Genomic DNA, 72,089 nt, shown 5'->3' on the forward strand with positions numbered 1-72,089 from the left:
TGGTTCACATGATAAGGCTTTATTTTGCAAGATTGTCCTTACTATATCTATCTTCTTTCTACCTCTTATTCCATTTCGGGACAAAAGCTGACTTCGCATCACTTAAAATACGACCACGAGTATCTCCAACAATACAACCAATAGCTGTAAGAGTTATCCATGTCACCAATAGACATTAGAATTGACAATCTCTTCAGCGGTCTGACTATAACATGCTCTCTCAAATTAATATAGGTCCACATGTAATAGACGCTACGGCAAGCTTGTTGGGGTATGTGAATATGTTGTGTATTAATCAGTAGTAAAATTTTCTATCTTCTTTGTGTTCAATATGTTCTTCAGCTGAATAATCTAACTGTATTATATATGCCCTTTCACTAAATAATCACTTATGGAATCTTCAATCCATTGTGCCTGAGAATGTATGCAAAGACTTTGTTACCATCTAGTTGCAACTAAATGGAATTTCTCCAATGTGTTACCTCCACAAATAACAAAAAAAAAAGTTTGATACACATTGAGCAATATTTGACATAATAATTTACTCACTTCAAACTTAGTGATGGTAGTGAGAACATTCCTCCCTCAACCCCCCCCCCCCCCCCCACACACACACACCGAAAAAATAGTAATGCAATTTCGCGTACTTACTACTTGGTTTGTGACGCAGTCAAACTTTTGAAACTTGGACTATCAATGTCTTTTAAAATATTTAGATTGAAAAAGAATCATATGCGTAGATTTGTTTTATAAGAATTTTGATAGTATCATATTTTTATTGGGTTTTCTAACTATATAATGGTATAAAATTAGTGGTACAAGTTGCATTTTGGTGACCACGATTGGTATCCAAAACAATGTATAGTTGCAAGTGGAGGGAGTATGGTTAATATGGTATTGTAGCACACTATATATTTCCTTCAATCATAAATAAGTGTCATTTTGGACATTGATATGGTTCTCAAAATACAACTTTAATTACTGATTTTTGTTGTAATATATTAATAAAATATAGCAAAAATATACTATTATGAAAATACTTTTCCAAACAAATCTACCGTATCATTTCAAATATCCAAACTCAATACATAAAAAGTAATTTATAGTCAAAGTTTGAAACAATTGACTACATGTAATCTAAAATGATACTTATTTGTGATTGTAGGGAGTAAAACCATAACATTTATCGCTAATATAAGGTCTTGCCAAGTCATTTTGCCCATGTCTATTGCAACTAGAAGGGACATCTGTATCTTTATATGCAGTGAGCCAATGAAGACGGGTAACACAATTGCTTCATTATAGCTACGAATTTGCCTTTTTGAACAACCTTCCCTGTTTCTAGTAATTTTGCACGACGTATGACATATATTATTCCTTGCCTCTAATATCTTTTTAGAACTTCCAAACTCCTGGAACCTATTTTCACGCATTTCAAATAGCCAGTGCATTTTCACCGAATATGCATGTGAAGGACCTCACCGCTGGTAGAATCTCCGGCGAGAAGAGTCGCACGGCCAGGACAGATCTGAACGAAATTTGGGGTGGACAAGAGGTGCTCAGGGTTAGGGAGGGGGATTCAGATTTCATTTCTCAGTGCAGGAGGTTAAGCTACATTCGCCTACTCTTTAATCACATTCCCTACCTCACTGTCCTGTGGGACCACCTCGCCCAACCAACTCCTGAGATGGTAGCCAGGCGTTGCTTGCATCTCTGTTATCTTCCTTCCAAATCTAAAGCAAGCCAACAGCAGAACAAACGGCGAAAGTTTACGGCTTGTTTAGTTGATTACCACAGTTCACATACACCACTTTACTCTTAAAAAACTTTAGAGGTGATTGTCCCTTTACTCACTAAAGATTAAATTCTAAATTTAGTCCCTTGTGTATCTTATCAAGATAAAAAAAAAATTAATAATAAACAACGTACCATCAATAACGAAACACCTGTACAAGTACGTGTGTGTAAGAATATAGTACATGATTCTATAAGTTATACCGGTGTTTTAAAAAACATAAACTTTGAAGAAGTGTGGTATGCGCTGGCAAGCCCCACTTCTTAGTGGCGCGGAAACCATCCGCTAAAATTTAGGTAAATATTGGCAAGGTAACGACGGTATGAGAGCCGGTTTCATAAAGATAAAAAAAAGGTGTTAGTGCCACAAATGTGGCGGTAAAACGCACGCCCCAAGATATCAAATTTGGATACCTTGAAATGTGGCAATGGAGCCCTAAAGTCATACTGTAGCATAGCTGGCCGTAGTCGTCAGCTAGCTCGATCATAAATACAGTCAGGATCCTAGCTAGATTCAGAACTACTGACAACATGAGTTACATGGTACTGCCAACACAGAATAACTGCCAACAAGAAAATGTCTAAGAGAGAGCAACACAAAAGTTAGCTGGATGGATTGGGTTCTGGTGCTTCTGCTTCTGCTGCCGCTTTGGAGAGCTCAAGTGAAACAGGGCAGTGATCACTTCCATAGAATCCTGCAAGAATGGAGGAAAAAATGAATTTCAACCAAAGACTTCAAAGTTCTAAGCTTGGTGTATTTCTCTTCATCGTGTACAACCTTTGATTGCCTCTAATGTGGAAACTGCCACAAACTAAATAATTCCTTCGGTCCAAATTATTTCGTGACATGATAGTAGGTCGAAAAAGGTAAAAGGTTAATATTTCAGTTTTCTTGGCGTGTTCTCGCTAATAATTATATACTCATCTATCTGAACACCAGTAAGCATTTGTTAGAGACATTTAGTAGAAAATGTTGCATAAAAAAACCAAAACAAGTACTTGAAAACCAAAAACAAATGGCCTGTTGCTTTTAAAAACCAGACAGCTATTTGCAATTGGTACCAATTCCATTTGGTCCAATGTTTCGAACCAGCTCCAAGTCCACTCTCTCTCTCCTGTTGGTACCCCATATACAATCACACTAGATAAGCTCTATTAACCATTACTATTTCCATTCAGCTAAACAATTTGGCTTTGCCAAGAACGCTGATTTTCCATGGCTCATAAAAATAACACTAGGTGTTTAATCCATATTTCAAATATCTGGAAAGTTTCCTAGTTTTGGAGTGTCAAAAGTATTCCTCTTCCCTCTGCATAAAACACACTCAAACATTCAGTACTAGGGATGGCAATGGCAATGGGCACAGGTTACCCAAGTACCCATAGGTAAAAAACCCTAGTGGGCACGGGTATAAAAAAGCGCTAGGGTGCTCAAATACTTGTACCTACTCTAAGCACCTGACATATGCACCTGACATATGTGCCCAATACTTGTATAGTTCAACAGGTGTGCTCAAATACTTCTACATTATTTTATTTGTCTTATTCATTACCCTTGATTCCTTGCTACTCTAGTTTTTCCAAGCACCATCTGTAACCAATACACATTTGAATAGATGCTTCTATATTTCCTAAACTTAAGTACCACCAGAGATGCAATATTTGAAGGGGTTGACCGCTAGAGACGCACGAGCTCGCAATGTCCCTTCTTCACCGGAATATGAGGGACCTCTTATGTCACCGATGGGTATACGAGCGTGGGTTTCATTCCTTACTCGTGATGGGTAATGGATGCGAGCACGAGTTTAGAAATTAGCTCACGAGTTTAGAAATTACCCACAAGTTTTATGCCCATTGACATCCCTATTCAGTACCCTGGTTTTCAACATTAGGCTATTTAATATCTGTTATGATCCTAGGATAAACACCGTGGAGAGGATAGCAATCGGCTGCTAAGGGAGAGATTAGACTATAGATTGGGAAGACTTAGAATATTAGGGGAGACTTAGATTAATTATTCTCTTGCTTGATTCAAAGGATATGCTGGCTGCCCCTTTATATAGACAGGTCATGGCTCTAACAAACCAAACCAAATCCTATCTATAATTGATGACAAATCTAATCTTATAAATGTCCACTAACAAATCTGATCTAATCTTATCTCTAAACACTATCTAATCTTTCCAAATAACTAACTAATAGATAAAGATGAGCCTCACATGCTACAGGGCTAGGGTATTATTTGCATGAACAGTAACCCACCTATGATCTGCATGTGGCAACTCCACCCCTCCTTCGACACAACTCGTCCTAGAGCTTGGGTGGAGGCCATGATTTAAGTCCAAGGAGGCCCCATGTTGATGAAAGAGCTCGACAATGACGACCTGGTCCCTTTAACGATGCTTGCGCATGATCCTTCGAGACGAGCTTCCCATCTGTTGCAGCAGCAAACTGCAGCCATGTTGTGGTTGTTGCTGCAACCTTTGCATCACCATGGCACCCACCGGTAGCTCCACTGCAGATCGGGACAACGCCACAGTGACAAGGTTCAGAAAGGAGCGCACCACCCCAACCTGCCTGCAACCCTTCGTGGATGTTACCACCCTGTGCGACACCACGACCACCGCAAGTAGAGCGGACGCGTCCGCTTCTCCACGCAGCAGAGCCGTCGTTGTTGGACGTCGATCTTCCAAGCTACCATTTTGGCGCCGCTTGAAGGGGCAACTCTGTTTGTGCCGAACAAAAGTGTAGCAGTAGCAATGACACCGTCGTGCCACGATCACTTCTACCACCACCGCAGCAAGTTGAGGCAACACAGTGATTGCTGGGAGGGTTGCCACTGGTGGAGGAGCCGCTGCACTGGATAATGTGTCGCTTTGCAGCGGGGCCAGTTGACTTGCAACATCCTAACATCTGGTATCAGAGATGCCATGTTCCGATAGCAGGAAGGGTGCTAGCTCCCAGGTTGGGGAGGCCGTGACCAAGATGGTGGTTGACATGTAGAGGCAGTTCATTGAGTTGGCGCAACAGTTGGTTGCCATATCTTTGCAGTTATCGATGGTCGACAAGTGTTCGCTAGACACTACAAGTCATCTGGCCGCGCTACAAAGCAACACACTGTCAATGCCTGCCCATGATGCTACCGACATCTATCACACTATTGCCACAGCTTGCAATGACAACGACAGTACTACCGGAATCTGCTACCATGTTGCAAGTAGCCAAGGTAACAAGAACACTTCTGAAGCATTCATGGTGCCACCGAGCCTTCTGTAGCCTCGATAATGTCCGCCTCACTACCAGCCAAAAACATGTCTGTAGCGGTGAGTTGTCTTGCAAGGAGGGGTGAAGGTCTCTACCGCAGCTCGAGGATGAGTTGTCTTGCAAGGAGGGGTGAAGGTGTTATGGGCAAGGATTACTGTTCACACACGTGAATAGTAACCATGGCAACTAAGCGACGCCCTAGAGGTCCAGGGCCTCGTCCCATTACCTCACACGCATACGACCTCCGCAATCCACCACCCACCAATATCCCTACTCGTGACAATCTGGTATCAGATAGCTTAGGTGCTGATTCCATGGAAGCGCTCACCAAAGCCATCACTGACCTCACCACAACGATCACCGCCATCGACAAGCGAGCCGCCACCTTGGAGCCCCTAGTAGCGCTAGTGCCGCACATCAAAACCCTAGATGGTCTGCCATCCAAAGTGTCCACTCTGCAAGCGTCGGTCTCCGATGGCGTCAAGCAAATCTAGGCCCTCAACCTGGCGATCATTCGCCTGCAGAAGTGAAAATGCATTTAGACCCCCTATGTGGGTTTTGATGATTAACGACAAACGATTCAAGGACTAATATGTTCAATGAGTATTTGAATAAGTAAAAGCCCCAATGATAAAAGCTAAACGACGTTGGCAATCCCTAACATGAAGAAATAAAACGATGCATAGTTATTCATATAGCTATAGCATTTTACTTTAATTTGAGTATAAGAATGTCGTACTATTAAGAGGGATGTAATATTGAAAGCTTTGTCATGATCTTAGTACTCAAAGTCAATCCTTAGAATGAGAGACACAACCCACAACACGGAGACTTGTTTCTAAAACGTTCTATTGATATTGGAAGTTTCGATAGGTCATATCGGAAGTTCCGATATATGTCAGTGTCTGGCGTGTTAAAATTTTGAGTGCCTAGGAAGTTCTCTGTTGAATCGGAAGTTCTAATATTTTGCATCGGAAGTTCCGATGTTGATCGGAGTGTCCAGCATGTTAAAATTTTGAGCGCTCGGGAAGTTCTCTGTTGAATCGGAAGTTCCGATGTTTTGGATCGAAAGTTCCAATGTTGATCGAAGTGTCTGGCATATTAAAATTTTGAACGCTCGGGAAGGTCTCTGTTGAATCGAAAGTTCCGAGGTATTTAGTCAGAAGTTCTGATGTGTATATTTCCAATTTCAATTTAGGTAGAGTAAGGCGTATTTGTTACTTTGAATAGATCGAAAGTTTTGATCTTAAGGTCGAAAGTTTCGATGTGGGCTGAAAAATTATGTAGCGACTAGTTTTTGGAGGATACCCTATAAATACCCTTTTGTCTAACCCTCTCCGAGCTGTTGCAGCCTTGACAAAAAAAACCCTCTCTAGAACCCTAAAGTTCACCTCTCCTCTCCCTTGCCATGTGCTACATTTTGAGAAAGGGATTTGAGTGAGAGATCCGGTAAAAGTGATTTAAAGTTCATCTTTAAGCACTAGGTTTCATCTCCAAGCTTTGTTTCGTATGCATTTATTACTCTTGGAGATTGAGGTCTCCTAGACGACTAGGAGTGATTCACAATCCACCGATTCACTTGTGGTGTGTTGTGAGGAGTTTGTGAAGGCCGAATTTCGCCTCCGAAAGGGAAGGAATACCAAGTGGAGCCGAGAAGTGCTTTGTGCAACCTCGCGAGGAAAAGGGTTAAAAAAAACCCGACTCAAGTGCGATCAAGCCCCTCAACGAAGACGTAGGATCCCCTCAATGATCCGAACTTCGAGAACAAATTCGTTGCGCCTCCCTCTTTGGTTATTAATTTCGAACAATTCGTTTAATATCTTGAGTTAGACTTTGTGGTTGCTGGTTTTACTTCAAATTGAATAGCACCATACCATGTTACATCAAGCATTTCATAGTTTAACTATTGTTGCTTGTAGAGCTAGCTAAGTTCATTTTTTAAGCATATCGAAAGTTCCGATCGTATACATCAGAACTTCCGATTTAAGTCGGAACATCCGATATTTATATAGGAATATCCGATATCTATTTCCACTATGATGTTCTATTATAATATTTGAAGAAAAAAAACAGCTATCCCTCTAGGTCGTATCTCGATCCTTCAATTGGTATTAGAGCCTAATCTCCCAATCAGACTTCCGCTCGGAGAATTCAAAATGACGGAAAAAGGGAAAGTAGCTCAATTCTATATGAGTATCCAAATACATCTTCATATGTTTTAAGTCATTCCGGTAGAGCACCTTACTTTGATAGTACTCATTATGCAACATGAAAGCATAAAATGAAAATGCACTTGAAATCTATTAACCCTTCTATTTGGCGTATAGTGCAAAATGACTATCTAGTGTAGGATCCAAACAAGCCCACCCCCAAAAATGATCAAAATGAACATAAGAACGCTCAAGCCGCAAAGGCAATATTTAAATTCCAGCTCGATCAACGCCTGCCCACCGTTCCGCTACACTAGTGGGCAAGCAAATTGCTCGGTTTTGATTTCATCGTCGAGTACAAGCCAAGCTCCACCAACACCGTCGCCTACATGCTCTCTCGCCGTGACACCGAGCTGGTGGCATCATCGTTCGCTCTGTCAACGCCGTTCTTTGCAATCTTCGACGACCTACAGTGATCCATCGAGACTGAGGCTGAGCTGCGTAGCCTCCTCGATGACATCCTGGCGGGAACGCGCCCCCGAGTAATGGAGCGTGATTGACGGGCTTATTTGCTTCAACGGTCGTGTTCACATGTCGTCCACATCGCCCAGCCTAACCACAATTCTGGCTACGGCTCACGACATGGGTGTCCAGAAGACTTTGCACCAGCTTCAGGCGGATTTCCCTGTTCCCCGAGATCAGAAGGTGGTCTAGGACTCCGTGAGCACGTACTACACTTGCCAAAAGAACAAGGGCGAGCATCTTCACCCAGCCGGCCTCATGCAACCACTAGAGGTTCCGTCAGATGTATGGGCGAACATTGCCAATGGACTTCGTCAAGGGGCTGCCGCGCATTCATGGGAAATCGGTCATTCTCACCGTCATTGACCAGTTCTCCAAGTATGCGCACTTCATCCCCTTGGCACACCCGTACATGGCTCGGTCGGTGGATCGGGCATTCTTCGACGAAATTGTGTGCCTGCACGGTATACCAAGCTCCATCGTTAGCGACCGCGACTCCATCTTTACCAGCAATTTCTAGAAGGAGTTGTTCTGTTTGGCGAGCATGAAGCTCAACCTCAGCTCAGCTTTCCACCCGTAATCGGATGGCCAATCAAAGGCAGCCAACAAGATCATCATGTACCTCCGGTGTTTGACAGGTGATCGTCCACGCAACTGGATGCAGTGGCTCGCTTGGGCGAAGTACTGTTATAACACTTCGTTCCAGGAGTCCGTGCGCACCTCTCCATTCCAAGTGGTCTACGAACATCACCCTCCATTAGGGCGCTCCTACAAGCCAGACGCAACTCACCTACCGACTGTGGAACGCGCCATGGTGGATTGTGACAGTGTGCGACCGGCTTGAGCAGGCGCAGCAACATTACAAGCACCACTATGACAACAAACACAGGGAGCTATCGTTAAATGTTGGCCAGTGGGTTTGGCTCCAACTCTGCCATCGGCCGACGGCGTCCCTGAGCATTCCTAGCCGGAGCAAGCTCAGTCCCAAGTTCTATGGCCCTTTTCAGGTTCTGGAGCGCATTGGGGACGTCGCATACCGCCTTCAACTTCCAAGCGCTGCCAAGCTCCATGATGTATAGAGATAAGTTAGGATTCAAATTGATTTGTTTAGAGATAAATTTGGTAGGAGATAAGTTACGAATCGAATTGAATTAGGATTGCTAGAGATAAGTTTGATAAGAGATAAGTTAGGAGTTGGAATTGAATTAAGATTGTAATTTTCTCTCTATATAAAGGGGCAGTCGGCACATCCTTGCAACAAAGCAAGGAAGAATTAATATAACTCTCCCCCAATATTCTAAGTCTCCCTCATCTATAATCTAATATCTCCCCCCTAGCAGACAACACCGCCTGACTATCCTTCTGACAGATGTTTATCCCTCTTATGATCCTAGGATCATAATAATATCACTTTTCATGCTTAATCACAGATCATTTACAGAGGATGATATGGATATAAATATGACTGAAAGTTGATTTGCGAAAGAGCCCCTGGAACCTCGTGTACTATATCACAAAGCAAAGAAAGTTGGTAATATTTTAACTTCATACCTTCTAATTCAATTCCACGGCCATGCATTTCACATGAAATTATCCTGTCCTTCAATTTTTCTGAAACAATGAAATAGTCAATCCGCATTCTCTTTCCTCGGTACCTAGAGCAATATGTAGACAAGTTAATCTCTCTGGAAAAAGATAAAATGCACTCCAGTACTAGCATTCACAGTATTAGCAGTTTGCATACTAGCAAATATATTCATTGATTGTTACATAATAAAGATCCATTTAAGAAAGATCATCTTTATATTTACATATTACTTTGAGGACTAATTTTTTGAATAAAGAAAAAAGGAAAATAAATTATCTTAAAGATAGTGTTGGTTGTGCACATAAACAATGTTCTAACTGATCATTGTCAAACTGTAACTTCATATTTAAGATGACGTGCTTAAGAAGCAACCATATGTGAATGCCTATACAGTAAGGGATCAAATCACTCGAAGACATAAAAGGAAATAGCAGACATGTCTGAAGGTCACATGCTTCAGTATCTAGAGAATATCTAAGAAACAAATGATGACCAGCAGTGTCAGAAAATATTTCTTACTTGCCAATTGGATGACCGGACCAAGAGAAGCCACAGTCCATGTCCTTTTCTTTGTGCAGGTGCCTGTAAGCATCTACCAGCTTTCCTCTGTATACCCAAATCGTTCATCCATAAGGTATTCAAACTTCAAAGCAAAAAATATGCAATACAACACAAAAGTAATGCCTCCTTGAAAACAAGTAAGGGGCTTCTTGATTTATGTGTTGCTCATAATTTCTTGTTGCGTGTCATTTCCACATACTTGCATTAGCTTGAAAACATTTTTGCCTCAAGAGAATCATATAGCATGTGAGGCTTTGTTCGGTTCACACGTGTGGTGTTTAAACATGTAACTATCCTTGAAAAATGATCACAGCAAGCTGCAGTACAGGCCCCCCACTTGGGCTTGGCTTAAAACCGGCTGGTTTTCTTTTTCTCAAAAAAAACATTGTCTCCTTTAGAATTATTAAAAGATGAACCTAATCGGCAGACGGCGGTAAGTATTATTTTCTTTCCATAACTGAAGGTTGGCTTACTGAAATGCTAAAAAATACCGTATGTTTATGTTTGTCACTTTTCACATCTGCGATGCCCATTTCAATGTTGATATATACAAATATGCTAATGCTAAAGCTTATATCAATTTGAGAGCCTCAGTAAAGCCACAAACAGGATGGATGAGGTAGAATCTAGGACGAGTGTGAACCAAGCAACCATGAAGATTTTCCAGAGTTGTGATTAAGGTGAGGGTGTGAAGCGTATTCGATGTGAACTGAACAAAATATAATTCATTGCCATAAGGGAAACTAACCAATACTGTTATGTATCTTTTACTAAAAATCCATAATAGGTGGCGCACAATGGTAACTACACTAAACATGTAATTTTATTTTAAAACATCAGTTGAATCATAATATATGTTTTGTTAATAGGTACCAGAACAGAACTTTACAAATTGACAAGAAGTTATAAAAACACCACCAGTGTAACTCGTTATCATTTGTCAAAGATGGCAAAAGAAAAGGGTTTGAGGGTACAAATGTATTAGTTTTCACTTACTGGGACAATATGTTGTCAAAGCGCCGCCTCTCTGATAGGGTGAATCCTGGCTGTCCACAGTCCTACAGAGTATAAAGAGAATTAATTGCATCAATGCAATAGCCAACCCTATACACCACAAAAAGTATACCATAGGTCCAGTAGAACTGAAAGATGCAGTTCAATGTGAAATTGGACATAATGGATAATATGGTGTCCTCTGAAACTCCAGTCAATCATTGTCATGAACTAAATTTTGAAATTAATCAGAGATGCTAAGACAGAATCAGATAGTGGGATCAAATAGGAAATTGTCTCAACTCATCAAATCTGACAGTGATGTTACTGTTTATTTAGTTAACTGACACAACCTTTTAGTCCCAACTCCCAAGCAAGTTGGGATAGGCTAATTGATAATTGCCTGTCCTATTGTCATAAATAAGTTGGCTATATGACAGTTAACTCGTTTTATCTATACAGTATATATACATGTACTTTGCGTACAAATTATAATGTAATGCTACAGTTTAAATTATATTTTCAGATCTTTTACTTACAAAATTGCAGTATAAATGAAATGGTTTTTTGTATCCAGAAAACGGTGTGAAAGCTCTTCCTATGAAACAGTATTAATACACTCTGAACCATCCACAAAAACAAAGTTCGCAACCAGCATTGCATACACTCAACAAAAACAAAGTTCACAACCACATCAAATATACGATGCAAAACTCAACAGCCAAATAGGTCACAAATTTCATGAACATCTACAAAGTTTGGTAGCATTGCAGGTTTTATGTGTTGCCAAAAGAAATTGCAGCAAGCAAATTGATGCCAACAATTTACAGGTTTTCTATAAGACTGAAACATATGTGATAATCTTGATCTCTATGAAGGCTGAATGCCAAATATGCCACAAGAAAGTGCAACACATCACATTCATTCACTCCCTACTGTGTACCGTTCCATTCCAATTCAAGGAACAAAATTCACCAAATAAATAGTCTCAATAAATTATACAATCTAGAACCTACTACTGTATTTCTAAGCAGTAAGGAACAATAAAAAAGGTTCGAGAAAGTGCCACATCAGCACATTCTCTTCATGTAGCCCAATCCCATACAATAAGCAGAAATGCAAATATACATGCACCCGATGGAATGGACCATACAACAACAACAAAGCCTTTAGTCCAAAACAACACTCGATGGAATGGACCATACTAAATTGTAAAGAGATAATAGAATTACTACTACAATGTGAGGGTTCAATTGTAGTTAAGATCTACTAAGCTTTTAGTTGATACATTTAAGTAGAAATGATGTCAGTTTCTGATAGGTGACTGTGAGACAGGGTTTGGACCATGTTACTGAACAGCCAGTCCTAGCAAAAGATTAGTCCTTTTGGCAAGAAAGACATGCACAAGCACTGGCAAAGGTTTGCAAGCTTTTGAGTACGCAATAATATACATGGATACCTCAATAATAATAAATATTATTTCATTTGTTCTGGGGTAAAATAGATTTCTTGGATCATCGTATAGCTAAAACATATGCTCTGATTCCCCCCTTTAGACATTTAGTACAATCTGGAGTCATGACGTGTGAAATAAAAAGCAAGACTATGCTTTAAAAGACAGATAAGAACCAGTTTCGGTCTGATGTCCTTGTCAAAATAGATCAGAACAAGTATCAGGACAGAGTCTCAATCAAAGAAAGGGTTATTATTGGCTACTGTTGATAAGAAAATCCTCACACGTAGGACATGAAATTTGGAAGGATTAATAGTACTTTAGACTTTAGTACTAAATTCGAAACAAGCAAAAAGTGCATGCATGACACTAAGTGGCCTATGGCTCAATACCTAATGAATTGTTCTTGTCTATTTTCTAGAATTCCACTGGGGTTGCACAGAGCTAGTCGGTAAAAATAGATGACATACTACATTTCATTACAAGAAACCCACCACTCTAATGTATTGTAACAACACGCACTAGTTAAACTGGATTTATACACAGGTATCCAAGGGCTGCATGTGTAAGGCAAATATTACCTCTTTATTCGGAGGGGTATATCCATTGAGCTTAGCACTGCTAAAAAAATCAGGATGGCTGACATCGATTTCTTCATGACTGGAAGATTCATATACAAGTGAAGTATAAGAGCTAAAGTTGGTGTGGGGGGGAAATGGCATATTGGTATGGTAAACATGAATTCCCAGGGCATGTCCAAGTAAAATTGAAATTTTCCTCTGAATTGTATATCATATGTTTTCTTTTCAGAATGCAAGAATGTAAATCACATCTGGTTAATAACCATGAACTATATGCAACCATGACAGAAAATTATCAACAGGGTTTTTTGGGTATTGGTTCTATGTTATACACCAGGATAATTCTTACCCTGGGGTTGAATTTAAATAGTAGGAAAAGTGTTACATGAAGATGTACTCCATGATGCAAGAAGCTGCATGGAAAATATTTATTTAGGACCCTATCTTTTTTGAATAAGGAGAAACCCTTTTCTTAATTACCTGACATTCAAGTCCCCGCACCAGATTAAGGGTTTGTCTACTTGTTGAACAAACTCCAGCATTCTCTTGTCCCACTTTCTTCTTCTTTGAAATGAATTTTCCTCTTCTTTCCATCCATTGTTTGGAGCATAGGTGTTTAGTAAGAGGAACGATTCAAATTCCGCAATTATAACACGCCCGTCGCTTTCATGCTTAGAAGCTAAAAAAGGGTAGAAAATTGGAATCTAAGAAAGAGTAGTATTACAAAAATAATAATGGAAAGTAAATCATAATCCAAGATGCCAGTTTGTTAACAAGTTTGCAGGCCTGGACCTTGTCTTTCCTTGATTTCAGTTTTTATACAGAAAAAGGTGCATGTGTATCCCATAAGCATATCTAGAGAAGATGAAGAGGTACACAGAGACATGCCCCAGTTTTTTTTTCAATATACTTGCAATGATTTTCCAAATTCCAACTGCCCCTTCATTTGAAAGAGACCATATTTTTTAGGGCTTTGTTTAACACTCAAATACACCCAAACTCTTCCTACAATAAAAACACAAGTATTGGCTGTCACATTTTGTAATGTGGTTTGCTCTATTATGGCTACAGAAACTAGTAAGCATTTCTTGTTCTTAGACTTTCTAGATTAGAAGAAAAAAAGCACCAGTAAGTTAGGATGAGCATGTGTTTTCATATGGTTACTAGTTTACCAATTTACAACTGTTAACTAAGGTAGATCATGCAATACAATCATGAAACTATAATTTGTTGTTGCTCTAGAGTAGAGCATGGAACATTAAGCATGGAGCATGTAAACTATACTGGCAACAGGAGAGAAGATTGTGCAAGGAAAGGTTGAAGTCAATTATCTCCAAACTTACATGTTACATCCAAGTTGAAAGACACCTTCTTTGGTTCAAACTTTTTCTTTATAAACATAGCTGTTCCTGCATATTTTGAATCCGAAAGAGACCACCAAACATGGTAGTCTTTGAAAGGTGAACTTGACAAAGCACGCAGAACTACCTGCATGACATCAAGAAGTGACTGTAGAACAACTTTGTTGATCCCAACAAATGCAATGTAACAAACGATGCTAAAAACAAAATCATAGTCCAGAAGTTTACTAGTGTTAGAAACGCATGAGTCAATATTAGATCAGAATACTTTTCTGCTTGCACAGTTCGCTAAATATTTTACGTTCTGGATCTAGTTGAAAAATGAAACACATTGCAAATGTGTAATCAACACGCATAGCTACAGTAGAGGGAAGGCCAGACTGCAAGGCTCGGAGGGGATTAGCATATTGGAATGCGGAGTTATAAGATAGATTGAGATGAGGGAATATTAGGTAGAGACTAGAGACTAATTCTTCTTTGTTTGCTTCCTAATGGATACGTAGCTATCTCTAGTACATGGAATATATCTATAAATAAATAAAATCAACTAACAAAAAAACTAGCTATTGTTATCTAATTTCCAAGTAACATCACGGTGGTGAGCTCCACATGAACAGTGGCAGTTGCTACTTTACGCATGAGCAAGGCCTCAAGGTACAGTACTGCTACAGAAATTCATGCGCAACTGCTGATGCAAGTGGTGCTATGTCCATAACAGAGTGCAACTGGTATGAATAAAAGTACATCAATTTTCAAATAATCTACTATCCTATCAAGATTAAGAAGATCACATGATAAACTCTACTTTTTGTGGCTGCAAGTGATCAAAATTCTAGCATGGATGATGATCCAATAAAGTTGAGAAAAACACAATGCATTTGCATAATCACAGTAAAGTACAATGATCTTTGCAAATGCTTCAAAACCTGCTTTTCATCTCGTGATGAGCTTGTGTCATCTTTTAGTTCACTAGGATTTTTAGGTGCCCCTTTGGAACCAGCTGCCGGCATCCGCACTTCCTAACAAAGAAGATCAATTAATATCCTTATCAGACATCTATAATTTGTATACTTAAATTGTATTTCTGAAGTCTGGCAAAAAAAAATTGTGGCCAACTGAGTAGTAAAAGAAGGAAATGCTAACAGGGGATAAATGCCGTCATGATGAGGTCAGACAGACACAAATTGAAGCAGAACAAGCAGCTGCGTGCCATCATGTGCAAGAAATGCGCCCTATTGGCTTCACTTCACTTGTGAATACAATGCGGGGGAGTACAATAACCACCGTAAGCTGTAAGATAACATCTAGAACCCTGGCCAGACAGAAACATCAGACTTCTACAAAATCGCCTCATTGGAAAAGAGAAATGAAAGGGAAGAACTGAAATGGATGCTTGAGATGTCATAACCACTTAACCAGTTTAAGGGGACTGGAAAAGAGGGAAAAGAAAAGGAGGAACACCTGAAGTGTTCATCTTTTCCATTCATTTTTCCCAGTTATTCCAGAATGAGAACAGATTAAGGATCCCTGTTTCTAATAAACATTTTAAAAAATTTGAGGTTTAGGACCACCACATGTTTTCTTTGCCTACTCTCAAAGACTCAAACAAGCCCAAGTGGATTTGTCTTTTTATTATTTGGCTGCATGTTCCAAACTCCAAAGGGATTACGTATATTTTGCCCATCTGACAAATCTGCACATTGTTTGTTTATAAGGATCTGCTGCTCATTGTTTTTTATAAGGACTAATGAGTTGAAAAAAAAAAAGAGATACAATTTCGTGCCCCGGATGAGAATGATGGAACCAATTGATCACTATGATAGCACATAGCAGTACAATGATCTCTGAAGCTTAACTTAATAAGAAAAAGGGTAACAATGCATACAGTCAGCAAAATGATATAAAAAAATGCGCAACCGGATTCCTCAAAGGGCATATTCAACCACTAGGGTACTACAATAAGCACCCGCGTGCCACCACTTGCAAGAAATGTGCCCTATTGTCTTCACTCCGCTTGTGAATACAGTGTGGGGGACACGATACCCACCATGAGTGCTAAGAACCTAATATAACATCTAGAACTCTAGCCGGACATAAACATTGGACTTCTACGAAACCACCTCATTGAATTAATCTCCACCTCTAAAACGATAACCAATAACCCACGCTCCCAACCTGCACAACAAAATGCCTATCAGTTCTTCGCATGCCATATTGCAGCATCCACACGCGCACCTAGAGATCGCTACGGACTTTGAGTAACATTGCAGATTAAGACCCTGTTGACGCGATTTAAATATTTATTTTTAGACTAAAATAGAAATAAAATGACTCACTCAAACATCTTTGGTATACCCACAGATCTAGCTCCACGAATTTCTGGAGCTAGCTCTGCAAAACAGGCACTAAACCCCTCGGGGAGCAAATCCAGACCAAGGAAGAGCACCGAATCAAAACCCCCTCTCGCTCGCTCACCTGTACGCAGATGACATCGGGGTCGAGGCGCGCGACGAACTGGGAGAAGGCGGGCCAGCCGCTCTTCATCCGGAGGAGCAGGCTGTTGGCGTTCCACGTCAGGAAGTTGCGCGGCTCCTCGCCAGGAGTCCCCTCCCCGCCGCCCGCCGCTGTGAGGGCATCGCTAGAGTCGGAGGCGGTGGCGGGCCTCTTCTTGGCTGGGCAGCCGTCCTTGGGCACGGGCTGGAAGAAGCGCTTCATCGCCTCCGGGCTGCGGCGGCGCCTCCCCGCGACTCGAGTGACAGTCTCTAGTTCCTAGAATGGAGGAACCGCCGAAAGCGGCTTGTTGACGCTTAACGCTATTGAGGTACCGAAAACGTAAAAGCCAATTGACGTAACACTACTTTTACTGATGATAGATCGAGGGCGTTATATTTTAGACTACTAGATAAATACCTGCGTGTTGCTACGAGAATTAAAAGTAATATAGTTGACCGGTTAAACACATATATATTCTATAGAACAATAATTAATTTAACAACACATAAGAACTGTAATATCTATCATATAATACAACTATAAGTAAAGATAAAAACATATCAGATTTTTACCGGCCACTCAATCGTTCGAACTGTTATGCTAATCATATCTTAGATAAAAAAATCCTCGAATATCATATTGAATCTTCGATAGTTATATCATGTATCAGATTCAAATGTAGGGAGTTAGATATCCATCAAATATCGGAAATCTAAAAATAAAATCTGATATATCCGAACTTCAAAGACTATTCGATCCTATTTTTCGAAAGTTTTATTTCCGGGGAGATTTAGTGGTAAAGATCACATAACATCCGCCAATATGGCTTGTTTTCCTCGCATCACGTTATACAATATCGCATATTGCACTCTAAGTAGTGTATTACTCACCCATTTATTATTCTAGAATCCAGTCTAACACCTATTTTTTATTTGGAAGGAATGCTATTTGAGAAAGTTATTTTTAACTTTTATGAGCTTCAACCAGAAATAAGAATCACTTATTTTTCCTTACTTAGGTGAGCGTTTTACCGCTAAGGTATTTATTTTTGACCATTCTTTTTCGGATCCTGTCCTCATTAAGTAACGAAAAAACCAAGAAGGTATATATTCTTGATAGAGATATAAACAATGCTAAGGTCTCTCTAGTCTTTTTAGCTAAGTATAGGATATTCTATTTTGTTAGTATATATATTTTTTTGAACTATCCCTTAAAAAAGAATCTAAATAGAAAATGATCTAATCTGTTAAGCGCACCTCAGGAACCAACTGCAAAAATGCGATCTATAGCCTCTTGTCGATATTGTGGTCGACATATTACCCATGTGGAAATCAGGGCTTCTTTCCTCATCCGGTCGCGTGCTACTAACAAAGGTCACCCTGTCCGCCGTCCCGATGTCCCTATCCATCTCACTCTTTCACCATGGGCGCTGCAGCTGCAAGCTATGACGAAATCAGACACGCTTTCTTGTGGCAAGAACATAGATGGTGTTAGGGGGCACTGTGGCCACTGTCTAGTTGCGTGGCCAAAGGTATGTCGTCCCCTGGATCTGGGCGATTTGGGGATCATCAACCTTCGAACACTTGGATTCATTCTACGCTTGCGTTGGGAATGGCTCAGGCATAGTGACGAGTGCACATGGACTGCCCTGCCTAGTAAAACAGAGAGCATTGTCAAGGCAATGTTTGAGTGGTACTGTTTTTTCTGATCCAAATTTTTAAAGTGAGTAGTTCTTCAAAGAAAATGATTATGTGTTTGAAAGTAATTATCTAGAGTAAAATCTAAAAAAATGATTATGTATAAAAAGTGAATCAAGAGAAGTTACATTTTCAGCTCACATTATCTAGTTTATTTTAAAAAATCACTCTCATATATTTCACTTGATGAGCTAAAAACTGAAAAAGCTAGTTGGCAAAACTCCCTTGATTCTAATAGAAGCTCTGCTAAACAGACCTTGAGGTGTCAACCTTTGTCAAATTGAGGGACAATGCCAAGATATTGTTCTGGATGGACAAGTGGACCCTATCTCTTCTAGGCAGTGCCTCAGCGGATCAGGAACTCGCGGCTTGTCAGTGAAGCATTATTTGGAGGGGATGGGTGGGAGATATCAAAGAGTGTGTTTGACAGAACTCTTAGAGCAATTTTTCGAGTGGAATCAGGGGAGCTCTGTTAAATAGTAGTTTTCAGTTTTTAGCTTCTCGAGTGGAATCCGTGAGAGTGGTTCTCTGAAATGAACTAGATGTTGGGAGCAGTAAAAAATAATTTACTCTGATTCATTTCTCACACAGAATCACTTCCTCCGTAGAGTTTGTCCTACATAATCACTCCCTCTAGAAAATTTAGTAGAGCTCCACCTGATTCTTTTTTTAAGCTATCCCTGATTCAAATTCTCTGGAGGGAGTGATTCTCTGAGGAAAGTGATTTTGTGGTGAAAATGATTCTTTAAGGTAAACTCTATGGCAAAGTGATTCTGTGTGGAAAGTGAATCAGGGAAAACTACTTTTTCAGCTCCCATGATATAGTTTATTTCAGAAAATCACTCCCGCAGATTTCACTCAGGGAGCTGAACACTGAAAACTGTTGTTTAGCAGAGCTCCCACTGATTCCACTCGGGGAGCTGCTCGCCTGCTCGAAGAGCTCTGCCAAACAAGCCCTAAGACACAATTTTAGATACAACAAATCGGTTGTATCATATTCTACCTGATTGTTTGAGTCCATATAACACCTTCGCAATCTGATGCTATATGTGTTGCAATCATAATTTTTTCTCATATACCTTGAGTCCCTTCGGAATCTTTATGTTGATTTCATAATCCAATGACTCATACAAGTATACGGTCACTATATTTATAAGTTTCATATTTAAGTTCATTTTTACTACCAACCTTATCAAGGAAGGTAGTACCATCCATAACTTGAGAAGAAATATCTTCATAATCAATAATGAGTTTCTGCATAAACTCTTGTGTTACTAGTCTCACTTTATATCTCACCACTTGGTTGTGCTAATTCCTTTTGCATATAAACACCCACTTGTGTCTTACATGACTCACACTACAAGGAGTTTGTTTCTGGAAGAGAAACACTCTAAATTAAGGAGAGTTCCTATGACTTAGGTTTACTAATGCGCAGACATGCCAATATATAAAGTATACAAAATAAATAACAGAGACATTAAATATAGGGAACACTAATCTTTATTAATCATTTACAGAATTAGAAGGATTTACATAAGTTTGCGCTTAGGAATACATCTAACTAGCAGGCAATTGTTGATTATACTGTTCTTGGTTCTGTGACTTCATAAAGCCTAATTACATCCACAGCTTTGTATCATGTAAGACCTTCCATTAAGCTATGTTGATGGCCATCGTTTTGAAGTCTTGATATGTACTGCAACATGAAAAGATGATTATAATAATGTGTGCCAAAGCCTCATCGGTCTTCGACATGTAATATCCGGCCTCGTCGGTCATGAAGTTCACTGTGAAATCTGCACATAACAAGTGTTCGGCATCATCGGCCGTGAAGTAAAATGTCTTGCCTCATCAGTTAGGACTATGGGGTTTCCGGCCTTGTCATTCACAGAGAAGTGTAACCGAGATATCCCAACCTTGTCAGTCAGAAGGAGCAGATAAGACTTCTAATGAGACATCAGTCTTGACGGTACGGAGAATGTTCATGTGTATTCATAGTATCAGGGATGTGTTCATGGCTTCATGCAAGCCTGGGAGATTTCTACTTGTGTGTGCTTCTAAGGTCATCGGCACAACACTTAGTTAGAAGCCTATTTGGCTTTCTTTGAAGGCATATGAGTGTTTACTCAGGCGCTAGCCTCGCCATGTACGAAGAGATGGTGATACTTGGAATTGATGCGGGCTGCTGCACATATGGGTCTTGCGGTTGAGGCTGATTACGCTAGTAGCGAAGGAACGGGCCGTATCACAGGCCGCGGTGTTGTGAAGCTAGCTGTCTGGAGCCGGGCAGTGATAACAAGCTAACGTACTGGCAGTTGAGGCAATGGCATCCACCGCTGACGCCATTAGGCTTATTGCCAAATAGTAATAGGACTCGCCGCCGTTGTCATCACCGGGCATGACGTGCTCACCGTCGGGCCGCTACGCTCGTCGCTGGCAAAGACATGCTCGTCCCCACGCAACTCACACACGTCGCCGAGAATAACTAGTTTGCTATGGAACCTTGCCGAGATGGGTTAAGCAATCGTCAATGTGGGGCAATCCGGTGATGGAGCCGTGGTCCTCGTTATTGGAAAGGGATCACATCGTTCTGGTCTAGAGCACAGGGTATATATATATGCATGTGTGCACTTAATACATTCTTATGTAATTGGAAGAGAGCCACGTTGATGCCCTTTTGCATATGGATCATGCATGTATGTGTGTGTAGACGACTGCTACTGGAACTTTGCTTGCTTCATAAGTTCATATCATGGTCATGCTAGCCTTGTACTTACTGTTAATGGCAACAGTAAACGCTGACAATATTCTGTCGTCATGCCTAGGTTGCTCGTGGCAAATTTCCAAATATGGAGCTGCAGGGTGTTGGTGCTATATTCAGATCTGCACGAATTATTTTAGTGCATTCCTAAGCTCTAATTGATCTGAAATTTTAATAGTTCATTGCTAGTGTAGTATTGTGCCTCTCAGAGCATTAGGAGGCCCAGTATCATACTAGTTCGGGCAAAAAAAATTCTAAACCCCGATACATTGGTTCTGCTATGCAGTGCATTACGAGTCACTTGTATCATATATATGGAGGACATGCTATGCTTCAATATATCCGAAATTTAAACAGAGTACTTCTGGTCGAGTCTACAATGCCTTGGAAAATTGTTGGCTCTAAACAAATTTTGCACTGCCCGGGATGACCTCTAAGTGCAGGGTTGCTGATTCTGCAAAACTGTGTGCCACCGGCCGCTGTTCTAGCTAGCTATTTGGAGGGTTTCATATATATATGTCAAACATGCCGACAATTCTGCAGGAGACTTCTTGACAAGTGTACTGCACATGCTAAAAATCTAAGACTAATACTAGAAAGATGGCGCGGCTTGCCGCGCAAGTGGAGCCCGGCCCACTGGAGCGTTGCCGCGCTTGATAGCCCTCGTTGCGGATAGAGGTAGCAGTATATTTCTTGGACTCTTTGGCCTATAAATGATTTTCTCAGCAGCTTCTTCTGCTTCAAAATATCTATAGAGCAGAAAGTGTGTTATTTTTCAGAAATAAGAATGGCAAAAGACAGTTCATCTCAGTTGTAATATGTGTCATTTAATTGCAGTTTTATACTCACAAACAAATTCAAAATAGCTCGGAAATGTTGTGCCCCATATAGAATCAAATAGCATGGTGGTGTTTACCAAACCTATTTATGATAGCGCATCGCATTGCTCACATAGACTGTTGTATATATTTCAAACGGGTAGCACTTATTGCAGAATAAGCATATATTGCTACTTGACCATGCATCAACCAAGAGTGGTATTTTACACATGTAGCTTTCTCAAAATTATTATATAATCCAACAACAATACTTATTTCTAATGTCAAATATTCATTAACAAATCTCACAACATAAAGTGTTCAATATACAATATTTTGATTTCAAACAAAAGATGCTGGGTTACCAGCGTACTAAAACATCAGCACTTTGAAATTCACACAAGGGTAACTGAACTTCATGATTTCACCGTTTTCGCCAGATTACCAAATGCTTTGACGTATTGCTCCGCAACTGTCAAGTTCGCAGCCTAGTAGAAAAATACAAATTGTTAGTATTTAAAAGGGCACAAATTTTGTAGCAAGAGCCATTTTGATGCATAACTTAACTACAATGGTACCGTATAATTGATAGTCAAGAAACCACAATACCTAAGTAGTGCCTTTACTTATTGCCTCGGAAATCAATCTGATTCCACGAGCAGTAGCTTCCCTCATGGCAGAGAAAATAATTAAAAAGGAAAAAATGACCATCATTTACAATGTTCATTCTATAGACATTGTGCAAAGAGATCCCAGGACCCATGATAATTAAGAGCACAGCCACTACATTATTGGGTACATATCAAACTTGATGAAATATTTCTGCAGAAGGCAAATGCTTGCATGTTTCGGGTATCAATCAGAAATATTGCGATAAAACATTGACTAACGTAAAGAGTGCATGTTGCAACAGAAATATGACAATGATTTAGTGGCCATTTCCCAAAACAGTACAACATTTCATTTGAAGAAAGGAGGATCCAAGTGCCTAGCGTGGATCTCTCAGACTCTCACTTTGACAATAGCGGAGACGTGTTCTCCATGTGCTTCATGGTATAACTCTCACATATGAATGTGTTTAGTTGCTAAAACGTTAAGCACTATATCTATTTATAACTTAATTTATTTATAATATGATAATTTATAATTATAATTATCAATGAAATATTCTAATTAGTATTAATATTTATTAACTACAATTAATTATAACTTAACATGTTACTATTTATCACTAATTACTCACAATAATACTTAATTATGGCATTTAATATCTAATTGTAACTAATTCATAGATAATTATTCTTAATTCTCACTAATAATCACTAAGTACATGTAATTACAGGAGCTGACAGAGCTGTACAAGGTCGTTTGGCCAATTTCCTCGTATGGGATGGTTCAACATCATGATAGAATATTCTACAATTACTCTGTCCTGGATGAGTTTGTATCGTTCATCCAACTAAATACATGCATGAAAGCATATCCAACATCATCTCATACATGCACCGCCCTATACAGGGAACCAAACACTAACTAAGAGCGTTGCTGCTGGGATTGCTGTCGGCTTCATCGTTAGGCCCCTGCCTTCATCACCGATGTCATCGCCCTGCGCCTCACCTCCTTCGCTGGCACAGTAGAATTCCTATGTTGAGCTCATCATTGTCTACTACGATGAGGAGAAAATGGAAGAGGAGGTGTTCAGCGAGCCTGCTGCTACCGGGTTCAAGTGGCCAGCAAAGCTTACCATTGTTGACCCCCTTGGCTCCGTGCTAGGAAGAGATCAAATGGGATCTCCTTGAAGAGGAGATATACCAGGAGGAAGCTCACGAAGCCGAGGCAAAGAGGAACGAAGCCACCAGTTCCTCATCACCTTCGCCTTCAACCTCCGACAATGGCAGCGACGATGGAGTAGCTGATTTCTACATCAGCTGTTCTGGAGGAAGCAACTTGAAGTATAGACTCTTTCATTAGATTCTCGCTTCTTTTCTTTTTCTCTTATTTTCTTCTCCCAAGTTGTCCGAAGATCTAGGACTCAAGAATGCAATGATGCTTACAAGCATCTTTTGGATGTAAAGTTGTTTCGCTCACTTTAATGAAAACGTCTTTTGCTAAAAACCTTCTTGCAACCTCTCTTGTGGATCTCTACGTAGAACACTTGTTCTTCTTCCTTGCCCATTCCTAGTGCTTCTTCCCAAGTCGGGCCCCTCCTGATCGAAAAGAAAATGTTCGATCGAATATGAGCCTATGACCTGGTCGAATTATTTTTTGAGTAGGAGAAAATTGCCAATGCCTGCATGACCAGGACCCACCCCAGTCACATCAGCACTTGAGTACTGGCTCAGACATAACACTTCCCCTACTCGGGCCATGCCACATTTAATGCGCATTACCCCCCAAAGGAACTTGGAACGTGTGAGGTCATGGCCCAAAAGGAAGGCGAATTGTGACCACACCCCCACACAATCTTTTCACATTCTCAAAATTGTTGTAATCGCGGCACCGTGGAGCAAGCCGTTACCTTACCAGTACCCTTATAACCAAAAGCGATAAACAACCATTTGATTTGACGTCCAATCCTTTTGTGCCAAAAATTTGTCATCTTCTTCCCCAAACTCTTACATCTCAATCACCTTCCATGGCATGCATTGCTTGTAACACCCAGTTTTAAAGGAACAAAATCGGGCACAACACATGTATGCCAGGATCAAGTTTTATACATGTGTTTACATCATTAGTGTATCATCATAGTGTTGAAATTACAATAGCGTACAAAACTTATTACAAAAGGACCCGAGGGTCTAAAAGAAAACACAGTGAAACTAAAGATCTTAAGCGCCAGCGGGGCCTCCATCTTTCACAGGCATCAACCGGGGGCACTCCAGCCTAGAATAGCAACTCCGGGTCGAAGTTGTCTTCATCAAAGGTTGCAGCTTCATTGACGACTTCTGAATAGCAGTAAAATGCAAGAGAAGGGGTAACGGGTGTGAGTACAAAAATGTACTCCGCAAGTGAGGAAAAAACATGCTATGGGGCTTAAGGCAAGGAAAGGTTAGACACAGTTAACTACACTGAGCAAATTTTAACCTAATGACTCTCAACAACAAGCATCCTATTTACTAAGTGTGAAGACACCACCATAACGAAAAGGATTGACTCATCGGGTTCCATCCGACTACCAAGATTCACCAGGTAATTCCATTACCCGGCTACCCAACAAACCATACCAAACCCTGATCCCGCCTAATCCTAAAGAAGTCCAAGTCTGCTCTTGTCCGTGAGCACGACTGACCGATCAGTTTGATACTCTGCAGAGTTTGCACAGCTTTCCCCACGAGTTGTTATTCTCATGCTGCTTCACACTTCCGGGGTGTGGAGTCAGGGTCTCATTACAAGGCCTTTACAAAGCTCCCGCCAACTTGTAGGCAGCCACTGAGGTTTCACCGCTAATAGACGATTCCATCACTCCAGAAGCCCCCTCTTGTACCACTCAACCATCGAACAGTGCCCACAGAGTTAGATGGGTGGCTAATTAGTTGGTCAGGTCGTACCCATATAGGCCTCGTGGTTGTGTGGATTCATTTGGTTACATATTCAAGAACTGGTACTTAGGACCCCACACAGGAACAAACACAAGCATGGTGTTCAGCACTTCCTCAAACCCACCATCCTGATAGGATCCCTATACCATGTTGCTACAAAAGATTACCAGTCCCGATTTATGTTGCATAGGCATTAGTCAAGATTAATATTTTCCCCAACTATGACTGCACTACCATATACTACCCATTTTAACCCATAGTTAAACAAAGACGACAAGAAATAATCATACAAAGCTAGTAAACCCTAACATGGGACTCCAATTTAGATAATAATGCAATGAAGGAAAAATAACTACTCATGAATCCTAAACTAGGAGCAAGATATTCAAGGGCATTTGCCTTCAGCTGAGGGTTGCTCGAAGTCTTCGAAAACCTGCTCTTGTAGATTCTCGAACTGACAACCTTCTAACTGACACATCAAAAAAGCACACAAGGGAAACTACTAAGAACAGTATACCAAATAGTACTAAATCTAGGTAGAAACCCTATAAAAAGATTCTATACATTGCTATGAACATTTGAGCATAAAAATCGCCCAAATCGGAGCTACGAGTAAAAAGTATCGATCTTTTGAAGTTTTGGGGGCTTATATGCAAATTTTACTTAATTTTCATAGAATAAACTGAATTGTTTTTATAATGAAAATCTTGATTAGACGTCATAAAACAAAACCAATTTTTTTCTATTGAAAACCGCATTGAATATGCCTATGGACCCGTGGACCACGGCCTTAGGACCGGTCCACTTGTCCACGGTGGACCGAAAACATAAACCGAAGGGGTATGCGATTTCGACTGTTGGATTGAGATCTAACGGCTGGGGTTCAATGGGGGCTCGGTGAGGCTCGGCCAGGTGGCACGAACACAAGCGGTCGACGACGGCGGGGTCGCCGGTGCATCGCCAGAGTAGCACAAAATGCGCTACCGGCCATGGAATTTGACGAGGATAAGTGCAAAAGAGAAAGGAGGCGAAAGGGGTCATCACCGAGAGCTTCACGTCAGCGGAGAAGGATGGAGGGCAGCTGTCAATGGAGATGAGCAGTCGGCGGGCTTGGAGCTCGGTGCGGCGGTGCTCCGGAGGTCGGGCGACACTGAGAAGCAGTCGGGAAGTCAACCTATGTCCCTGCGAAGCCGAAGAGGGAAGAGAAAGGGTCAAAGATGGCTCGGACGTGGGGAATTACAGCGATGGTGAAGCTCTCACTGGACACGAAGAAGACGACGATCTGAGGTCAAATCCTAAAGGGAGAAAGGGGGAAAAAGTGTGGAATGTTGCAAGGAAGGAAATGGCCGGCTTATAAACGCGAGAAGGGAAGGCAATTGGCCGGATTCGAAGAGAAATGGCCAGTGGCCTAAATGGGAATAAATGCGGCGGTTTCCTCATTTGAGAGGGTTAAATGAGGGGGAAACGATCGGGATTGGGTAATTCAAGGCGGGGATTGCGGTAGCGGGGTTTAATTTGAGGGAAACAGTACAGGGAGGCGGAAATTTTGAACCGGAAACGTGATTTAGGGGTGGTGAAGGCCGGCGACGGGAGTAGGAAGAAAGGAGGCCGGCTCGGGTCGGGCAGCTCGGCTCCAGCCAGGCCTGCTTGGCGGTGAGAGAGGGTGGGGATTGGGGCAGCTCGGGTGCATGGGCAGGCCGCCTCGGGCGGCCCAGCGTGGGAGGAGGGAGGGCGGCCCACACGGGGAGAGAAAAAAGAGAGAGGGGGAAAAGAGGAAATGGGCCAGGGAAAAGAGTCCGCCCGGGAGCACTTTATATTTTTGAAATGCTTTTCTTTTAAGATTTTGAGCTAAATTCAAAAGGGGTTTTAAACAAGCGACTTCTAGTGAACTTTTGCAAACTTTTTCTATGCATAAAAACCTATTGCAACTATGATGGCATGAACACATCAAACTTATATATAACCTATGGCAAAATTAAATGTAGAAATTAATTTCTTCTATTGAACAAAATTGCAACTCCTATTTAAAATTCTAGCAAAAATTTAAACTATTGCAAAAATTTGAAATTTAGGGTGTTACAAACCTACCCCTCTTAGGCTGAATCTCGCCCTGGAGATTCGGAAGGATCGGAGAAGAGATAGGGAAACTCGATCTTCAGATCATCTTCTCTTTCCCAAGTTGCTTCCTCTTCTGAGTGATGCTTCCATTGCACCTTGCACATACGGATTCGCCTGTTTCTGTTAACTCGTTTTGGTATCTCAAGGATTTTGATTGGATATTCTGAGTAGGAGAGATTTTCTCGCACATCCAGTTCTTCTACTGGCAGTTGCTCTTCGAGAACTCTCAGACACTTTTTCAGCTATGACACATGGAAAATATCGTGTACTCCTGAAAGTTGAGGTGGTAACTCAAGCTGGTAAGCTACTTCTCCTCGTCTTCCCAATATCTTGTGTGAACCAATAAACTGAGGTGAAAGCTTGCCTTTGACCTTGAATCTACGTAGACCTTTGGTCGGTGATACTTTGAGATACACGAAGTCTCCTACTTTGAAAGTCAGTCCTCGGAGTCGATTATCTACATAGCTCTTTTGTCTTGATTGAGCAGTCTTCGGATTATTTCTGATCTCTTGCACTTGTATTTCTGTTTCTCTCAGAACTTCTTGGCCAAAAACTTGGCTTTCCCCGGTCTGGTTCCAGAACAACAGAGTTCTACACTTCCTTCCATATAAGGCTTCAAAAGGAGACATCTTGAGGCTAGCTTGATAACTTTTATTGTACAAAAACTCCGCATACGGCAGATTCTTGTCCCAACAATTACGGTTCTTTAGTGCACACGCTCTCAACATGTCTTCAAAAATTTGATTCACTCTTTCTGTCTGTACGTCAGTTTGCCGGTGATATGATAAGCTAAAATTTAACATTGTATCCATAGATTCATGTAGATGTTGTCAGAACCGTAAGGTAAACTGGCTATCCCGATCAGATACAATTATCTCGGGGGCTACCCCGATCAGATACAATTATCTTAGGTACTCTATGCAAACACACAATGTTGGACATATATAACTTAGCCAGTTTCAGACCTCGATAGGATTCTTTGACTGGAATGAAGTGAGCTACTTTTATCAACCGGTCAACTACAACCCATATTGAATCATATCTTGACTGAGTTTGGAGTAGACCCGCTATGAAGTCCATGCTGATTTCTTCCCACTTCCATTCAGGTACTTTCAATGGCTGTAGCAGACCTGCTGGTCTTTGATGCTCGGCTTTGACTTGCTGACAGATATCACACAAAGCCACATATTCTGCTACTGCACGTTTTATTCCGTACCACCAATACTGATCTTTAAGATCCTAGTATATCTTGGTACTCCCTAGGTGAATGGAATATGCCAAATCATAAGCTTTTTTTTAATATAGCTTAATAAAGAGCAAGTAATAAACATTTATATTATAAACATTAAATATGCAACTGATTCTAACAATTTATAACAAAAACGAGCTAGGAGGAGATAAAAACCCCTTCAACTCTTAACTATCCAAAGATCTACGCAGCGAAAAGAATAAACTAGACAACAAAAAAGAGTGAAGCCACATGCCCTTAGGCTCCACTCCAAAAGCTCGAGCTTCGAAGTAGGATGCACTACGGGTATATAATATCCCGACTCCAAGGATTATGCATTGAGCTGTTAGCAAGAATATAAACATATGGTTAAGTTAATGAAAGCGGTAAGCAACCTAGACATATGTGTGAGCAACTAACTTAACCAACATATATGAAAATTACCCTGCAACTACCAATTGATCATATGAAACTGTAACCAACATGTGTATCAGTAAGTAACAAGAACCAACATCACCATCTCCCACATACCGAACCACAAACCATATTCGAAACTCTACAACCGATGCAGATAAGCAATAGCATGCTCATGACCGAGAGCGCGGCAGTTCGAACTGTTTATACACCTTGTAGGGGGATACTTCTGGACCCACATGACTTGGGGACCATACGGCTTGTGCCACCCACTAAAGTGCACACAAGGGGTACCTGTGTCAACCTTTCTCAACCAGTCCCAACCGTGTGCGGCATGCATTGCTCGGCGCGACGGTACTAGAACTACTCCCGGAGCAAACTAGTATCACTTACAAGCCCGCCCGCTCACACTATCGATGTTCAGGCCCCACAAAGTCACAGCTGCAAAGGTATTCGGCTCGCCTTACCATTAGATCGGCATGTGGTGAGTAAGGAAAGTGCTAAAGCTGACTACACCGACGATCGGTGCTTAACCAGTGCAAAGCGATCTATGGTGTCCGGTTTCCTCTACCGACCTACCTAGGGGAACTCCACATCCGGGCAGGACAAACACCTCCTAGCACCGCTCACACCTCGCCTCATACTCACCATTTGACCAACCAACACCAACAACCCAACACGGTAACCATTGTGAAAGTAATTTAACATATAGCTCGCGAACGATGGGACGTTCCACCGCTCGACTTCTACCGAGGACTTATGCATTGCTAAGCATCTCGCATCACTTTTAAGTTAGACCTTATCATGAATAAACCCAGGCTACAAGGATATAGATCAACAATAATTCAAGATAGAGACAATGCAATCAATATAGGTTCTACCCATAAAAACTCGACATCGACTTCCTATACATGCAAACCTATATATAAGCATAATTTATCAATATTTAGACTTTATTCAATTCAACTGACAGGGTGCAATATGTTAGATGCTTGCCTTGATGCACTGGCTCACAAAGGTGGGGTACCTCCGGATCGCCTCGCTCGCCGGAATCATCAGTCCTGCTTTCTCTAAAAAGAATAACGCGTGCAATGCCATAAGTATGGATGAAATGCAACAATACATGCCATAAGATGCGCAAAATATGTTAAAAATGCAAACATGCGAGCTAGAATAAAATTGGGACTCAAACCAATTTGAAAAGCTGCTGAAAGTGTGGAACCTCCAGACATATGCGGCAAAATTATGCGGAACATCCGGACATTGACAGGAAGTGTGTTTTCGCCAATTCGTTGATCGATTCAACTTGAACACTAAACATACTCTACCTAAACGTGGTCATACACTATACCAAAGGGGTTTAGACTCAATTAATTACGAAATGTTAAAGATTGCAGCCATTTCAATGACTCATTAAAACTCAGCACGTATTTCACTAACCAAAGGAATTCAAATGCTCCTTTCATGGCTCATAGCATTTTTAATGTGTAGAGTATGTTAACACAAGGCTATCAAAAGTGGTTTCAAAATTTTAGGGCATATTATCGATTATTAGTGACTTAACCAAGTTAAAACACATTTAATTAACTCATTAATTCTCAAGAGTATTTTTTGGAGTTCCAACGTTTTTAACACGTAGATCATACTTATACGAAGCTAACACAACTGATCTCATGTCATTTGGAGGTCGGATGAACTAATTATGAATTTTACAAGCCTCTACTCGCCTGATTAATAGTAACTGCGGACCCTCCGTACTTTTGTGGACTATCCGCACTTTTTTGTGGATATTCCGCACTGCCCAGAACTTCTCTGATTTTGGAGAATTGTGATCTTTTCCAAACTAAAGAGGGATATGTTTGGGAAAGTTTAGAGAGTTTTGAACTCGGGACTAACCACCTAGCAACTCAATTCCTAAATCAAATCTCAACCAAATCCTCATTTTGGTCCAAAATCTCAAAAACTCATGAATTTTGCTAAAACTCGAAATCGATCAACCAAATCATGAACTCTTACCATGGGGAGCTTAAGAGACTTACCCGAGATGCTTATGGAGGCTGGTGACCGTCGAGAAGTGGAGGAAAGGCTCAGGAAATGAAGAATTCCAATGTTCTTCTCGTTTTAACCCTAAACACCAAAATGAGCCAAGAACGACTCAAATCCTCCGGGAATTCGAAAATGAATTGGATGGATGGATAGCTTACGAGCTCGTGATCACAATAGTACCACATGCATACCTTTAATCCCTCTCTTGAGCTCAGATTTTGGAAGAAATGGAGAGAGGGAGTGAGAGCCTGAGTGGGAGGGGGAGCTCCTCCTTGTGGCCAGTTGGAGCACGGGAGTGAGGGTGAGCAGGTGGGAGAGAGAGAGGGTAGGTGGGGGCTGCCCACTTGAGTGGTTGGAGGGTGGGGCCACATGTGGGGCCCACGTACAAGAGAAAGAAGTCCGTTTTGACTGCGAACCCAATTCTTTTATCTCTCGAATTTCTTTCTCTCATCCATATGATTTCAAACGAATTGCATTAGTAACCTGAATTATAATTACACAAAATTAAATATAATGTTTAAAAGCATGATTATGCTTAATTGCGTGATTACGAATTTGGGACGTGACACTCATCTTCAGTGAAATCTGGGGCTTTGATAACTTTGATCAGCTGCTTGATTTCCAAAATCTTTTCATCTTCAAGCTGACCCTTCCCTATATCTTGTTCAAGCGTTGAGCCTATTTCCATTGCAACTATCTCGGTGTTACACATCATTCGCAGATTCAATAGGGGCTTGGTGGGGCTTGGCCGGGCGATGCGGACATGAGCGGGCGGCGGGGTTGCCGGCGCATTGCCGAAGTAGCACAAAATGCGCAAAAGAGAGAGGAGGCGTAGGGGATCATCACCGAGGGCTTCACGTCGGTAGAGAAGGATGGAAGACGGCTGACGATGGAGATGAGCAGCTGGCGGGCTTGGTGCGGTGGCGCTTCGGAGGTCAGGCGACACCGAGAAGCTGCCGGGAAGTCCACTGTTGTCCCCGTGAAGCCGAAGAGGGAAGAGAAAGGGTCAAAGATGACTCGAACGCGGGGAATTGTGGCGGCAATGGAGCTCTCACTGGACACGAAGAAGACGACGATGCTGAGGTCAAATCCAAGAGGGAGAAAGGGGGAAAAGGTGTGGAACGTTGTAAGGAAGGAGATGGCTGGCTTATAAACACGAGAGGGGAAGGCAATCGGCCGTTGGCCTAAATGGGTATAAATGTGGCGGTTTCCTCATTTGAGAGGGTTAAACTAGGGGAAATGCTGGGGATTGAGTAATTGCGGGGCGGGGATTGCGATAGCGGGGTTTAATTGGAGGGAAATGGCACGGGGAGGTAGCAATTTTGAACCGACGGCGTGATTTAGGGGCGGTGAAGGTGGGCGGCTGGAGGAGGAAGAAAGGAGGCTAGCTCGGGTCGGGCGACTCGGCTCCAGCCGGGCCCGCTTGGCGGTGAGAGATGGCGGGGATTGGGGCAGCTCAGGTGCACGGGCAGGCAAGCTCGGGCGGCCTAGCGCGAGAGGAGGGAGGGTGGCCCACGCGGGGAGAGAAAAAAGAGAGAGGGGGAGAAGAGGAAATGGGCCGAGGAAAAGAATCGGTTCGGGAGCACTTTATTATTTTTAAAATGCTTTTCTTTTAAGATTTTGAGCCAAATTCAAAAGGGGTTTTAAATGAGCGACTTCTAGCGAACTTTTGAAAACTTTTTCCACGCACAAAAACCTATTGCAACTATGACGGTATGAATGCATCAAACTTATATATAACCTATTGCAAAATTAAATGTAGAAATTAATTTCTTCTATTGAACAAAATTGCAACTCCTATTTAAAATTCTAGCAAAATTTTAAATTATTGCAAAAATTTGAAATTTAGGGTGTTACACTGCTGATGACTGGCGTAAGTTCGAGATGTCTTGAACCCACCTAAACAAGCACACGGGCGAGGGTCTTCACCCTTCCTAGAGCTTACTACTTAGTACAATGGAGGGCAGCGGACAGGGAGATGGTCCCTACCTAAAACACTGACAAGATCATGATGTTCGAGGAATTTGCCTAATGTAGCCTCCAGTTTCTGGCATTCGATTTCTTCATCCATGCCTGGGATTACTCTGGCGTGTAGATAATTCACCTCAATCGAACTCTATCACCATGATGAGCATATTCGTCCACCTGTGTGAGACCTTCATTGGGGTAAGGCCTCGACTAGACTTCTTCCGTCAATTTTACCACATGTAGCACCAACTTCTTCGAGGGCCACATGGAGGATCTGGTTGAACCAACCTAGCCCTCAGACATCCCCATCCTGCCTGAGCATGGTGGAGCTCCCATGTACTAGGCAGAGGATAGAAGAGCACCAGCTCATCCCTTGCCCCCACTTAGCCCTTCGGGATAGGAGCATTCGGGGGTACAAGCCTTTGAGTATGGGGAGCGGATGTTGTCACATCCTACTTCTTTAATCAGGTAATCGTGCATCATGTGCATCCTTAGCATCATGTTTGATCTTTAAGCATGGTTGATTACTTGTTATCTCATTTGGTGGTTTGATAATTGCTTTGCATTTTAAAAATAACTGATATGAGGATTTTTATAATAATTGCGTAGCTGAAATTAGCTTCTCTCTAGCTCATGGGACCCACCTTAGCCAGCCACATCCCTTTTCTCTCCCTCCCCCACTCAGCTGCCTACCCCACCAGCAGCCCTCTCTTTCACTCTCTCACTCTCCCACACTCCCACTCCCCCTCTTAACCGAGCAGCACAAGAGTTGTTGCTCTCACCTCTCCCTCTCCCACAAAATTCCTGATCTCTCCTCAAGAATCTGCCATAAAGAAGCTAAAGCAAGGTTTGCATGTTATACCACCGCATTCCCTACCTCTCAAACTTCACATCCACCCAAGAATCTCTTACATAAATAGAATCAGTAGGTTTATATTGCAACACAAACATAAATATTGAACGCAGTAAAATCAAATATAAACTCAAGATATGAAGATATTGATACATGATAGGAGTGTCATCGAACGAATAGTCGAGAGCGATGTCGTAGTTTGATTTCAGATGAGATCTTAAAAAAGGGGAAGAGATTATCCGCTAGTTTTTCTCTTAATTTCTTTATATATTTTTATTAGTAAAATGAGCCTCATATATATAGCCGGTAACGAGATGAAAGACTAGAGAACGATGATAAATGATAAAAATAGATAAATTATTTAAATTTTAGAGATTTTTATTAGATTAGATGAGAGTAGAAGAAAGATAACATAGAAACTAAATCGGTTTTCATACGATAGCGATTCAGGCTTTTCTCCCTAGCAAAGTCAAAATTTTATCGGGGCTGCTAGCGCCCGGACGTTCGATCCAGGCGTAGTGTTGGACCGTTCTTTGAAACATTATTAAAGAACTTCTGCAATATCAAAAATCAACTTTTGCAATATCGAAATACATACACCGAAAAAGTAATTAGTGGACCCAAATTATCCATTTGAGTTAATTTCATCGGACGATGTGTGAAACATTCTCGAAGAAATTCTGCAACAAATTTCTATAACGTCTGAAACATTAAATTTGAACGTCTGAAATATTGAAGATGCGAAAATATAGAAATTAACTCGAATGGATAATTTTTTCGGGTCCGAATCTGTACACAAGAGATTCCAGGATGCAACATACGAAAATAACTATGGCAATAAATTTTCATAACGTCTGAAACATTAAATTTGAATGTCTGAAACATTAGAGATGTGAAAATATAAGAAGTAACTCGAATGGATAATATTTTCGAGTCCAGATCTGTATGCAAAAGATTTCAAAATACAACATACAGAAATAATAATAATAATAAATTTTTATAACGTTTAAAATATTAAACTTGAGCGTCTAGAATATTAGAGATATGAGAAAAAAATTAACTCAAATAAATTATATTTTTAGTTCAAGTAAATGGATCGGCCTAGCAAAACATCTTATTGCTGGAGACGTAGTAGACAAGCATTTCCGTTTAATAAAGCATGCTCCCTAACCAGCAGATAGCCTCCTCTTTCGATAAAGCCCCCTGACGGAACGGCGCCAAGGGCCACCACCAACCCTCCCCTCGCCTCGCCTCCGCCTCCCATGGCGTGCCTCGCCGCCTTGCACCCTACCCTCTCCCACGCCCACACCCACCGCCACCCCGCCCGCCCAAACCCCACCACCGGCCTCCTCCGTCTCCTCCCCTCCCGCCGCCGCCCTCGCCCCCGCACGGCCGTCCGCCTCGCCGTCTCCGCCTCCTCCACCAACCCCGCGCCGTCGCCCTCGGCCGATCGGTCGGAGTCGGCCGCGTCGTCCCTGGAGCGATGCCTCTCGGCGACGGCCACGGGGGCGGGGGCCGGGGCGGCGCCGGCCTGCGCTCCGCCGGCAATGAAGGGGGGACGAAAACAGTACGGCGCGTTCGGGGCCGTCACGCTCGAGAAGGCCAAGCTCGACCTCTCCCAGCGCCGCAAGAAGATCATGCCCGAGGTAGGTGGATAAATTTCGAATCGTCTTGTCGGTAGTCGTAATCGTACTGCGAAAATAAAAGGGAATGTTAGATATAGGGTTTAGGGAAAGTTTGGAGATAAGTCTGTATGTTTGAATCCCTTTGGGATTGAATAACTGACATGGCTGATGGCATCACCATGAAATTCACTTAACACCAAATGGCCAGAATGCCAAAATATTGGATAAGGCATGCTGGCGCAGAAGACCCTGTGTTTTGGTGCTGGGTTATGTGAAATTACTAGAGATGGTAGAATAATTCTATGGAAAGCATGCAAAGACATTGCGTGCTTTAGTGATCAGCTGATGCTCCCATGTGCTTTTATTGTGTAACCATGGGTAACTCGAAGTTCCTACTTGGCATGAATGTGTGTGCTCCATATTGTCTTGATTGCATGTTTGAAATGAAAATAGGTTATTGTGCATTTCACCATCCAAGGGTGTGTAACGCCTGAAACTGAGGAAAAGGGAGCCACCGCCCTTGTGGTGTGGCCAGAATGGGGCTTATTCCCTAAATGCTTATGTGTCTGTCTGCTTGAGTGGTGTTATTGCTCTGGTTGCTAGTACGGAATAGGGATTTTAAAATGACAGTTTTTGAAATTTAAGTACCTGCACCATTTGTTGAAGAGATTTTCCAATAACTTTTTCTGTAGTACTGAACATTTAACAAGCTTGATGAGCCCTATTTTGACATAATTACCCACTTCAATATTTGGTTGTAACCTTTTGTGTTCTATCTATTTTGGAGAGACATCAATGGTTACTCCATAACACTACCAAATTATATCTCAAGGAGTTGTTTCCACATCATTGTAAATCTGTGAACTCACTGCAACTTACTCCAGATTAAACATTCATTTTAGATGCTTTAGAACACCCAGAAATTACTATTGTGGTATTTGGAGTGTTACTTTATTTCACCTATGGCCCTTTAAGGCAGTACATAAGTACGTAACCACTTGAGTGCATAATACTATTGACAAGTTCATTTGATCCCATTGAAGTTATCATTTTGCAAATTAACTCGACAAAATATGTGATCCGTTAACGCCCCTTGTGCCCTTAGAACAAGATCTATTTATGCCCAGTACATTGGTGATCTATGTCTATGCTATCCTTGAAGTTCAACAACAACAATAAAATTACATTTTGTTGGTACTGGTAATGTTGGTATTGTGAGTTGACACTTTTCCCTGTGAGATCAATTAGTTTGGGACAGAAGCACTCGTTAGGAGTTTAAGGAAAAAAATAAAGTTGGTATCATAACCAGACCTAATGTTCATATTTAGCTGAGGTAGTCATGATCATGCATCTTGTACGGTTATATGGGAAACCATGCACTGATGATCTAATTTTGACTTTAAGGTAGATTGTGTTGGTCTTAAATTAACTTAGGACTGGGCATAAGTTTCAATTGAGCGTACATGACTGGATATAAGATTGTATTGAGTAGGTTGTATAGGTAGTATCCATCAATTATTTGATATAACAATGATCAAGAATATAATAATATGTGAGAATACTGGCAATTCCTCTTCTTTGATTATTTTTTCTTCATAATTGAATTATGTATTGTATTAGAGATGATATAGTAAAAGATTTAAGAATTTCATTGTAATTGTAGGGACTAAAGTATGTTGGCATTAAGTACTCTTTTCTTCTTTATTTAAAAAATATTGTATTCGGAATTGACTAGATCCAATACCATATATGGTAGATGAATTTAGTTGTATTTGACTACTTACTGTACACAATTCCCAAATCCCAATTCATTATAAATTTTCCTTTCATTGGTATCCAGTGAAACCCAGTCAATACTTTACCTATGCAAGCATGTTCTGGAACTATTAGAGTGAAAGAAGTTCATGACCTTATGATAAAATAGCAAGAACTAGTATTATGACCTTGTTTGGTAGAGCTCCAGCTTCTAGCTCCACGTCAGTTTTATAGATTGGAGGCTAAAATAAAGTGGTTTAAGTCTCTATTTTTAGTTTAAAATAGGGATAAGATGGCTCACCCCAATACCCTCAGTGTACCAACAACTCCAGCTCCACAAATTCTTGGAGCTAGGAATACCTAGCTCCAAGATGTTTGCTTACGTGATATGTCATTAACTCAAGATGTGTACTTACGGATCTAATGTCCCTTATCTTCAACTATTTCTTGTTTTATCTTATATTGCTGGTATTGTTGGTGCAAAGTAACAACATGTCGTGTGTTTTTTCATTATATGGGTCATATGCTTTGTAAAATTCCATAACTGCATATACACGGATAACATACTTCTTTTCCAAATTGCAGCTGGCAACAGGTGGTGGTGGTGGGGACATTGGAAAAAGGATTGGTCATGGTGGGGGTGATGGTGGAGATGATGATGGCGATGATGATGATTACTTTGATGATTTTGATGATGGAGAGGAAGAGGAAGGTGGACTTTTCAGGAGGCGAATTGTTGTACAAGAGGTGAAATTCCTAACATTTTGAATTCAGATGAAGCAGCATCTGAGTCCTGACAATGATTGGGACCAGTGAGCTGATTATGCTTCTTTTGTGGAAGCAGCTTTTCAATAGAGAGTTTGTAGAAGCTGTGCTGCAAGAATGGTGCAAAACAATGAGTAATTTGCCTGCTGGTCTTCGCCAAGCTTATGAGATGGTAAATATTGTCTTTTCTTACATATCTCATCCTTTGGTATGATAGTTGAATAATATGGACTTTACATGATATATTGATCTAGGGTTTGGTGAGTTCTGCTCAGATGGTGCGGTACTTGTCAGTATTTGCAAGGCCTACAAATACCAGGTCCTTTTCAAGAACTCTTCCAGGATGGCTTTCCAGAGGCCTCGTTGGAAGGTAAGATCCGAATCATGTGCACACTGACCTCCTATTGGATGAGGGAGGTTACTTCCGGATACATATCCTCAAATCTGAATAGGTCATTACTTCTTTGTTTGAACATCTAATTGAGTAAGTTATTTGCATATATACTGCTGTTATGAAGTTTCATAATCGGCATATAGGTCTTTTTCAGGGAGAACTCGTGTTGGAATAGGCATGGTGCACACATTCCGTTGTTCGGATAGTATTAAACAGTTTCAATAAGCAGTCTGTGCTGCAAGGAACATGTGAATAGAATAGCTTTCCTTATTGTTCCTTGTGTTTTTATTATATTCCTCCTACTTGTTTTTGTTATGACAGTCCCAACTGCACATATCTTTCTGCTTTCTGTTAAAAATGAATCAGGTGAGCAAATTTCATAATCATAGTTGCAGAAAGCCCCAGTTGTTTTCCTGGCTAGTGGCTCTTAAACCCAGCTTTTGTGTTGATATTTTTGACTAGTTGCAAGATAGGAAAATTCAGTTTTTATGGCCAAATAGTTGCAGGCATTAGAATGGAGGTTGCTCGCTCAGCTGAGAGGCAGTAACTTGCGGAGGATCCGCTTGCCATAGATTCGAGAGAGGTAGGGATTGAACGAGTTAGGATGGGGTTTTGTGAAACCTTAAGACCATAAAACCTGGGGTTTTCTGCAACTATTTGGACATAAAAACTGAAGTTTCTTTTCTTTCAAACGAATGCTGTCACTTAGATGGCTTAGTTTAACTTGAATATTCCACTCTGTGTTGATTTTATTAACACCGGTTTCAATTTTCTTGTTGTAGAACACTTGCAGATCCATCATTCCCACATAAGATGGCCTTTGAGTTCATGGCTACCTTTTTCTCATCTGTTTGGTGGGAGATGAATATTCGCAAGGATAGGTATGTTGCACATTATTCAGTATTCAATAATTTCACTTTACTACATCTAAACAATCTCACACCTTTGAGAAATCAGGTTTCAGCAAGAATGGGATTTGGTGGTTGTTAATGCTTTCACTGCATCTTGTTGCAACTTGATGGTTCTTGGGCTTTTGGCACCATGCCGTTCATATGGGAGTACATCTCGATTTGACTTCCAAAATGCAATTGAGAAACTTCCAAACAACGTATTTGAGAAGAGCTATCCTTTGAGAGAGTTTGATCTACCAAAACGAATCAGTGCGTTCTTTTACAAGGCTGCTGAGCTTAGCTTGGTTGGGGTTGTTGCTGGCTCTGTTCAAGGTGGTCTGTCAAATGCCTTGTCAGCAAGAAAAGAAAAGTGGGTTTTATCAGTGTTCATTTATAGTCATAAAAGCATTGTTTTAAGGTTTGCCTTATGCATTATTTTCTTTTTTGTTACCCTTCCATTTAGGCTATCGGTGAGCATTCCTTCTGTCAGTACCAATGCCCTTGGCTATGGAGCTTTCCTGGGACTCTATGCGAACCTGCGGTATCAATTATTGTGTGGACTAGACCAATACATGATCAAGCGCTTTGATGTTTTGGGTGTGGCGATCTTCTTTAGCACAGCTGCAAGGTAAATCTCTATTTACGTTGTCTTAACACGTTAGTTTTTTTTTCTCGAAAAAGTTATAGAATCAAACTTGTTCATTATGCATACAACAACTACAACAACAACAAAGCTTTTGTCCCAAGCAAGTTAGGGTAGACTAGAGATGAAACCCATAAGATCCAACTAAAAAGATGATGTAAAAACAATAATAAAAAAACAAAAGAATAAGGGTATAAGGAGACTGGTGCATAAGATATGGTTCTGGCATGTGGATTGCTAATTTCCACGCGCTTCTATCCATGGATAGTTCTTTGCAGATATTTCATTCCTTCAAGTCTCTCTTTATAGATTCCTTCCATGTTAAGTTTAGTCAACCCTTGTATCTCTTCACATTCTCAGCACGCCTTAGTATTCCGTTAAGCACAGGTAACTCTGGAGGTATCCATTAGATATGTCCAAACCATCTGAGCCAATGTTAGACAAGCTTTTCTTTAATTAAAGCTACGCTCACCCTATCACGTATATCATCATTTCGAATCCGATCCTTTCTTATATAGTCACAAATCCATTGCAACATATGTATTTCTGCTACACTTAACTGCTGGACATGTCACCTCTTAGTTGGCCAATATTCGGCGTCATGTAACATCACGGGTCGAATCGTCATCCTAAAGAACTTACCTTTCAGCTTTTGCGGCATCTTCTTGTCACAGAGGATGCCAGAAGCTTGGTGTTATTTCAGCCATCCAGCTTTGATTCTATGACTAACATCTTCATCGATATCACCATTCCTCTGTAGCATCGATCCCAAGTATCAAAAGGTATCCTTCTTGGGAACCAACTGTCCACCGAGACTAACATTTTCCCCCTTATGCCTAGTAGCATCGAAATCACACCTCATATGCGCGGTTTTGGTCCTATTGAGTCTAAAACCTTTCGATTCTAAAGTATATCTCCATAACTCCAAATTCCTATTAACACCTATACTACTAGGGGTGGAAAATGGATAGCAGATATTCGTATTCGGCTAAACATAAATGTGGTAAGAAAAATCCGTATCTGATTGACAAATGGATATGAATATGGATATGTCTGAATTCGTTTTCCAAATATAAATATGGATATATCCGGATCCGTTTTCCCAGAAATGAATATGGATATAGATAATATCCGTATCCGAATATGTAGAAATACTTCTATAGAATATAAATATGAGTAACATAAAATTCTATTCTTTTATCTTGTTTTCTTACTAAATTCTTTTGATCCTACCTATTATTTTACTGTTTGGTATTGTACCACATATACTGTAGCGATAAATTTGACTCTTTCATCTCATATCCAACGGTCCAAATCATCTAAAGTGATGGTATTATATTAAAAGTGGCTCTTTGCCTTAAGGTAGATGACTAATCTACTAAAAATAAAGTTCCTTATGTTAAATTGCCATCGTACTTGTGTCAAATAAATTTATTATTTCACAATTTGTCGTTAAAGTTATAGGATATTCACATATAACTGAATCTAGTATGTATTTGGATGCGGATTCGTATTCGCATTCGAGGATATTCGTATTCGAGGATATTCGTATTCGTATTCGTATTCATATTCGTATTCATATTCGTATTAAAATATGGATAGTAATGTGAAAAGTAGACTATTCAATTCGTATCTGATCCGTTTCCACCCCTGTATATTACTCTTGTCAACTCGCATCATGTCGTCAATAAAGAGCGTACACTAACGGATATCTCCCTGTATGTCCCTTGTGACCTCATTCATCAACAAAACAAATAAATAATGGCTCAAAGCTGACCCTTGATGTAGTCCTATTTTATACGGAAAGTCATCGGTGTCACCTTCACTTGTCTAAACATTTGTCACAACGTTATTGTACATATCCTTGATGAGAGTAATGTACTTTGTTGGGACTTTGTGTTTCTCCAAGGCCCACCACATGACATTCCTTGGTATTTTGTCAGAAGCCATCTCCAAGTCAATGGAAATCATGTGCAAGTCCTCCTTTTGTTCCATATATCTCTCCATTAGTTGCCATATCAAGAAAATTGCTTCCATGGTCGACCTCCCAGGCATGAAACCGAATTGGTTTTTGGTAATGCCCGTCATTCTTCTTAGGCGATGCTCAATAACTCTCACCTATAGCTTCATTGTATAGCTCATCAACTTAATTCCACGGTAATGTTCGTCATTCTTCTTAGGCAATGCTCAATAACTCTCTCCTATAGTTTCATTGTATGGCTTATCAACTTAATTCCACGGTAATTAGTACAGCTTTGAATATCTCCTTTATTCTTGAAGATTGGTACTAATATACTTCTTCATTCTTCGGGCATCTTGCTTGACCAAAAAATGGGGTTGAGGAGTTTAGTTAGCCATACTATCGTTATGTCTCCAAGACATGTCTACACCTCAATGGGGATACTATCAGGGCCTATCATCTTTCCTCCTTTCATCCTTTTTAAAGCTTCCTTGACCTAAGCTTACTCAATCCTTCGTACAAATCATTTGTTGGTATCATCAAAGATTCGTCTAGCTCAATGGTATAGCTCTCATTCTCCCCGTTGAAGCAGTTCGTCGAAGTACTCTTGCCATCTAGTCTCGATCTTATCATCTCTCACCAGAAGTCGACTGACCCCATCCTTGATGCATCTGACTTGGTTGACGTCCCTTGTCCTCCTTTCATGAATCTTGGCCATCTTATAGATACCATTTTCTCCCCCCCCCCTGGTGCCCAACCGCTAATAAAGGTCCTCATAATCTTGACCCCTTGCTTCGCTCACAGCTTGCTTTGCGGTCTTCTTTGCAACTTTATACTTCTCTATATTGTCTGTACTCTTGTCAACGTGTAAGCATCTGAAACATTCCTTCTTCTCCTTGATAGCTTTCTAAACATTCTCGTTCCACCATCAAGTGTCTTTAGCTTCGCACCTGCTTCGTTTGGTCACCCTAAACACCTCTGAAGCCACCTTCCTAATGGAAGTTATCATCTTCATCCACATGTCGTTTGCATTCTCTCCTTCATTCCAAGGGCCCTCGTTAATAACCTAATCCTTAAAATTTTGTATGGCCTCTCCTTTGAGCTTCCACCACTTCGTTCTTGCGATTTTGACGCGCTTGTCCCGTTGAACACGTATGCGGAAGCGAAAATTAGCCACCACAAGCTTATGGTGAAGGATAACACACTTCAGGTATCACCTTACAATCTAAGCCAGCATGTCTATCCTCTCTTCTTGCAAGGACAAAATCGATCTGGCTAGAGTGGTGGCCACTACTAAAGGTCACTAAATGGGATTTTATTTCTAAAGAAGGTGTTAGCTATTATTAATTTGATTTTTAAATCGCAAATGAATCCATCTTTCCTCTAAAACTTGCTCCTAACACAACATCCATATTATGCCACGTAAGTCTGAAAGTATAGCCATCGGATCGAGCTCGGTTAAAATATTAACCCTAGATCTTAAATACCTAAAAAAGTAGTTAGATTAGGCACATTTAGTTGAAATGGTGGAGGTTTTTAAAACTGTGTGCATGCTTTCATGAAAGAGCATCCTTTTGACTAAAATACACCTTTATGTAGCATCTTTTAGAAAACTGTATATATGTTTTCATGAAAGGGCATCATTTAATTGATAACTCCTTTTGATGGTACTCTTTAGAAACTATAAATAGTTTAGAGGTGTTGACAGGCAAGTAGAGATAATTCATCTAACTAGCAGCAAATCGCAGACAATATCCTACTACATCCTAAACTGGCTGTTTATCTGTTTTCGGAGCTTACTGATGGATTTCCTAATCGTGCTGTGCTAGATGTTCTGTACCTATTATTTCTCAGGTTCAGTATATTGGTCCTCACATGCATATTGCCAAATGTGCCCAGGATTTTTATGGCTTACATTCTTGTTATGAGGAACTTTTGTTGAATGCATTCTTCAGGGATAGACACGCTTGATATGCATATTGAATTTATTGGGTTTCAAACTTGTTAAAACATATTTCTTCTTCTCATCGTTTACTAGTGTCTGTTGGTTAGATTTGATATTGTGCTTTGAACTAAACGAGGACATTGGTTGTGGAGATGGCAGAAGTGATCGATTGTCTATAAATGAGAAAACCCACAATATGCCACCGAATGAACACATGATTCAGAATACGCCATTCATTGTGAAGGCTGCCACATGTGTCCTGGGTCCACATGTCAGTGAGACATCAGTGGCATGTGATGAGCATACAAAATTTAGTGGCATACAAGGAATCACCTGGCAGTGCTTCGTCCATCTGTTCACAAAGAGTTGGATAAGCAAAAGTTTTCTGTATTTCAATATTATAGACCAGTGTTTTGTTGAATTTTCAACCCAATTCTTCTAAACTCCTCTATTTCTTATATACAATTTACTTGTAAAAGCCTGATCTGCATTGCTCTCCTTAGCAGCTCTATTAACTCGCCCTATTTTTATTGCACTGCATTCTAGAACTGCTCCATATGGTATTTTACGGGTGCATGTTCTATCATTAATAAATGTGATGGTATGCATTGCAGGCTGACGAATATTCAGATTGGTGAGGCATCAAGGCGCACATGGCTTGGGGAGGAAGCTGATCCACAGTACTCAGACCGACTACTTAGAGCATACAAGAGACCTGTCGAGGTTGTGGACCAACATGAATCAAGGTGGTTTATATCCAAGGATTCAATCGTATCTGGCCTCGGTCTTCTTGGCATCAAGCAGGGTGGACCTGAGGCAGCATTGTCCAAGCCTCGCCGAAAGAGAGTCATCCGTAAAAAAGTCGCCTCAGGTTGAACTTAGTGGATGTGGTAGCAATGCTGGAACAATTTTGCCTCAGTTGCACTATGCCGTATGGAGTTCTACTAAGCGTGGTAAACGATAAAAGCTGTCATTGTCAACCATCGTGCAGTGTATCAGCAAAGGCATCGAAGGGTTGTAAACTGGAAGGGGGTTGGTTCAAAGTTGTAGGGCCATTACCATTTTGCATCCTTTTTCCCATCCTTTTTGTCTCTTTCGGAAAGAACACGTATCTCATTTGCTTGTACTGTTGTGAGCCAAATAGACACGCATAGTGGTAGTCTTGGAGATTGTTAAATACAATGTCCTTAACAAGAGAAAGGGATACTGCATTTTTTATTTAGTTCACATTGCCGTCAGGCACTTGCTTGAACTCTGAGGTGTAACCAGCAGTATTGGCCCCACTTTGCTACGGGTTCCCTGGATGGCATCTGCTTCTATTATCAACATACATGGAAGTACTGAACCTAGTGCTGGGTACTTGGGTTGTGCATATTGGATTGGCTCGAGGCACGAGGCACAGTATGTTTCAAGCATGGTATGGCTTGAGGGTAGGTGGGCTAAATTAGTATGGCACGGTTAGCTAGGCTGTGTCTGGGCCGATGCTTCGGTATGGCCTGGCCACTACCGCTTGTTGTATGACTGATCGTCTCGCCTCGATCGTTCCTGTTTGCATCGCCTTCATCTCTACCTTAGCCTTGGTAGCCCTTGTCTTGTTGGTCGGTTGTTTGATCGTTTGGTTGTCCCTCTCTGCTCGGTTGGCCTGTCGTGTCGTAACTGTGCCTGGTCTAACATGACATGGTCAGTTACATGTCGTGCCTGGGTTGTCACGGTATGATCCGTTTGTTTAGTCGGGCCTGTCAGGCTGTGCCTAGCTGGACCTATGTTGGGCCGACTCGATAGGTCCATTTGGACAGGTCTGACTGAACCCTTTGCTATAGGTTTCTTCGATGATGTTGTTTCCACTATGAACATAATGAAATATTGGTATTCACTTATGGCTTCCAAAAGTTGTCATGGAAAAAATTATCTTTGGTTAAGATGGGCATCTTTTCAAAAGTTTGACTAGATCTTGTCTAAATGTCAAATATTTGTGACCTGTTACGGAGAAACTATGTCTAATGAGAATGATGAGGACATTGTTTTCTTCTTTCCTTGGAGAGCTTGGATTGACCATTGGGTGGGAAAACATCCTAAAGGCGGGTTACTGGCAAAGTAAGGATGTGTATCACCCTTGTGTCTTTGGGAAGGAAGTGTAGATGAAATTCCTTATTTGGGCTTATCTCTCCCATTTGACTCATCCTCTCGAATCATATAAATGACTCTTTATCCAATTGGTGGAATTGTCTTTTAACAGAGCAAATAACTGTGAAATCTTTGAAAGGAGAGGAATATAAGAGTTTTTCATAAATAAGAGGGCACTCTAAAGTAAGTAAGTTTTCGTATAATTCGTAGTTGATACAGGACTACAGGTTGGCTACATCCCCCCCCCCCCCCCGGCGCTCCCCTCAACCAGGCACTCTAAAGTAAGTTTTCAATGTATTTTCTTGCACATGTCTCCCCAGGAGGGGTCACGCGGTTTCCCTGACATCCGAAAAGGGAAGGATGAATAATTTGCTTATACACACAATTTGGCTGCATTTGAGCTATCGGTCATCTTATAAAAAACTGTAGAAAAACTGCCAGGCATACGTAAAATGCAAATGGTTGTAATCCTTTTGTTTACTTATTAAGATATTTTAATCCGGCTAAACGTTGCATAAGGAATCATAATCTGTGTTTCATCTACCGATTTGAATTTTTACCGCCGGCACCGGTAAGGCCGGCCACACATACGGCTTTAATCGTTCGAAAGCAGTTTGAGTCTCGGCGCAATATTTGACAAAAATATTTAGCAAAAGCACAGAAAAATCATAAACTCCATCCAAAGTTAATCGAAAATTTTCCAAAATGTGCTTTGAATTTTATATCTTAAGAAACAACTAACTCAGTCATACAAGCACAACGAAGTAGTTCGTCCTGTACGTGGTGAAGTTCTTGTTTGACCTTCGTAAGATCAGGGGGTGCCAATCCTGCTACAGCTGTCAAATCTTTTCCCAAAGCCGGACGTGCGGTCCCCACATTTAAGATAGAAAAGAGCACTTCAGATAGGCAAGATTAAGGATGGCAACGGTTCGACTGGATAAAACGAGAACGACCCGAAACATGAAACCCTATTCAGACCCGAAAATCAATCCGGATGCAAAACCACACCCGAACCCAAGACCCGATGGGGATCCGACCCGGCCTTCCCCAAGCACGGCGAGCCAACCCTGGGCATTGATTGCATGCATGCATAAAGCCAAATTCAAATTGCATGAACATGTATGACACCTGCCGGCGACCTGCTCGTTTCCACTCAATGAACAACGGCGAGAGGAGAAGGCCAGGATACGGGCTGGCTGCTCCATCCCCATCGGTGAGCTGCTCGATCTATACAGCAATTTCCTCACCTGCTTAGCTCCCTCCGCCACCGCATATATTCCTCACGACGGGAATATGGATCCTGAAGGGAAGCATTTGGGGTTGGTTTTATACGTCCTAGATTTCAACGTCTATCCTTAGGCCATATTTGTATGTCTAGTATTTTTAGAGTTTTAGATAATACCATGATTAAAAAAACTATGGTTTTAAAATTTTTGAGGGTGTTTGGACACATAAAAAACTATAAATTTAGAAACCAGTGTACCAAATACCATGGTATTTCTAGAGTTTTAAAAATTCCACTCACCACCTCTTTTTCTGAAAACCGAGCTCGCACGGTGCTCTCATGGTACTTGGACCTGCCGTTTTGCAACCGTACAATACACATACCACTTAACTTCCACCGGCAGTCTGATCTTGGTACGTTCCGATACAAATGAGCTTTCCCCCCTCCAGTCGTAAAATGAACTTAATATGTACCAATTTACCTATGCATACGTCTGCATTGGTTCCCGTTGCAGTCACATCATTTAGAAATTGCTAGTTACTGAAATACATGATAGCTAGCTCCATGCGTTTGACTAAGTCCTGTTTGTTTCCACTTAATATTATAATAAGCTAGCTTATTTTACAAAGTGGAAACAAACAAATAGATTATTTGTCTAGATTATTATAAGTTGAAGTCTAGATTATATTAATCTCATAAGCTGTGGAGGAGAAGCTTATTTCAGCTTATTTCGATTTTTTACTATACTATCCATTGAATTTAAGGAAAATTATCCACCAATACCACTCCTCCCACCACACACCCGAATCCCTCGCTCCCTATTGAGGGCATTGCAGACTTTTGTTAACAATCCAGACTCCAATAATCCAAGTTGCCAAACAACTCACAGCTTATTTTCCTACAACTTATCATAATCCAGCTTATTATAATCCACTATCTATAAGCTGCTTATTATAATCTTAAGTGGAAACAAACATGGCCTAAATTAAATCATTTTTTCGTATTGCTAATGGCTAGTTGGCCTAACATCTATGCTTTTGAAACAATTGTTATATTGAAATTATGCAGTTTTTACCAAACACATCTCGGTTTTTCTCAAAACTGTAAAATATTGTAGTAATCACTAACTATGGTATTTCACACCATGTTTCTAAAATACTGCAGTTTTTTATTATTATGGTTTACGAATACTGTAACATCCAAACATACTCTTATTTGTCTGAGCCTAACCCCTTAATCCCTTTTGTTCGAACTGCCCTTGCCTGCGCTTCCCGTTATGTTTGTTAGCCCACTACTCGACCTATGACTGTTAGTTCTATGGTTGACCATGGAATGTTGTTCCCCAAATGCCCAAAATACCCCTAGGGGATCGTTTGGTTGTAACATGGAATCTCAAATTCAAATTTAGAAATCAGAATCTGTGGTTTTTGAACTTTGGAACTTAAAAAATTTGGATGGATTTTCAAAGTGTCAGCTTTCAAGTATTTAAATTTGAACCGGAGTTTTTTTTATAACAACTTTATCAGGCAGTTAATGCGCATGCATCCGATCGACACCACACACACTCTTGGTGCTTGTTTAACAGTTAGAAGGCACGCACTGCGTGAGAAGGCCGTGCAAACCATGCAGGCAGCAGCACTTGGCACTGCTCAGTCTAAAGATGGCCAAATGGGTCAATCGGACCGGTCCGGCACGGGCTCATCTCGGCACGGCCCGATTGGCCCATTTACTGTTACGGGCCGTGCCGTGCCGACCCGCGTGCCGAGCCGTCGGCCCACGGCACGGCCCAACTGTCACCGTGCCGTGCTGGGCCGGTCCACGGCACGGTTGGCACGATGGGTCCGGCCGGCACGATGGGCCCGTTCGGCACGGTGGAGGTGTAGGAAACATGCCCTTAGGTTGATTGCCTAAATTACATAAGGGCATGTATGTGATTTTGGTGATTAATGACAACATGGTCAATAAGACTAACATGTTTGTCAAGTATATGCTTTAGTAGGTCTCATGGATGCAACAAAAGAGAAGTCACCGAAGCCGGAACAAAGAAAGGAATGAATTGGACTTGTTCCATGAATTTTGATGTGATTAAATGGGTTGGATTTCTGTATAATTTTGTAGAGTTCTTCACAAGCTTTCAATAGAGCCTAAGATCATCAAAATCAGAGTTCGGAGCGAAAAGTTATGCCCAAAATACAAAACGCAGTTGTGCTGAAATTTGCCTCACCGGATTATCCGGTGCTCACAATGAATTTTGATGTGATCAAATGGGATGGATTTTTATATAATCTTGTAGATCTATTCACAAGCTTTCAATAGAGCCTAAGATCATCAAAATTGGAGTTCGGAGCGAAAAGTTATGCCCAAAATACAGTTGTGCTGAAATTTGCCTCACAGAATATCCGGTGCTCAAATCAACATAACTCTGGTGCTCAAATCAACATAAGTCCGGTGCCTCACAGGATAATCCGGTGCTCACAAAATGAACTCACCGGACTAATTTTTGCAGAGAGCTCCAAAATGAACTTATGGGCATAGGATAATCCGGTGCTTTTGTCCGGTGTTAACTAACTCATCACAGGATAATCCGGTGCTCACAGTTGAGTTTGAGTGGGTTCCAACGGCTAGTTTCTCTGATGTACTCACAGGATAATCCGGTGCTTGTACTACTATCATCACAGGATTATCCGGTGCTCACAATTTTCTGAGCCGTTGGGGCAACGGCTAATTGGCGGGTTTGAGGCTATAAATACTCCTCCACTCAGTCATTTGAAGGTGCTGGAGTCCAGAGAAGTTCATGTACACTTGAGAAGACATCCAAGCCACCAAAGTGCTTAAGTGATCAAATCCAAGGCGATTAAGCACACCATTAGAGAGTGATTAGTGCTTGTAGGCCTAGAGAGAGTGTAGCTAGTTGATAGCTGCATAGAGAGTGGATCAAGGAGTGATCCTAACTTGTACCAAGTGGTACGCCGGCACCTTGGAGTCTTGGTGACTCGCCGGTAAGCTTGTTGACCCTCCGACTTGGTGTGGAGAGGCGGCAAGGTATTTGTGCGGGGACGCGGAGACCCTTGCCTTTGTGGCTCAAGCTCCGAAGTGATCACGGCGGTGAGGAACCGGAAGAGAGGCTAGTGGTGAGACCTTGCCTTGGTGGTTTGGTGGCTCATCCGGGTAGAGGCCTTGTCTTTGTGACTTGGTGGCTCAAAGGCCGTGACCGGGTGCCGACCGGGAGCATATCCTTTGTGGAGCTCCAACGTGGACTAGGGGTGGCATTCATGCCATCGAAACCACGGGATAAAAATCCTTGTGCCGAGTTTGTTCTCTCTACCCTCTTTACACTTCCGCATTTACATTCTTGCAATTTACCTTACTAGATAGGTTGCAAGTTTCCTTAATCGGTAGAGTAGACACGCTAGATAAACCTAGAGCACATTTAGATAGAAATTGATATAGGTTTATCTTGTGTTATTTTTTGAGCCGGTTTAGTTCTAAGTGTCCTAATTCACCCCCCTCTTAGGACGTCACCGATCCTTACAAGTGGTATCAGAGCCTCGTGCTCTTAAATTGGGCTTAACCGCCTAGAGTTGTGACGTCCGGGGTTGGGATGGATTTCCATAGCGCTCCACTTTTCGATGGCACAAATTTTCTCCGTTGGAAGGTTCTAATGTTTTGTTATTTGCAAGCTCGGGGATTAGATATTTGGAGAGTCACTGAGGAAGGGATGAGGCAACGCATCACCAACAAGGAGAGACAATTAAATGCATTGGCGAAGAGTATCCTTTTATCATCTTTATGCACCGATGCATTTAATCGTGTTTATTCTCTCACCAATGCGCATGATATTTGGACTAGTCTCAATGAAATACATGAGGGCACAAAGGATGTGTGCAATGAGAAATATCATGTGCTTGTTACTAAGCTCAATGGCCTCAAGCAACTATCCTATGAAAGTGCTAATGATATGTATTCTCGTTTGAATATTCTTGTGAATGAGATCAATGGGTTAGGTTTGACGCCAATTGAAGATGATCAAGTGGTGAGAAGAATACTTCAAGCTCTTCTTCCAAAGTACAAGTTGATAGTCTCCATCATCTATGACAACAATGACATCAAGAGGATGACTCCAAGTCAAGTGCTAGGCAAGATCACCGTCCATGAGATGACCATGAACATGGAGGTGGAAGCCCCTACCTCATCCAACACCAAGAATCTTGCTCTCACAAGCAAGCAAGCTCAATGTCAACACATGAAGGCAAGGATGAGGAGGCAAGAGCAAGAGTCAAGCTCAAGCGAAGATGATGGTGATCAAGATGAAGAGAGCGAAGAAGAGGATGATCAAAGCACATCAAGTGATGAAGAATTGGATCCCAAGATGGCTAAGCTCTTCTTGCAAATAGAGAAGAACATGAAGAGGATCAACGCCAAGATTGATCATCTAATCTCCATTCAAGACATGATCAAAACAATGGATCATATCAAGAAAGAGAAAGAGAAGAAGATCAAGAAGAGGGAGACAAGGAGTAGAGCCAAAGCTTTTGCAAGCATGGGAAGATGGGTGAGTGAAGATGAAGATTCAAGCTCAAATGATGAGAGCCTCACCATCCTCTACCCCAAGAGAAGCTCTTCCTCAAAGTCATCATCACGCAAGTCTTCACACAAGTGCCTCATGGCCAAAAGTATGGATAGCGATGTAAGTGATGATGAATCCGATGAGGATTCCCCCTCATATGAATAAACACACCAAATGTGCTCTTATATAGTATAATATTTTTAAGCATCAAGAAAGTAGAGTTCCATCTCACCGGCATGTCCAGAGCAAACTTACGTGGACGCACACCCATTGCAACAAAATACTGTTTATATGCTGCAATTCGTTGGTTAGAGGAGTTCACAAAAGATATTGCAGTACGAAAATCTTCTAAGTATCGCGATAACCTCTTCAAACCGGATTTTACTATAAGATTGATAATATGACAAGCACAACGTTGATGTAACAAGAAAGATTCAGCATAAGTACTAAACAACGGAGTAAGAATATCCATTGCTCTAGAATTTGCACCGGCATTATCTAAAGTGATAGAAAATATTTTATTCGTGAGGCCAAAGTCTGCAACTACTTGAGATATTTTTTCAGCAATATTTTCACAGGTATGCGCGTTGTCAATCAAACAAAAACCTATTATTCTCTTTTCTAATTCCCAATCATTATTAACAAAATGAGCAACCACACTAAGATAATCCTCTCTAGCCCTACCTGCCCATATGTCCGAGGTCAAAGCAACTGAAAATGTACATGTTTGCAACATTTCTTTAAGTTTGCTACGACACGTGTTGTAGTATTTTACAATATCCCTACTAGTTGTCTGTCTAGAAACATGCGTGAACCTAGGATTATGAGCTTGCTTAATGTAATCTTCAAATGCAGCAGACTCACCGATATTGAGTGGTAGATCCGCTCTTGCAATGAAGCGACATAGCTCTTTTCGAGCATTGGCAGAGTCGTACTCCCAATGATGAACAGAGCCATCGGGGTTGTACTACAACACCGTCTGCTTCATGGCTGCTCCACTCTTTCGCTTGCAACTTATGGCGTGCCTCTTCAAGTGCCCCGTTCCACCCGAGGGCTTTGCAGATAATTCATTTTTACAAATATAACACCTAGCATACCTGACACTTACCCCATCTTCCTCTTTGTAGATCCTTTCAAAGTCTTGCCAAACTTCGGAAGTACCGGCTCTTGATCTTTTAGACCCGCTGCTTGCTAATGTGTGCGCACTTGTAGAGCCTGACGATGGAACTGCTGCTGCATCACCTGGATCTGGATGTGAACCAACCGGAGGTTCACCGTCGGGTCCATCATCACCTGCAGAACTCGTATCAAAGGGGCCGTAGTCCCCTGTGAGTCCTTGGAGAAAAAAAATCATGATCTATGGATGTATCATGATCACCGGCATCCATGATCAATGTCGAATGACACTACAAAAATTGCAAATATTCAGAGTTAGAAATAATCAAGTAATAAAACTAATAATAAAATAAGACTCAACAACGATGCAAAAAAATCACCAAGATTTCTTCAACTTCAAGATAGCAAGTCAGTAGGATGACGATTTTGGAATTGCTCGGATTTTTTTGCAACAATTCAAGCTAATTTTGCCAAATTATCGCTAATTCTCATGAACTTTGAGACAAGAATGAGAGGAGGAAACAAGAGAGAAAATGGTGTTGCTGGTGTGGAATGGAAGGGCAAGGTGCTCCTCTATTTATAGGTGAAAAATGGTGATTTTTGCAATTTTTTTTGAATTTTTTGGAGCTCAAACGGTCACAAAACGGCTATAAAATTCAAAAATAGCCCGTTTAACCCGTTAACCCGCGTGCCCCCGCCGGCCCATCGTGCCCCCACGTGCCGGCCGGGCCGTGCCCCCCGCGATGGGCCGTGCCGTGCCGTTGATGGGCCGCCGCGTTCCCGGGCCGTGCCTCCTGGGCCACCCGTGCCTGAGCCGGGCCGTGCCGGGCCGTGCTGTGCCCGTGCCGGCCGTGGGCCGGGCACGGCCCGGCCGGCCCGACTCGGCCGGGCCGTGCCTTGCCGGCCCGCCGTGCCGCGCGCTCGGCCCAGGCACGGCCCGTGGCCTCGTGCCGTGCCTGCCCGGCCCATCTCGGCTCGGGCCGGGCCGTGCCTGGGCCGTGCCTACAGTTCCGTGCCTCGGGCCGGCCCAGTAAGCCCGGCCCATTTGGACATCTTTAGCTCAGTCTCTTCCTCTGTATGGACTTATCTCTAGGACCTATTTGGTATGAGAAAAGTCAGCTGTCATTGAGCCACATCAGTAAAAAAGCATAGTCCGTCGGATAAAGCTAGTGAGGGAGGAGAATCATCTGATCGTGGATTGGGAGGCGCCTTCGCAAGTCTTGCAAGCTCGCCCTCCCGAGCCTCTCCTTGGCGGCGCCATCCTGCCGGAGCTCTCCAACAGCACCAACCTCCAGTCGCTGGACTTCCCATCTCCCTCCACCCACATCCTCCTTGCCTCCACCTGTGCAGGAGTCAGTGAGCCTCCACCACCATCTGTAAGACTCCAAACTCGGGATCTCCTGTACCTCCTGTATCAGTTTCTGGATCAAGTAGCTGATACGCACAGTATAATAATAGTAGTATCACAGTCAAACTTAATACATAAGTATTATGGTTTATGGTTCAGAGTACAAAAGGTTTACGAACCATATTGTATTGAAAGGATCGAACAAATAGCAACCTTAGCCAACATTAAAAGAAATACGACTACACGAATAAGCTAGGAGAAGGCAACAAAACAAGCAAACAAAGACACTAAGAAAATACGGAGAAGAAAGCTTGCAAGAATATAAATGCTCAAATTAAATTGCGGAGTAAAGAGATGGACAAGAGAACACCGAATTTTTCCTGAGGTATCGAGGAGTTGGCACCCTCTAGTCCTCGTTGGAGCATCCTAATGGTCCTCTAATCAACATTAAAGCCCATTAGCAGATCCAATCCGCAAACTCGATCGCCTCTAGGGCACATCACCAACAATCTCCCACTTGCACTAGAGTCAGTACAAGTTTTATATTCCATCCCCTTAAGTGTGTGACCCGTTAGGTTCATGTGTAAACGGCCGCTATCCGGAAACCCTTTTCCGAATTGCAAGTCAATAGCGGTACCTAGCAGGACATATTGACTCCCGAATGCACACAAAGATCATATCGACTGAACCTTGATATACTCATGCACCAATCCCTTTACCACACGATACCAGTCAAGCTCAAGGCGAGATTCGTGCCACCCTTGTGATAGCTCGACCATTCACTCGATCAAGTAGTGGATTCACCATGATTAACTCTTTAATCACATTGGCATGGCCATGCACTTTCCAATCCAACTACCTCGAGGGGCCCAGAGATATCTCTCCCGTTATTTAGAAGGGGTAAATTCCATCTTGATCACTCACATCCCACGACATGTTTCATAACATACCCGAAAGCAACCTTTATAACTACCCAGTTACGGAATAGCGTTTGGAAGCCCCTAAGTGTGTTACTACACATTCTGGAATCAATGATGATCTCAGGTCAAAGGATTCTGTAGGTACACCATTTGAGATGATAACTGATGGCACATTAAAAATAACAATCCCAGCAGTATCTCAGGGTGGGTCTATCCAACATCATGTTCTCTAACATGTGTCCACATTACTGATTTGATATCTCCATATCTATGATATGTGAAACATGATCATCATTCAGTCAAATGTGCTAATCTATAAATCATTATTGTCCCACACAATGATATGAGATTAGGGACTATTTAGAACAACATCATAAAACAAAGAGTTTCACAAACAAGTCACATACTTGCTGATCAATGTAAATGATAATCATTCATGGAACCAGATAACAATTATCCAAAAGTACATTAGCATAGACAGAACACATTCTCTCATATGCACTAGAGTCTATCCCGCAAGTATCTAATACCCATAGAGCTCAAGTGTGCCTCATGCTTGGGCTATGGGAGAGACTTCGTCAACGGATCAGCAATATTTGAATCCGTGTGCACCTTGCATATCTTTACATCACCTCTATCAATAATCTCTCGAATGAGGTGATAGTGCCGAAATATGTGCTTGGACTTCTGGTGCGACCTAGGCTCCTTGGCTTGTGCAATGGCACCACTATTGTCACAATAGAGGTCCATTGGACTGGACGCACTAGGGACCACACCCAACTCAGAAACAAATTTTCTGATCCAAATATCCTCTTTTGCAGCTTCCGAAGCTGCGATATACTCGGCCTCCGTCGTGGAATCAGCAACCGTTTCATGCTTGGAACTCTTCCAAGTCACCGCACCTCCATTAAGGCAAAACACAAAACCAGACTGCGATCTCGAATCGTCCTTGTCGGTTTGGAAGCTAGCATCGGTGTAACCATTTACAACGAGCTCCTCCTCACCTCCATAGACTAGGAACATATCCTTAGTTCTTCTCATGTACTTGAGGATACTCTTTACTATAGCCCAGTGACATTCACCTGGGTTCGATTGATATCTGCTCGTAACACTTAGAGCATAGGAGACATCTGGGCGTGTACAAAACATAGCGTACATGATGGACCCGATAGCAGAAGCATATGGGATCGCACTCATCCTCTCGAGCTCATCAGATGTCATAGGACATTGATTCTTGCTGAGAGTGATGCCATGTGACATTGGCAAGAAACCTTTCTTGGAATCCTGCATATTGAACCGATTCAATACCTTGTCAATGTACGTGCTCTGGCTTAATCCGATTAGCCTTCTCGACCTATCTCTATAGATCTTTATGCCCAATATGTATGCTGCCTCTCCTAAATCTTTCATTGAAAAACTCTTTTGTAATGAAGATTTGACAGCATCGAGCATTGGAATATTATTTTCGATCAATAATATGTCATCCACATATAAGACCAGAAACACAAGTGCGCTCCCACTAGTCCTTTTGTAAACACAAGGCTCTTCTTCATTCTTGATGAAACCAAACCCTTTGATCACTTCATCAAAACGAAGATTCCAACTCCGAGAAGCTTGCTTTAGTCCATAGATGGACTTTTGCAGCTTGCAAATCTTCCCAGCATTTTTTGGATCGACAAAACCTTCAGGCTGTGTCATGTACACATCCTCACTTAGGTTTCCATTAAGGAAAGCCGTTTTGACATCCATTTGCCATATCTCATAGTCGAAATATGCAGCAATTGCTAGAAGAATCCGAATAGACTTTAGCATTGTGACGGGCGAAAATGTTTCATCATAATGAACACCTTGAACTTGCCTGAAACTCTTTCTCAAGAAAGACACCATTCCGGGCGACAAACACTTTGCCTTCTTCCCAGTTATAGAAATAATATCCTTTGGTTTCCCTAGGATACCCCACAAGGAAGCATTTATCAGATTTGGGAGTGAGCTTATCAGACGATAAACGTTTTACATAAGCCTCACAACCCCATATCTTAAGAAAAGACAATCCGGGACGCTTCCCGGTCCATATCTCATATGGTGTCCTCTCTACAGCCTTAGATGGAACCCTGTTTAACGTGAAAGCAGCAGTTTCTAGAGCTTATCCCCAGAAGGACAATGGAAGATCAGATTGGCTCATCATCGACCGGACCATGTCTAACAAAGTTCGGTTCCTCCGCTCGGACACCCCATTCCATTGTGGTGTACCCGGTGGAGTCAATTGTGGAACGATTCCACATTGCCTTAGATGATCACCAAATTCATGGCTCAAATATTCACCTCCACGATCTGATCGCAGAAATTTAATTGTCTTGCCTATATGATTTTGTACTTCATTCTGGAACTCCTTGAACTTTTCAAAGGATTCAGACTTGTTCCTCATTAGGTAGATGTAACCATATCTACTAAAGTCATCGGTGAAAGTAATGAAATACTGAAAACCACCTCTAGCTGTAGAACTCATCGGTCCACATACATCTGTATGTACTAGGGCCAATAATTCATTTGTCCTCTCACTTCGACCAGTGAAAGGCGTCTTAGTCATCTTGCCAAGTAAACACGACTCTCATGTATCAAATGATTCGAAATCAAATGAATGTAGAAGACCATCTTTATGGAGCTTCTGGATACGCTTCTCATTTATATGACCTAATCGACAATGCCAAACAAAGGTGGGATTCAAATCATTAAACCGAGGCTTCTTTGTATCAATGTTATAAATAGTTATATCCTCAAGATCCAATATATATAATCCATTTACTAATGGACAATTACCATAGAGCATACCATTCAAAATATCGAACAACACTTGTTCTTTATTATGAATTCATAACCATCTTCTTCCAAACATGAAGAAGAGATAATGTTTTTGCCCAAGGCAGGAATATAATAACAATTATTTAATTCCAAAACTAATCCTGAGGGTAGTGATAAGGAGTAAACGCCAACGGCCAACGCATCAACTTTTGCACCATTGCCGACGCGAGCATCCAATTCGCCTCTTGCACACTTCCTAGTCCTTTTCAGTCCCTGCAGCGATTTGCAAGTATGAATCATTGATCCGGTATCAAATACCCATGAATCATCAGGACGAGTAGCAAGATTAATTTCAATAACATTTATACCTGAAGAGGAAGTCTTACTTCCCTTCTTCTTTTTGAGTTCTTCCAAGTACAATTTGCAGTTCCTCCGCCAATGACGAGTCTTATGGCAGTGGTGGCAAGTGTCAGAAGCGGCAGGGCTAGCCTTGGGCTTTCCAACAGGTTTAGGCTTAGAACTCGAGATCTCATCCGAAGTTTTAGCCTTGCCCTTGCGCTTTCTCTTCTTGCTATCCTTTTGAACCATCATCACATGACTAGAGCTCTTCTTAATGCTTTCCTCAGCAGTTTTTAGCATCCCATGCAATTCAGCCATGCTTTTCTCTATGCTGTTCATATGAAAGTTCAAAATGAACGGCTCGAAGCTCGCAGGGAGCGACTGGAGAATTACATCCGTAGCCAACTCAGGGCTAAGGGGAAAACCAAGTTTTTCCAGGCTCTCAATGTAACCAATCATTTTGATCACATGAGGACTGACTGGACTGCCTTCTGTTAACCTGCACGCAAACAAGGACTTTTAGGTGTTGTACCTCTCGGCCCGAGCTTGGTTCTCAAACATGCCTCGAAGTCCCACAATCATATCATGGGCATCCCTGTTCTCATATTGCTTCTGAAGCTGAGAGGACATACAGGAAAGCATGAGGCAGCTAACATCCAGTGAATCGTTGGTGTGCTTCTCATAAGCCCTCCGATCCATGGCAGGAGCATTATCAGCTGGTTCATCAGGATTGGGGACCTCTAGAACATATTCCTTTTTCTCTTGTTTCAGAACAATTCTCAGATTTCTATACCAATCAATAAAGTTTGTTCCAGAAAGCTTCTCTTTTTCAAGAATCGATCGCAAATTAAAACTGGAAGTGTTACTAGCGGCCGGTGCCATAATCTACAACAAAAAATGCAGGTTCAGCACTATGCCTATGTGAATCTTCTATTAAACAATTTAACAAAAGATACTCCACTATATGTGTTTTCCCTGTAACAACATATAAAGGATCAAGATCCATATTCAACTAAGTTCTAGTGAGCTTTGGCATCACTGCTAGAAACTTAGTGACATAGGTAAGCAACGTCTTGCTAATCACATCCCTATGTGACTCTTGTTTGTTGGGTGGCATCGAATACCCCGGCGCCCAACACCATGCCCCAAAGCCCAAAACCGTTTTGATAGCTTTATCAAGTAAACCAATACTATGCGTGTGGATGTCCGACATTCACTCTAACTGGTTAAGATAAATGATGGCACCCTGCTTTGGCAGACCTACCACACAATAATCAAAACCTTTGTAGGTGCAGTTATTGGAAGGGCATCAATTACTCTTGATTTTTCTGAGGGAAACTACTCTATCATGAAAATCATATCCACCACGTATAAAACATGAAAGAATAGTATGACAGGAACATAAAAACATCACAGGCAATCATATTAACTATGGCATAGTATGGCCCCTTCACATGGTGATCTCCATCGCCACGGTTCCTGTCCTCTGGGTCATCATGCTTCAAATCTCCATGATCTTGTTCTAGTCTATTACACCTAATAGCACTAGATAAATTACATGAGAAGACGCATCACAAGTCGATACGCAGGCCGTTATACAATAACATGACAGCCTTGGGCTGCAATTAACCATGACACGCAGGCCATGAAAAATTACACACATGCATCACATATCACAAGGCCATACCAGTCACAACATTCTCTGCAAAAACGAGTTAAGCGTAGAATCGAATTCTAATGTCGTGGTGGGATCATGTTATTACAACAATCTATGCGTGTACGCGACGGCGGTTCCGCTGGCCGATCAGCGAGCGGGGGGTCGAGGGGGGAGCCGCCCCCCGCGGGTTTCAGGGCAGCGCCCTGAAAACCTCTCGGAAATACATAGATCGTATCTATGAAATCACTATGAAAATCTCATCGGATCGATCGTATCGAGCCAATTCCGAGTCATTCATAATGCCTCAATTTCCATTAGATCAATCCCATTGATCATCGCGTGAGGTTTTTCCAGAAATGATGACAGCACACACGACCTCGATCTGCTGTTCTCCTGACCATGTCGCGATGCACGCAGTTAGCCCCGATGGTGATTCCAGCTGGTAGGGGCAAGTCGCACGCAAAACCAGGTGGGAGATCGAGCTAATCTTTTTGGCTATGTGGTTTCATCGACTGGCATCTCATCCGATCTCTAATTCACCAACCGTGCATTGATCAATCCATCATATGAACTGATCAAAAACAATAGATCTAATCTATTTCTATCACATATCTTCTATATGTGATTGATCCAGATCGAAAACTATGCAGGATGGCTCTGATACCACTGTTGGGTAACGGGTAGGCTACGCTAGCACAAAATAAATTTTCTCTACCGCATTCAACCAGGAAGCCATGCGAGTAGGGGATCATGAATCGTTACCACTTGACGAGCAGTGCATCAGAAGAAGAGTTGGAGCAGACCAATCCAATGTCGTGCACGTCAAGTAGTCAATCGTCAACCTCGTCCCGAGCACGACCCGAGCACATTCCGAGTATTCGCGAGTACGTCCCGAGTACTTCCGAGCAGATCAGCACCGCAATAGTAGCAGCGTCTCTACGGCATCCACACGTACAAGGATGGAATCGCCATGCGCCGGTGTGCTAGCACCGCGTGCCCGGCTATGGTTTCGAAGGGAGTTCGGGAATAGGAGACGGCCAGGGTTTTTTGTGGCAAGATCTGTTTTTCTGGAAAAACTCAATGCGCCTTGGCCCCTGCCTATTCTTATATAGAGCACGCTAATAGGCCTTTAATCAACATTAAAGCCCATTATGACTCTAAACCCTAATGGTCCTTTAATCAACATTAAAGCCCATTAGCAGATCCAATCCGCAAACTCGATCGCCTCTAGGGCACATCACCAACAAAGTGCTCTCTCATGATTGCCATTTTTCCAGCTCCGGATTGGCGGGTATCAAACCAAGTACATATCTCTTTCCCACAAGAACTCAAAGAGCTCAAACACCTCCAATCACCAAAGACCGGCTAAGTGTTGTCAACCACTAAGAGTAACAAGCCAATAGCTTCACTTGATCAGGATCAAGCCTAGACTACAGCTAGATGCACAATTGCTACTCTCCAAGCACTAATGATGTACTTAATATTCAATTAGAGCTTAAAAATCAACTCAAGTGCTCTCTCTTGCTACTTGATGACACACACAGTGTATGAACTCCTCTGGGTCACAAGTGAGCCAAATGAAACCAAGTGGAGAGGTATTTATAGGCTCGAGATCCAAATTATAGCCGTTGCCTAACCACCCACCTTTTCTGTTATCACCGGATGATCTGGTGAGTATATCCTTACTCACATCGGACAATCCGGTGAGTACAATTTTCATACTCAAGTGCCAGCTATCATTAGCTGTTACTGCTGAGAATTAGTCCAGTAATAAGATCCTATGTTCAATACATTGACACTGGACCATCTGGTCTGTTGAACCAAGCCAAACTTCACTTTGCAAGTCTCTCTGTTGAAAATGCTCTGGTGCTCATACATATCCATCACCGGACAATCCGTTGAGAAGTCCACTTCATACTGCCCGAAGAAACCTCTCTGCAAAAATTAGTCCGGTGATATCAACTTTCAATCATCGGATAATCCGGTGAGTACAAATCTCTTTGGTCACCAGAAAAGCTTCTCTGCAAGAATTAGTCCGGTGAGTACATCTTCCCATCACCGGATAATCCAGTGAGTTTGAGTTCATTTTTTCCCGAAAAAATTTCTTCTTCTGAAATTAGTCTGGTGCTTTAAACACAGTGACACCGGACCATCCGGTGTAACACTTCTGGAAATTTTGTACACGTGTCTACTAAAACATTATCTGATGATACCCTGGCCTTGATCATCGGAGCATCCAGTGAACATAGAAGTATTTTTCTGACTTGTACAAATAATGCTCCGGTGTGGCCAATATAGTAGTGTTTAGGCTTGATAGGGATCAAGTGAACCAGTTAGTTTGTTACTCTTGGTGGTTGGTAACACCTAGCCGGTCATGGAGATTGGAGGTGTTCTCGATGAGCTCTTGGAGGTCTTGTGGGAGCCCGGAAAGCTCGTGTACTTGGTTTGATGCCCGCCAATCCGGAGATGGAGAAGTAGCAATCACTAGTGAGCACTTGAGTCTTGGTGACTCAAGGGGGAGCGACATCTGTGTGTGGATGCTCCAATGAGGATTAATGGAGAGTGCCAACTCTTTGATACCTCGGGAAAAACTCGATGTCCCCTTTCCCTACTCTTGTTACATTCCACATTTTGCTTCTAGCATTTTCTTTATGCAAGTTTCAATTCCGCACTTTACTTATGTTCTATATGCTTTCATATTTGTACTTATCATTCTAACTTGCTAGGTCATCTAGTTGTTTTTATCCATTCTAGGCTAAGATTGCTCTTTGTTCTAAAATTCGGTAGTTAGTTTAAGTTTTTATTAGTGCCATATTCACCCCCCTATAAGGCTTTTAGATCCTTTTAATTGGTATTAGAGCTCATGCTCTTGATAGGCTTAGAATCCTAGAGCAATGGCTTTGGGGAATGGGAGTAACGTACCAAGGTTCGATGGAAAGAACTTCGTCTATTGGAAAGTTCGCATGGCAAGCTATCTTGAGGCGATTTCTCCCGAAGCTTGGCTAGCTGCTTCCATTGGGTTTGATCACCCTTTTACCGACCAACAAGTTAGATGGAATGCTAAGGCAAAGAATCTTGTATTTGAGGGAATTAGTGCCAACTCTTTTTGACCGTACTATAAATGGGGCCTAAGTATTGTAGCTTGACCTAGTTGAGTCTAGACATAGTTGAATGCATACTTGCGAAAATCTAGCACCAGGTAGCTCATAGAAGCCCATGGGTGATAAGTTGAGAGGTTAGAACTCAAAGTCGATTGAATTGGACGAGTTACAGAAAGTTTGTTCTCATCGGATTGTTCGGTGCGAGAAGGTTTAAACTCACCAGACTATTTTCCCTCTCTGTGATGGTTTCAAATGATCTCACCAGATTATCCGGTGATTGGAGGAATTTTGCACCGGAGCATTTAACAGAAGAGTCATTTTTTACAGAAATTTGAAGTTACATGCACCGGATTGTCCGGTGATCTAAAGGACGCATACATTGGACTATTTACTATTTAACAATGACTTAGTATTTTTTGGAGGAAATGAATTATAAGTCACCTGATTGTCCGGTGATACTATGTGAAGGAACATCGGAGCATTTTGCAATGGCTACTGACAGATGGCAGACATCATGTGAAAAAAAGTAGTCTCACCGGATTATCCAGTGTTGATAGGGACGTGCGCATCGAACCATCTGGGGTTCAAAAAAAAAGTGAGTGGTTGGGTAACAGCTAGATTTGGACCTCAAGCCTATATATACCCCCTCACTTGACTTCATTCGTCTCTCTTGCAACCCAGAAGTATTCATACACAGTTGGTATCATTTAGAAGCAAGGGAGAGCACTTGACGTGATTTGCAAGTTCTTAATTGAACATTAAGGACTTCATTAGTGCTTGAAGAGTAGCAAGTGTGCATCTAGCTATTGTTTAGGCTTGATAGGGATCAAGTGAACCAGTTAGCTTGTTATTCTTGGTGGTTGGCAACACCTAGCCGGTCGTGGAGATTGGAGGTGTTCTCGGTGAGCTCTTGGAGGTCTTGTGAGAGCCCCGGGAAGCTCGTTTACTTGGTTTGATGCCTGCCAATCCGGAGATGGAGAAGTGGCAATCACTAGTAAGCACTTGAGTCTTGGTGACTCAAGGGGGAGCGACATCCTTGTGTGGATGCTCCAACGAGGATTAGTGGAGAGTGCCAACTCTTTGATACCTCGGGAAAAACTCGATGTCCCCTTTCCCTACTCTTGTTACATTCTGCATTTTACTTCTAGCATTTCCTTCATGCAAGTTTCAATTTCGCATTTTACTTATGTTCTATATGCTTGCATGTTTGTACTTATTATTCTAGCTTGCTAGGTGATCTAGGCTTTTATTCATTCTAGGCTAAGATTGCTCTCTGTTCTAGAATTCAGTAGTTAGTTTAAGTTTTTATTAGTGCCATATTCAACCCCTCTCTAGGGCCTTTAGATCCTTTCAGAATGCCACCCTAATCCACGTTGGAGTTCCACAAGGGATATGCTCCTAGTTGGCACTCGGTCATGGCTCTTGACATACTAAGTCACAAAGACAAGGTCTTCACCCGGATGAGCTACCAAGCCACTAAGGCAAGGTCTCACCACTAGCCTATCTTCTGGTTCCTTGTCGCCGTGATCACTTTGGAGCTTGAGCCACCAAAGCAAGGGTCTCCGCATCCCCGCACAATCGCCTTGCCACCGCTCCACACCAAGTCGGAGGGTCGACAAGCTTGTCGATGAGTCACCAAGACTCCAAGATGTCGATGTACCACTTGGTACAAGGTTAGATTACTCCTTGATCCACTCTCTAGGCATCAATCACCTAGCAACACTCTCTAGGCCTATAAGCACTAATCACTCACTAATCTTGTACTTAATCACCTTGGATAATCACTTTAAGCATTTTGATGGTTTGGATGTCTTCTCAAGTACGTATGAGCTTCCTCTAGACTCCAGTAATATACCACAGCTTCATATGACTGAGTGGAGGGATATTTATAGCCTCAAACCTGCGCACTAGCTATTAACCTAACAGCTCAGAAAATTTGTTAACATCGAATGATCCGGTGAGAACTATAGTACTAATACCGAATCATCCGGTGAGTACACTCTCACAAACTAGCCATTGAAACCCCACTCAAGCCTCTGTGAATACCGGACACACCTGTGTATACTTGATCTCCATCACCGAACTATCCGATGAGTTATCCTGAGCCATCCGAGCCTTTCCTTCTTCTCTGTATAAATTACTCCGGCGTATGCATCCAGTGCACATCAATTCATAACCGGACTATCCGGTGAGTTGACTTCAGCCAACCGAGCCTATCCTTCTTCTCTGTGTAAATTGCTTCGGTGTATGCATCCAGTGCACATCACTTTATCACCGGACTATCTGGTGAGTTGACTTCAGCCAACCGAGCCAATACAATCCTCTTTGGAAATAATGCTCTGGTGTGCACGACCTTCATCACCGGACCATCCGATGCATTAATCTTCGTCCTGCCTCTTTGCACTATTCATTATCGGATGTGTGCAACACTTTGATCACCGGACCATCTGGTGCTTTGATCTTCAACTTCAATGGCCGCAACCTTCTCTGGACAAAATACTTCGGTGTGTATCTTTTCTGATCATCGAACCTTCGAGTGAGATCTTCAGGCCTCTCTTCCCTTTACCAAATATACTCCGGTGCACTTTCAACAGTAACACCAGACCATCTGTTGTAACACTTCTAACAATTTTGGCCACGTATCACCCAAGAGTTCATCTAATGATTTCATCGACTATTACATCGGAGCATTCAGTGAACTTATCCTCTTTCTGCCTTGATAAGCAATCAAAACTACGGTGAGTTCAGCACTCAGAGCACGGGACCATATGATGAGGCAAATCTTCCTAAAACTTCTCTAATTCGGTCTAACTTTGTCCCGGCTGCAGTGAATTTTTTATGTATTGCATCCATGAGACCTACCAATATATATTCTTGATGAACATATTAATCTCATTGACTATGTTGTTATTAATCATCAAAATGATAATAACCTAATGGAACTATTTTCGCTACAACGTTGTTGTTTTTGGCATTCAAATTAACATTTCAAGTTCAAGTCTCTTGAGATCCTGCCAATACTAAGTTATTGGCTTTGCATAGAACAGAACATAATTATTGATGCTAGCTAATGTGAGATCAACTATTGGATATTTGATATTCTTTTAAGAAACTTGTATAGAATAATAGCTACTAGCACTAATATAATCTAACAATGGTTGCTTATCTCTGTAATAATGCACTTAAATAGAACTTGAGATAGGAAAACTCTTTATTTTTTCTAGCAATAAAGGTTCACAAATCATAATACAGCATACAATATATTTGCTGAAGTGTCAGTCAGATTTTATGACATATTCTACCACTAACTTGCATGATCGCTTAGGACAAACCCTCAATTTCCTATCAACTTACTACTACTATGATAGCATTTAATACTTTATAGTACGTGTGCTATTGGCACTGTAATCTATGTCTTTGGGTTATTACATTCTTTTTTTTAAAAGTAAATATCTATATAATTCCCAATAAACTCATCATCTTCATCTCATGCAAATCTTTTTTATCAGGATTGTGCAGAGCAATTCTCTTTGCCGCTGAAAGGGCAACCCAAGTTACACTTAAGATAAAAACCTGTCATTTTCTTAGGAATAATATGGAATCGCCCATCATTCATCTATTTTGTTTTCCTTCCCAGAACACTCTGTCCCCATCTAACAAATAGCGATGATCATCTCCGTCAGCTACTCGCAAACGCGCCAACGGGCGCGCCAATATTTTAGTATATGATAGAATTCAGGCCACAGTTCAGTACAAGTAGCACTGAACTTTGCTCAAGCTAAGGCCACTCACTCCGTAGCCCATCTACCGAGCGATCGAAATGGCTCGACTTCACCACCTGTCTCTGCTCCCCATCGCCCTCCTCCTCGCGGGCCTCGCCGCCACCGCTAACGCGGCTGCGGATCAATCGGAAGATAAAATAAGGATCAGAGTGCAGTATCACCCCGACGAGTTGCGGTGGCTGGACCGCTAGGCGGAAAAGTACCAGGCGCGAGGTCCGGCGGCTTCTCGGTTCAGCTGGCCACCGACGAGGTGTTCTCCGACACCACGAAGAGGGCAAGCGGATCACACGGCGGCTGCCGTGCCGGCTTCGAAGGCCATATTGAGTTTGACGACGATCATCCGTATGTATCCCCACGTCCATACAGGCACATGAGATTGCTTGCTTTCTGCGGCCGGCGTCGTTCGTTAACTGTGCTACCTGCTACCACCATGTTGCATTTTGCTCTTGCTTGCTTCTGGTTTGCAAAGGAATAGGAGAAGATTGAATACAGATTATATAAATAAGTAAGCCATTGTGGGTTTATTCACTAAGGTGTTCCCAGCTTGGAGACTATACATAAAGAAACGAACAGGCAGCTCTATTATATTAAAAAAGAAGAACCTGAACTATTACACCACCCCTGAAAGGGAGGACAATAACGCAACAAGCACAATAGCTACAACCGATAAAGCTAACAGAAAAACAACTAAAGCCACAAACGACAATGGCTGGTTGGAAGAGCATCAACACGCGCCGCACAAATACCGTTGCAGCACCACAATGCCACAACCCCACTCATCGGCCTCCAAAACCGACTTGGTGCCATCCACGCTGCCATGACACCCCTGTAGCCACAAATGCATCCACCATGTCACCTCGACTTGTGTGTGCTATCCGTCCTAAGGACCGGCCTTCTTTCCAAACCCCCATCACGACTATATGAGTCAGGAAGGTCGCCACAGAGCAAACCTCATTGCACCAAGTAGGTTGTCACTGTGCAGGACCTATCTCTACCGTGCCTCTGTAGCATCGCACAGATCCATCGGTCAATGTACCCACTAGATTTGGTCACCTCAGAGCCCGCCACAAATCTCATCACCTCAATCACTATGCACAGGCATCACCCCGCATCCGTCGTAGGACACCACATCGAATCCGGTGTGTCTTGCCATAGGAGATGCATAATGCCACCCTACAACTCGTGCAAAACCTTCCCTCGCTGCGCAGATGCTCAACTCCTGACCACACAACACGCGCAGCCGCCCAGATGCCGCCTGCTGCATCGCCCTTGGTCGCCATCTGCCTGCTGGGCTGCAATAGCAACTTGGCTGCCCCCCCCCCCCACACGCTACAACACGCGAGCCCACTCGCCAGCAACACCATCGCAAGATGCCACATCATAGCCCACCACCAAAGCCAAATTGCCACAATGAACCGTCGCTCCATCAATGGGCCGCCACCACTCCAGACGTGTCGCCTTGCTATCGTACACCACCGGTGCATCCAGCTACCCTGCGGCGTTGCACACGCAGTCACTAAGCAATGCGCTTTGCTGCCTAGCGCTCGGCCGACGTGCATCGCTATCCTTGGCAGCCGCCTTGCACTAGGCCGTCACGCGCCGTCAGCCCTGGCAGGAGTACACCTGCCCTGCACCAGGCCACCGTGCGCCACCTCTGCGGACCTTGATATGGGCCACGCATTGCTGTCGTGTCGAACACTCCGCGGGCCCAGATCTAGGCTGCGCCTCGCCATCACATCGACGCCTCCCTCTCCTACTCGGCCACACCCTGAGACAGTCACCCGAAGCTTCGCTGCTCATCCCAGGCGTGTTCTCGACGTGCTGACATTGCCGCTCGACGCCACGGGGGAGGAATCACTGCCCAGAGGAAGGAATGGAATGCACTGCCGTCACCATCCTTGCACCCACGCGGGCTTCCGGTGGTGAGGCGATTGGAAGGGTGGGGAGGGGTGGTGACGCTAGAGTTTGGCAGGCCATCCGAGCCACCCCTTAGGAGCGACGCGAGGGCATGTATTTCTTCGGGAGAGATATATGATCTTAATTAGAATTCATAATTAGGATGAAATGTATACATCACCCTTTTACAAATAATAGTCAGTTTTGACTACTTGTTTGTTCATAAATACTTGTTGCTTTACATTTCCTGTGATAAGTTTTCCCGATTTACTCCTGTAAAGTCTACCTATTACCATATACTTTGGTACCTTGATTTTTATCTGTTATGTTTCTAGGGTTATCTAGTTGGTTTATGTGCGATTTGTGGACAGAGGGGGTACTAGCTTGTTTCCCTTAGTTGAGTTTTTCTTTTACCACAATATGTTTTTTCATTGAAGATTTTTAACGAGGCTGTACAATGAGGTAATTGGTGATCAAAACATAATGATGTTGTAATCACGAAAAAAATCGTTGCATTATCTGCCGATACTTTGTTTTATGACTCGCTGCTGGTAACATGAGGAATGGATATTGCATTTTTTTTTTATTTAGATCGAATTCCTATCTGACAGATTCTTGTGCCGTTGTTTCGAGGTGTAACTAGCAGTATATCGGCACTGCTTTTTGCCGCGGCTTACTTGGACCATGTTTGTTACTATTTCGTCGATTGGAGCTCATGAAGCTATTGTACGCCTTGCTATGGGCATCATTCTAGTACTGGTAGACAGGGTTATGGCGACGATTCACATAGTAACTATGAACGACGGTATAAAATGTTGGCAGAAGAAGAGAAAAGGTAGCAAAGAAAAAGGAAAAAGAAAAGAAAACTGGTCATATTTAAGACTTATTAGCTTTTGATTTGACCCAAAAGACAAGTCTGTTTTTACTGACAACCAAGTACTACGTAGTACAAATTCTGGGTGTTCAGGTAGGTCTCATTCGCTGTTCCACTCACTTGAGCTCAGGCAAATCCACATGCATTGAGCTGATTGCTAGTACTTGCTTTGTGACAGTTAGGAGGCGCGCCCACACACATACGCACTCCATGCGAAAATATCTCTGCAGCTTGCGCAATGGCTCCATCAACTCACGACTTGTGTCTCTCTCCTGAACCGCTCTTGTTTTCCTCGCGGCCTCGCAGCGGTGGCGCGTGATCCGCCGCCGGGAGGGGTCACGCGGTCTCGCTGACTTCGGAGTCCGGCGCAACGGAAAAGCTGTAAACCAAGCGGGTCCGGATACCAGTTAGATAATATGCACGGAGACTGAGAGTTATTTAATTTCTTTTGAGGAGCACCCTCTCTCACAAAGATAGATAATGAATATATAGAGAAGTTCTCCCTTCGGTCGCGAATGTAACTTTTGATTCTAGACAAAGAGAGGGAAACAAGGACGAATCATTAGCTTATACATACAAATTGGCGCTTCTCTCACCAAACAAGTTCATCGCCGTCTTAAAAAAACTGCCAGATACATGTAAAATGCAGATGCTTGTAATTCTTTTGTTCAATTATAGAGACACTATAATGTGGCTAAGCGTTGCATCGCAATGATAATTGGTGCTTCATCTACTGATTTCATTGTATAGCGTGTTGCCGGAAAAAATATACTGATTTCAAATTTTCACCTCCGTCCACCGGTAGGGCCCGTGACATGTTATCATAACATGTTTGAAAGCAACCTACTGATTTCAAATTTTCTACTGATTTCAAATTTTCACCTCCATCCACTGCTAGTCTTACCGACACTGTTATCATAACATGCTTGAAAGCAGTTTGAAATTTGGGCAAGATTTATCCAAAATTTAGTGAAAACTCAGTGAGAACACAATTCATCCAAATTTAATTTACCAAAGTAAGTCAAAATTTCATAGCACTTGACAGTAGTGTTCACTCCGCCGGACTTCACCAGTAAAGCAGATTACCTACTAGCCAGTAGTGGGAACCAATGGAAAACATACCTGCCGGTAACCGCTTTACGCCGGTCTTGGTTTTCTACCGGGCAGTATTGTATGAATTTGGATAAATCTTGATACTTATTTGTGATTTAATTAATTTTTCTTCAAATTGGTCCAAATTTTTGCTAAGATAATATTTCATATCAAAGTTTTGGATAATACAACAGTACGCCACCCTCTTCTGGTAGACTACTTTTTCCCCACAGTTGAGGACTCATAAGGCTGGCAACGGGACATACGGGGTTAAATCCCCGCGGGTTTTAGACCCAGCAGGGACAGGATCGGGGCAACTTTTGTCTTGCAAGGGTTGCGGGTCGGAGACTTGAAATAAGTTCGGGTCAAGGTTAGAGGCAAAAATTCACCTGCGGGCACCTGAAAAATCCTGTCGCTCGTGGCCCAATCCCGCATCCCACCATCTCCCGCCATATGTGCCCACTCCCATCTCCTATGTCGTGCCTGTCACCTGCATAGCTCCCTCCGCCGTCCCACTGCCGCCCACCGCGCTTGTCACCCGCACTGCTGCCACCGTCATTCGCGCCCGTCGCTCGTGCTGCTCCCGTTACTACCCGCACCTACCATCCATGCCGCTCCAGCTAGAGGTCTCCACTATGACCCACGGGTCCCTATTGGGTTTCGAGTTCCTACCGGGTTCAGAGCCGATGGATTTTCACCCGTTAAGGATTTTAGAGGCGGGTTAGGTTTTAGATATATGTTTTAGATTAGGTACGTTCTTGCTATACTCAGCTCTGACCCACTCCGTTGTCACGACTAAGGACTGACCCTGCTGGTCACTTGTTTAACAGTTAGAAGGCACATGCTGCGTGAGACGACGGTACAAACCATACCGGCAGCCGTGCACCACCTGGCACTGCACAGTCTCCATATATACGCACGCAGCTCTCGGCTAATCCAGGCCCCAGCTCAGCTGTAGTGTAGTAGCACTAGCCAGGCTCCGCGCGAGATGGCTCGGCTTCACCACCAGTCCCTCGTCCCCATTGCCCTCCTGCTCTTCCTCGCCGGCCTCGCCTCCGCCGCGGATCCAC

The 72,089-nt window shown here is 42.2% G+C and overlaps 2 protein-coding genes across 3 annotated transcripts; one reads left to right on the forward strand and one right to left on the reverse strand.

Moving 5' to 3' along the window:
• Positions 1-2,192: 2,192 nt before the first annotated feature.
• On the reverse strand, positions 2,193-17,057 carry LOC133905774 (DNA-(apurinic or apyrimidinic site) endonuclease). Of its 2 annotated transcripts, XR_009907691.1 has the most exons (10): positions 16,743-17,057; positions 15,194-15,286; positions 14,250-14,394; positions 13,387-13,585; positions 12,907-12,985; positions 10,876-10,937; positions 9,838-9,924; positions 9,282-9,385; positions 5,408-5,576; positions 2,193-2,489 (listed from the first exon to the last, which is right to left on the reverse strand). XR_009907691.1 is itself a non-coding variant. In XM_062347534.1 (9 exons), the coding sequence occupies exons 1-9, from the start codon at positions 16,980-16,982 to the stop codon at positions 2,398-2,400; spliced, it is 1,101 nt and encodes a 366-aa protein (XP_062203518.1). In that variant the 5' UTR covers positions 16,983-17,057; the 3' UTR covers positions 2,193-2,397. The 2 variants fall into 2 exon arrangements, 1 of the variants encoding a protein (XP_062203518.1); XM_062347534.1 differs by lacking the exon at positions 5,408-5,576.
• Positions 17,058-35,377: 18,320 nt separating this feature from the next.
• LOC133905775 (protein RETICULATA-RELATED 1, chloroplastic-like) lies at positions 35,378-45,431 on the forward strand. Its single transcript, XM_062347535.1, has 8 exons — positions 35,378-35,848; positions 38,168-38,329; positions 38,427-38,519; positions 38,602-38,717; positions 39,524-39,622; positions 39,699-40,001; positions 40,095-40,259; positions 44,794-45,431. The coding sequence occupies exons 1-8, from the start codon at positions 35,465-35,467 to the stop codon at positions 45,053-45,055; spliced, it is 1,584 nt and encodes a 527-aa protein (XP_062203519.1). The 5' UTR covers positions 35,378-35,464; the 3' UTR covers positions 45,056-45,431.
• The last annotated feature ends 26,658 nt before the right edge of the window (positions 45,432-72,089 follow it).

This window comes from Phragmites australis, chromosome 23 (genome assembly GCF_958298935.1).
Source record: "Phragmites australis chromosome 23, lpPhrAust1.1, whole genome shotgun sequence".
Classification (NCBI taxonomy): domain Eukaryota; kingdom Viridiplantae; phylum Streptophyta; class Magnoliopsida; order Poales; family Poaceae; genus Phragmites; species Phragmites australis.

Coding starts and splice junctions, on each gene's coding strand:
- LOC133905775 (XM_062347535.1), top strand. CDS start 35,465: ATGGCGTGCCTCGCCGCCTTGCACCCTACCCTCTCCCACGCCCACACC. Junction 35,849..38,167: donor GCAAGAAGATCATGCCCGAG/GTAGGTGGATAA, acceptor TCCAAATTGCAG/CTGGCAACAGGTGGTGGTGG. Junction 40,002..40,094: donor TTGTCAGCAAGAAAAGAAAA/GTGGGTTTTATC, acceptor CCTTCCATTTAG/GCTATCGGTGAGCATTCCTT.
- LOC133905774 (XM_062347534.1), bottom strand. CDS start 16,982: ATGAAGCGCTTCTTCCAGCCCGTGCCCAAGGACGGCTGCCCAGCCAAG. Junction 12,986..13,386: donor TGCGGGGACTTGAATGTCAG/GTAATTAAGAAA, acceptor TGAATCTTCCAG/TCATGAAGAAATCGATGTCA. Junction 10,938..12,906: donor ATACCCCTCCGAATAAAGAG/GTAATATTTGCC, acceptor TATACTCTGTAG/GACTGTGGACAGCCAGGATT.